Source organism: Oncorhynchus mykiss, chromosome 10 (assembly GCF_013265735.2).
Source record: "Oncorhynchus mykiss isolate Arlee chromosome 10, USDA_OmykA_1.1, whole genome shotgun sequence".
Taxonomy (NCBI): Eukaryota; Metazoa; Chordata; class Actinopteri; order Salmoniformes; family Salmonidae; genus Oncorhynchus; species Oncorhynchus mykiss.
Window position 1 is genome coordinate 39,835,550 of NC_048574.1, and position 60,948 is coordinate 39,896,497.

A 60,948-nucleotide genomic window follows, 5' to 3' on the forward strand; every position below is an offset into this window, starting at 1 on the left:
ACGCATACACATATAGAAGCCGGGGAGAGAGAGGAAGGACAGCTGTGAAAACAATAGCTGGAAAAGGAGTCGGAAGCACAGTGGCATTTGGATGCAATTTAATAATGTAGACAATGTTAGAGCACAGTGTAGAATTTGCCAAAACAAAATCTCGTATAAAGCCGGTTCTACGCACAACCTACACCGGCATATGCGAACTGTGCACCCAACGGTGAAGCTAGCTGTAGCGGAGCTTCGAGAAACTAGCGGGCTTGCTAGTGATAGTGGTGGAGCCAGCACCTCCAAACGTGGAGATGTATCCACTCCGTCAAGTAGGCATACTCCGCAACCCACAGCAACACAGTCTTCTATGGACCAGTTTTTGCGAAAGTCTATGTCTGTAGCAAAACAAGGTCAAATTGATATTGCATTTGCGAAAATGATTGCCACCGATTTCCAGCAATTTTCGATTGTGGAGAAAGAGGTTTTAGAAATTATAGCAATAGTCTAATTCCAATGTACACAATTCCAAGCAGGAAAACCCTTTCAAAATCACTTATTCCACAACTGTATGAGAGCACACAGGCTTCAGTGTGGGAAAGAATCCAAAAAGCTACTGCATTTTGCCTTACCACTGACTGCTGGACATCAAGGGTAACCACTTCTTACATGTCACTTCATTGAAGATTTTTTTTATGTCTAGCTGTCTTCTGTACTACTTTGAGTTCAGCGACAGACACACCTAAGAGAACTTGGCAGAGGAACTGTTGAGAGTGGCCAGAGAATGGCAAGTAGATGGAAAAGTGGCCTGCAGCTAAAAAAAAAAAAAGCCATTACTTTTTAAAAATGTACCCATCATCCTTGTCTTGCCCACACAATCAACCTGATTGTAAGAGATGCTCTGAAGGTGATGACCCACTGTGGACAAAGTGAAAGCAGCTATGGAATACATCCACAGGAGCACAGTAGGTGCTGAAAAACTAAACAACAGTCACCCACGAAGCATCGTTACCAATCCCTCCACAAAAGCCGCGGCCCTTGCAGAGCAAGGGGAACCACTACTTCAAGGTCTCAGAGCAAGTATCCATTTTCTCCATTGGGACGAATTAGGTACTGCCCATTTTTACCCATCTGAAGGTTGTATCCATCTTTCCTTAATAACGAATTAGGTACTGTCCATTATCCAAGCTTTTGATGTCACCATTTGGCCGACTCAGAAATTCTGTCAGAGACGTGGAACTCTTGAAGGAGCACTTGATCTCAAGGAACTGTGTTGCATCAAGGATCCCATCTGGGCTGGCTCCCAACCAAGGATGGTCAGGGTGCACCACCAGGCCTCTGTTCTCCACAACATGCCTCCAGGAGTGTGATGACATTGACCTAATTTTCTTTGCCATGCTTTGTTGCTGTATTGCCAGTGAAGGTTTGGTACAAATGCTCATTTACACATTTTTTGGGATCTGTGGTGTTTCGTTTGGGGACTCGTTTCGCTGTGCCGGCTGTTAGACGCAGCTTCCTAGCATCATGTCATAGCTGTGAATCAATTTGGATCTTGGTTTCTTCCATCAATGTAGCTGCCCCCACTGGGGATCATTTGATGTAGGCCTAATAAAACATTGTGCACTTCCTACAGGTTAGTGTTGTGCTGTGTTCAGTGTGTTTGTGTAGGCTGAATCATGTTGGCTTGGGCCTGACTTGCTGCTGCTGTCTACATCTGCTCTGTAACTTAGCTAAAGAAGACTATTTGTCTGGAGCCAAAATAGTGGGGCCATTACTGAGGAGTTGATGTGGCTTGTGAACTCTGCATGGTTCCTGAAAAGTCAGGGGGAGGTTGTGGAACCGTCGTGTGGCGATGTTGATGGGCCTGGATATGTGTGGTGTGGTCTGTGGTGTTTAAAATGAACGTGTTTCACCTTCCTCAGCCCTACATTCTTCCTCACACCTGAGTTCCACTTCCTTTGAACATTAGTGCATACCATTCCTGTTTCGCCTTGCCCGATTTGCACTCTCAACCAACATTGAAGAAAATATTTTTAGTTATTATCTAACCCAGTGTTTCTCAAACCTCTCCTGGAGTATCTGTTGTCCTGCACTTTCATGTCATTTTTGGTCATTACTTTACTGACCTTCCACAGAATTGCTGCAGCATGACTACAAGAGCGTCCTGGCCCTGCAATACATGAGCAACCCGCTGCCTGTATGACACCTGTCGTTGATGCTAGTACCCACACCTTGTGATGAGATGCATGCAGGCTCTGACTCGGCTCTATGTCTGCTTTTTAGGTAGACAAGGTTGTCTCCAACATCCTTCAATAACTGTAGGTGACTGTAGGTATTGGTACGCCTCTGTAACAGTATAACTTTAGACCGTCCCCTCGCCCATACCCAGGCGCGAACCAGGGAACCCTCTGCACACATCAACAACAGTCACCCACGAAGCATCGTTACCCATCGCTCCACAAAAGCCGCGGCCCTTGCAGAGCAAGGGGAACCACTACTTCAAGGTCTCAGAGCAAGTGACGTCACCGATTGAAACGCTATTTAGCGCGCACCACCGCTAACTAGCTAGCCGTTTCACATCCGTTACACCTCAAAACTTTTTAAGTTGCTCATCGCCTTACCACCGCAAGCTGCGGATTCAACAAAGTAAGTAAGTACGCTACCGTACGTGATACGAGGCCACTTCTTCACGTCATCTTCCCAACCATCCATTACGGAGGGTAAAGGTTGGCTAATATTACCCTTTTTGTTCTCCATCAGGTTGTGTTCCCACATTATTAGTTTGGCAAGCTCTTCATGAATGAATGAAGAAACCGTTTGTTTATGTGGAAATAACATCCATAATTCGCGTAAGGCATCATGGGACACGGGAAACTAATGGATAGCCAGTGATGAGAAACAGATCCTTCCACTGTAAACTAGCTGATTAACATTATGATTCAGTTATTTTTTATTTTATTTCATCTTTATTTAACCATGTAGGCTAGTTGAGAACAAGTCCTCATTTACAACTGCGACCTGGCCAAGATAAAGCAAAGCAGTGTGACACAGACAACAACAAAGTTACACATGGAGTAAACAATAAACAAGTCAATAACACAGTAGAAAAAAGAAAAAAAGAGTCTATAAACATTGTGTGCAAAAGGCATGAGGAGGTAGGTGAATAATTACAATTTGGCAGATTAACACTGGAGTGATAAATGATCAAATGTTCATGTGCAGGTAGAGATACTGGTGTGCAAAAGAGCAGAAAAGTAAATAAATAAAAACAGTATGGGGATGAGGTAGGTAAATTGGGTGGGCTATTTACCGATGGACTATGTACAGCTGCAGTGATCGGTTAGCTGCTCAGATAGCAGATGTTTAAAGTTGGCGCGGGAGATAAAAGTCTCCAACTTCAGCAATTTTTGCAATTCGTTCCAGTCACAGGCAGCAGAGAACTGGAAGGAAAGGCGGCCAAATGAGGTGTTGGCTTTAGGGATGGTCAGTGAGATACACCTGCTAGAGTGCGTGCTACGGGTGGGTGTTGCCATTGTGACCAGTGAACTGAGATAAGGCGGAGCTTTACCTAGCATGGACTTGTAGATGACCTGGAGCCAGTGGGTCTGGCGACGAACATGTAGCGAGGACCAGCCGACTAGAGCATACAGGTCGCAGTGGTGGGTGGTATAAGGTGCTTTAGTAACAAAACGGATGGCACTGTGATAAACTGCATCCAGTTTGCTAAGTAGAGTATTGGAAGCTATTTTGTAGATGACATCGCCGAAGTCGAGGATCGGTAGGATAGTCAGTTTTACTAGGGTAAGTTTGGCGGCGTGAGTGAAGGAGGCTTTGTTGCGGAATAGAAAGCCCACTCTAGATTTGATTTTAGATTGGAGATGTTTGATATGAGTCTGGAAGGAGAGTTTACAGTCTAGCCAGACACCCAGGTACTTATAGATGTCCACATATTCTAGGTCGGAACCATCCAGGGTGGTGATGCTAGTCGGGCGTCCGGGTGCAGGCAGCGAACGGTTGAAAAGCATGCATTTGGTTTTACTAGCGTTTAAGAGCAGTTGGAGGCCACGGAAGGAGTGTTGTATGCCATTGAAGCTCGTTTGGAGGTTAGATAGCACAGTGTCCAAGGAAGGGCCAGAAGTATACAGAATGGTGTCGTCTGCGTAGAGGTGGATCAGGGATTCGCCCGCAGCAAGAGCAACATCATTGATACAGTATTCGGCCCCCTTGAACTTTGCGACCTTTTGCCACATTTCAGGCTTCAAACATAAAGATATAAAACTGTATTTTTTTGTGAAGAATCAACAACAAGTGGGACACAATCATGAAGTGGAACGACATTTATTGGATATTTCAAACTTTTTTAACAAATCAAAAACTGAAAAATTGGGCGTGCAAAATTATTCAGCCCCTTTACTTTCAGTGCAGCAAACTCTCTCCAGAAGTTCAGTGAGGATCTCTGAATGATCCAATGTTGACCTAAATGACTAATGATGATAAATACAATCCACCTGTGTGTAATCAAGTCTCCGTATAAATGCACCTGCACTGTGATAGTCTCAGAGGTCCGTTAAAAGCGCAGAGAGCATCATGAAGAACAAGGAACACACCAGGCAGGTCCGAGATACTGTTGTGAAGAAGTTTAAAGCCGGATTTGGATACAAAATTTGGATTTGGATACAAAATTTCCCAAGCTTTAAACATCCCAAGGAGCACTGTGCAAGCGATAATATTGAAATGGAAGGAGTATCAGACCACTGCAAATCTACCAAGACCTGGCCGTCCCTCTAAACTTTCAGCTCATACAAGGAGAAGACTGATCAGAGATGCAGCCAAGAGGCCCATGATCACTCTGGATGAACTGCAGAGATCTACAGCTGAGGTGGGAGACTCTGTCCATAGGACAACAATCAGTCGTATATTGCACAAATCTGGCCTTTATGGAAGAGTGGCAAGAAGAAAGCCATTTCTTAAAGATATCCATAAAAAGTGTTGTTTAAAGTTTGCCACAAGCCACCTGGGAGACACACCAAACATTTGGAAGAAGGTGCTCTGGTCAGATGTAACCAAAATTGAACTTTTTGGCAACAATGCAAAACGTTATGTTTGGCGTAAAAGCAACACAGCTCATCACCTTGAACACACCATCCCCACTGTCAAACATGGTGGTGGCAGCATCATGGTTTGGGCCTGCTTTTCTTCAGCAGAGACAGGGAAGATGGTTAAAATTGATGGGAAGATGGATGGAGCCAAATACAGGACCATTCTGGAAGAAAACCTGATGGAGTCTGCAAAAGACCTGAGACTGGGACGGAGATTTGTCTTCCAACAAGACAATGATCCAAAACATAAAGCAAAATCTACAATGGAATGGTTCAAAAATAAACATATCCAGGTGTTAGAATGGCCAAGTCAAAGTCCAGACCTGAATCCAATCGAGAATCTGTGGAAGGAACTGAAAACTGCTGTTCACAAATGCTCTCCATCCAACCTCACTGAGCTCGAGCTGTTTTGCAAGGAGGAATGGGAAAAAAATTTCAGTCTCTCGATGTGCAAAACTGATAGAGACATACCCCAAGTGACTTACAGCTGTAATCGCAGCAAAAGGTGGCGCTACAAAGTATTAACTTAAGGGGGCTGAATAATTTTGCACGCCCAATTTTTCAGTTTTTGATTTGTTAAAAAAGTTTGAAATATCCAATAAATGTCGTTCCACTTCATGATTGTGTCCCACTTGTTGTTGATTCTTCACAAAAAATACAGTTTTATATCTTTATGTTTGAAGCCTGAAATGTGGCAAAAGGTCGCAAAGTTCAAGGGGGCCGAATACTTTCGCAAGGCACTGTATATACAGAGAAAAGAGTCGGCCCGAGAATTGAACCCTGTTATAACAATTTTCAAAGACAAAACCGTTACATTGGGAAGGTCCATACTCTGCTTGCAGTGGAAAATAAAGTTCCTTTAAACTCTGAAATGTGGTTGAAAGGAGGAGCTAGGAAATTGGCTGGTAAAATCAGCATTTTAAAGAACACGGTAAATTAGCGTGTAGGCAGTGGCGGTTGTAGCTTGTTATGGCTCCGTGGGCGAACATATAGCCAATGTTAAGTAAGCTAGTTGGACAGAAAACTAAATATTGTCGCCCCATGTGGAATAACATAGCAAGCAACGTAGGCTAAAACACATAAGTGTTATACTACCCTATTTCATTACATGCATAATATTAATATTATTGCTATATCGTAACTACCTCACCACTATGGCTATTTTATTGCCTTACCTCCCTTATCTTACCTCACTTGCACACACTGTATATATACTTTTTTCTAATGTATTATTGATTGTATGTTTGTTTATTCCATGTGTAACTCTGTGTTGTTGTATGTGTTGAACTGCTCTGCTTTATCTTGGCCAGGTCACAGTTGCAAATGAGAACTTGTACTCAACTAGCCTACCTGGTGAAATAAAAAAATTGACTCACAAAGAGATGACATAGCTGCATGCCTTTTATCTTATGCACATTGCTGTTCTTTAATCTTTTTCCTAAACTGGGCACCTGATGGCTTAGACCGTTTCTTATTCATTTGTGTTGATTTGGCACTTGAGCATCAATACATTACCCATCCCCCAATACTGTCAACCAAGAGTCAAGACCAGCAGACTGGTTTTATATTATTCTTAACGATTTCACACAAACCAGAAAAAAATGCAACAATATGGCTGTGAAACTATATATTCACCGTATTATGAATGAATTGTGGTTTATTTGGTAGCATTTCATAGTGTGACTGATTTTACTAATTGCATTAGTACTGTACAAAGTTAGAGGTGCGCTATTTGATAGATTCACCCGCTCCCTCTACATCTAGTACTTCTGAGTTGGAGACCTTCTTGCCTAGCTCACAAACTAGAATTAGGGCGCCCACTCCGACAAGATTAATTGACCAACAGTCCCACGCGGTGACGTAATATCATTGACGTGACGTTCAAATGAGCGAAAGAAAACCGATCCCGCAAATGTCACTATTCCATTTTTTTTGTGCGTGCCATGTTACCTATACCTAAATCCGCCACCGTGTGCAGGTGTACATTTAGCAGCTGTAGGCGTTGATTTGACGTGTGCAGGACTGCTTACAGTCGTTTATTTAGCAAGTTAGACCGCCTGCAAGCACATTTGCACGTGCTTATTTGACGCGGGTAGGCGTTAACTTAGTACGTGAACAATTTAGCGCCTGCACCTGCTTACTTTACACGCGTAGCATTAAAAATATTGCGATTTGACCACGTTCTTTAAGAACCAAACGGCGTTCCATACATTTGACAGCTAACCTTTTTTGGACAGCCCTGGGTCTCCTCATCTAGCGATCCCACAAAGGATAGCTACAAACTAAAACAAAATGAAAAAGTAATTTGGATAAAACATACTACACCAGTCTCTAGATATGTTAATTCATTTAGATATTTGTTTTTATGGCCTTACTCCCATCATATCCTTTGAATATATGGCATGGGCACAGAGTGACCAGTGGCAGTAACTAAATATAACTGACTGTAAAAGCCCATAACATAACTGAAATACTTTATTAAATTCAGCTCAAACAAATTATGACATAAGCTTCATTTTATTTTTTCAAGGATGAAAACAGAAACTGTGTTCACAGAATGGTAACCACATGCAATACAAAAATATGAATTTTTACATGACATAAAAAACATGAATTGACCCATTCAAAAAGAAATGTACAGTATTTTTACAGTATTTGTACATGAAAAAATATAAAGATATATACATCTGTAATAGGGGAGCAGTACCTATTTCAAAATGCGATGTATTGTACATATAAAATGTTTGTACAAATATTAAAAGTTAATTAGCTGTACATTAAATAATGTATATCTTACATACCATTGATATCATCAATACATTTACTGCAGTCTTTCACTAAATCAACCCTATATGTTCCAATACAATACACTCACTTACACTCACAAACACACTAATACAAGCACACCAACTGAAGCTGACCATCACTAACGGAATACACACAAGCACATGTGATCATGTTTAAGGAGTAAATTATACGACACTTGTGCCAGGTTCCTGTTCTATTTTTTGGGTGCTGTAAATTCATCTACTATACTACTTGACTTGATATACCTCTCTACAGCGCTCCCAGGCTGAGAGAAGGCATCCCTGCTTCTCTGTGGCTCCCTCTTATGCATTTTAATAATCAGAGCACTCACTTCATTATCAAATACCTTCAGTCCTAAATAACCAACATGATTCCATTCCCAGTGTGTAGTGAGATGAGAGGAAGATCACATTGCATGCTGACACCTCTTAGCTGTGGTTTCAACAGATTTATCCTTCATTTATGCAATGAGCTGTTTTCAAATGTATGGTTTCATCAGATTCTACTCAGACAAGCAACACAGAGACATGAGTCAATTCAATCATGCTCTCGCAACTCCTGAGACCTTTCAAACTTCATGGAACAAAAACATAAACACTGAATATTATTACTCAAAATAGGAACCAACAACTAAAAGTAAAAGTTTGTATCTTATCATTTTTTCTCCTGTTGAAATAATGTGAACAGGTCATGTGCAGGAGGCAGACAGAGGGCAGCACGGTGACAGTGTCGCAGTGCATGTCATCAAAAAACTGCAGAGAGCTGAAGGGTAAGAGTCAAGAGGCAGTTGGATTACATCACTCAAGCAGCCCGAAGCTTCAAGACCACAATGAGAAAAGAGGAGGGAGTGAATGCAGTGGTCCATTTAGGATAAGAGTCACAAACATTGTTTTGGTCCAGCAAGTGTCTGGGTTGCATCGTCTGGGAGCCCCCAGTAGGAAGAACCATATCACAGCAGCACAGAGAGGAGGGAGAGCAGGGCAGGCTGCAGATGGAGCAGAGCACAGCAGAGCAGCCGTCAGCTACCGGGCTCATACCAGAGCACACCGGTCAGTCTCAGAACAGACACCACAAGCCAGTTATTCACAAGCCTCAGATAGTCCAAAAAGCAACAGTAGAAAAAAATGAAGGCAATATGTTTTGAGACGAAGGAAGGAAAGTTGAGGGGAGGTAGCGAAGCACTACCCGCAGCCTCCTCAGTCCAGCACCCTTCTCTCCCACACAACCAGACACTACAGTTTAATAGACATGGAAGATCAGGCTGTGGGTTAGTGGAAGCCGTGTCTGTATCAGGCAGAGTCAATGCTTTGATCAATCCTAAAAGTTAAGGATTTCAGGAGCATGCAAGGCAGACCCAGGCTTTGTTTGTTTTGCATTGCTTATATTTCATAGTGACGGCTACAACCTATGTTAGGAAGAGAGAAAACAGAGAGAGAGAGAACAAATGAAACATGGAGGTTAGAGGCTGTTAGTGAAAATATAATAACAGGTTAAAATTAAGAGAATGATTTGAGAAGAAGACCGGTGCAGTAGAAGAGACAGGTAAATACTTCAACATGAAACAAGGGCCCAGATTTCTGCACCACAGGAATCTCAAATGAGCCTTCTCATCACAAAAACCTCTTTCAGGATTTACAAGTCCATGCAGTGTCCCAACAGACCATTGCAAACACCATGCAAGCTGGTAAACTCTTCTCTTCCCATTCAAGCACTGGCATGCTATGCAGTCTCAATTTGTTGAGGCATCATTACTGATAGTGTTGGCAAATGACAGCTTGTTTGAAAACAAACATAAGACCAGTAGCTAGCTCCACTAGCAGAGAGTTGTTAAACTGGTAGGGGCTGTTACTGGACAAGTAGTTAATGTGTAGAGAAGACTCCACCCATGAGCCTTTGAGTGACAGACGTGCAGTATGTAGCGAATGAGGAAGTTACAGAGCGCGAGCAGGAGAGAGATGGCAGGAGATGAGTGAAGGTGCAGAGACAAATCTGGACCAGGTACTGTACACCTAACATCTGAGAAGAAAGGGGTAGGGAGGTGTATGGGTACAGAGCAGGTCAGGAAAATGTCCAGGAAAGGGAGGGACAATGCTTTTAAACAGAAAAGTGCACTCACAGTCACATCCTGGAGGAGAAAGTTTGGGAAACAGAAGATAAAACAGAAAATTCCCTTAGCGTCACATATAATGGTTCATTTCTAAATGCTTCACCATTAGAAACCACAGTCACTCATATTACAGTGGTCAACGTATCTGTAATGGACCGTCAAGAGGGTATGTGGCTCATGACAATAAACTACGACCAAGAGTCAACTCGGTCATCCCCTGCCTAGTCCCCATCAGTTTGACATCAGTGGCCCTAAAACCGCACAGCAATCTGGGGGCCATCCTTTACATGCCTTCAGCTGAACCTCTTTGTTTCATACACAAGTCCATTCCAGATGAGTCAGAACCCAGTTAGGGGTCAGAGTGCATGACAGGGCGGGCAGGCATGTCCTACACCCATACCTACACCTCTAGGATACATACTCTGCAGACTTCCAGAAGTGTCCAGGGTGGGACAGTCTCCGGTTGAGTTTGGGCAGCTTCTCCAGCATGTCTGCCAGTTGGGTGAAGGTGGGCCGCTCCCTCAGGTCGTAGGCCCAGCAGGCAGACAGGATTTCCTGCACAGACAGGAAGGATTAACGTCATCACTTCATGCCAACACAATGCAGAGATGTATCCTGTAGTCAGCTTTAATTTCTTCTCTACTCTATCAAGGTCATCCCTTAAAAAGATAGCATTAGCATGAGCAAATACCCTCACTTACCCTGCTAGGATTAAGAAAGATGCAATTCCCCCCCAGAAAGTATGGGCATAGATTTCCGCATGATTACACCACAACGTGATCTGGCACCAGAGCATGTGAGCGGAGGTAAGCGTTTGGAAATCCCGCTCATGCTTTCGGGATATGTGTCTTTTCAGATTCCACAATGATTCTTTAGTTGTGGACACTACATCACCACACTCCCTCTCTTGCTCTTGGTCCTCATCTTTATAAGTCACCTTGATTTAGCACCTGTGTGTTCAATCAGTTTCTTTATGAAAATATTTTGTTAACTCCATGACAGTAGCTAAAGCAAGGGGCTATAGCAGCACACAAGTACACTACAAATGCATGCTGGACCGGGCGTGTCCTGAGCTCGTGAAGTGAGCGCTACTGGAACGAAATTGGGGCGGGCGAGAAGGCCTACGCTCCAGCCATTAGGAATCTCGCACCGGGCTCCAGTCAAATTGGGCACGCTCCCCTCCAGCTCCGCTCACATAAGTGCTTCCCCCCTCCACTCACCGTGACCTCCTTGCCCAGGTTGATCTCTGCCAGGACCTTCTTGATGCCCTCACCGCTCCCCACCTGCCAGATGGTAGCCTCCACAGGCTGGTTGATGATAGGCCAGTCCCTGGCTTGGAGCTCGTACCAAATGGTGCTAAAAGGGGGCAACCAGCAATATGGTCATTCCCCAGAGCCAGTTAACTGTAAAGTGAAGCAGTCTCAAGGAGAAACTATTCTGCTATTAATGATAAAGAAAAGGTACTTCAGAATCTGCTTAGAGAGCGTACCCAAAGGCATAGACGTCTGCAGCGTTGGAGAAGGGCAGGCGGTCCTCGTTGTTTCCAGGGCTCATCCTGCGTACGATTTCTGGCGCCAGGTAACAGATCCAGCCATGTGGAAGCTTCAGCTCGTTGTCTCGCCTGTGAGAGAAAACACACACACGCGCGCATGCACACACACACACAATAAGAAACCACTGTTAGGAGAACACAGACCCACCGAACATCCATCAGCTGAGATGATAGCTGTAGGAACCAATATGCAGAGTCCATACCTCCCCTCCTGAACCACTCCAGAGATCCCAAACAGGCCGAAGTCTGTAATAATCACTTTATTGGTGTCATGAAAGACGTTCTTTGACTTCAAGTCCTTGTGGACAATGCCTTTGGCATGCAGGTAGCCCATTCCCTGTGTGGATTAAAGTAATAAGGACATACAGTAAATATATATTACACATACTGTTTTTGTCAACATTACCCATCTATCTGTACAAATCTGAAAGGACCGAACAAGAGTAGAAGTTCACCTTTACAATTTCTTGAGCGATTTGCCTCGTCTTGTTTATATCCAGTGTGTTTTTGGTGTCCCGAACCACAGAGTATAGTGTCCTCCCTTTACAGAAACTGGAGAAAAACATTTGAATGAACAAATGGAACTAAACAAGTAAACAACAGCTATGGTGGACTGAATATGCCAAAGAGATATTCATTTGGGATGTAAGTTAACCCCTCCCCCTACCTGGTGATGATGGCGAGGTGGGGCGGGGCCATGCAGGCCCCCATGAAGAGGACCACGTTCTCGTGACGGGTCTGTCTGTAGTTCATCACCTCCTTCTTAAACAGCTTCAGGTGGTCCTGGTTGTTCCCATCTATCTCCAGCAGCCGGATAGCCACCTCGCCATGCCAACGCCCCTTATGCACCTTTCCCCAACGGCCCTGGAGTGAAGGAGGGAGTGATTTAATGACACTTTCAGAAACAGACATTCAATGGGTTTGAATAGAAAACACTGATAGTTTCATGCATGTAGCTTGATCATTGAAAATGTTCTCTCCAGTGAAAACAGCGTGTTCTATTGCCCTCTCACCTTCCCAATGAGCTCTCCCAGGTCCAGCTGTTCGAAGGGAATGTCCCACTCCTGCAGGTAGACGCTGGTCTGGCTGGCCTTACGGGAGATGGGGCCTTTCCAGCGACCACCCCGTGAACTGGGCAGGTCATCCAACTCATCACCATCACACTCACCGTCCGAACCACCATTCATCCCACTCCCATCGTCATCGTCATCTTCCTCATCATCCTCCTCCTCCTCCTCCTCTACTGGATCTGGGTCTATCTCAGGTTCAACCTCCTCCTCCTCCTCTTCCTCCTGTAAGACATTCATGCATGGCCAATGTTTTTGGGCATGTGTCTGCACATATGTTACAGTTACTTTACACACACACACACACACACAGTTTCTACCTCTCCATCCTCATCCTCAGCCAGTTCAGCGTGCATGTCATCTGCTGGTTCAGTCTCACTGTTGGGACGGGTCAAACCACAGTCACAATGTCAGAGTGTTCTGAGTGTTGCACCATTAAAACACTATTGATAAATGAAATAGACAGGCGAGCCTTACATTGTGTCTTGGAGGGCTTCAGAGTGCAAAGTAGTGGAACTGGACACATCTGGGAGAAAATAATACAAATATTCAGTATGCAATAAAACTGCTCTCATAGCCAAACTTGCATCCCTCATGTAGTTTCTTTGCCCACTTATATTGGCCCCTTGCCTTAGCAATGTGTTGACAACCACAACCACTACAATATGATAAGACATGCAATTCAGAAACTCCCCAGCAGGTGGCACAGAGACCCATCTCCACATGAGATAATGCAGTCTGAATATCACACAGCAAAACACATTGTTCCAAGGCATTCACAAATGCACAACTTGGTCATATAATCCACTAAACCCGTGAGTACATGCAGGAGATAGACAGAGCTGACAGGGTTGGTTGTGGCTGAGGATGTGGGCAGGAGTGAGCGCCGCCCAACAGTGTCTGGGACTGTACCGTAAACTCACCAGGGAAGATAAACTGCTGTCTATGCTGAAAGTAGCAGGCAGCTTAGGGAAAAGAGAGGGAAGAACCAACAAGCATGGAGAGGAGAGAAGGACTCTGGGTTAGAGTAGCCATTAAAACAACCCTAGTCACACCCACCCACCCACAGGAGTTCCTCTGTGTTAGTGGTATTAATGAAGAGAGGGAGAGAGAGGGAGGTCGACCACTGCTGCCCGGCCATTCCATTCCAAGTCTAGCATTCACTAAACAGAAAATGTGACTCAGGGAGTCATTCTGTGTAATGAAGAACACAATGCAAGCATGCACCTTGATAGTTGGAGAATGCTGGCTTAACTGTGTGCAGTGGACATGCTTCTGTGGTTGTTTATATAGCCGTGTGTATGTATATTCATGTGTGTGTTTGTGTGTGAGAGCGGTGATTGTGTGTATTCATATAAGGGTGTGAGTGACGGTCAGGGACCTACCTGGGAAGTGGAAGCGGTTTTCCCGGTGGACCTTGGGCGAGGGGTTGGGGGGCGGGGTGGCACTGGGAGGGTTCTGGAAGGGGGCAGGGGAGGAGGGTGTGGAGGAGGTGGTGGAGGACGGGTTACTGCTGGAGTCCAACTGGTTCAGCACAGGAGGGTGATCCTGAGAGAAGGAGAACAAATACACACGGATCAGAGTCAATAACACACTTGTCTGTCCTAACAGCATCATGCACATAATTATCATCAAAGCTGTGATGTAATATCTAAGCAGGTGTGATTGGTTGTACCTTTTTGGTGATGGCCTTTGGTAGTGTGCCAAACTGCGGTGCTTCCAAAGGCCGGTCCACAGGGTTGTTGATGTCAGACGGCACAGACTCAGTCCTCCGGATTTTGGTGACTGGAAAGAAGAAATTGGGGTCATAACCCTCATACTTGTTGAATCTATGTAGGCCCTTTAATGAACTATGGATGAACATTTAGCAGGTTGACGTTTATTGGGATGAGTCTTGTCCTGGAGGTAGAACTAAGTGATTTTCTGTTAGATGTGCCAGCTGCAAAGTCAAAATTGTCTATATTGTAAAGATTTATGAAAACAAAATTGAGCTTTTTTTGTTCTTAATTTAAGGTTAGAGGTGGGCATTATTGTTATCATTGCAGTTAAGGTTAGGTTTAAAATCAGATTTATTGACCCGTCTGCAGAGCTGCCTCCAGTACAGGAGTCATCCCAAGAAATACTAACCTGCGAAAATGTGTGGTGTGGAAGGCTTACTTGGCAGAAAGGAGATTCTGCAGGAGGGAGATTCTTTAGTACACTTATTATGGCACTTTAACCTGCAGACAGGAAACAACCAATCAGAGAACAGCAACAGAAAAACGAACCACCAAAAGAGGATGAAGTTGTATTTTACTGCATTGTACAGACACTCAACCGAACTCCAGAACATCTCAGAGAGCCTCCCCGTCCCTATCACTTCACTCACCTGCAGTGTTTACACTTCACCCCAAACATCATGTTCTTCTGACACACCTGACACGTCTGGGACAGCCACGACTTGGTGGAAAACCTGCACACAGAATCATCAATTGCTTAAACCATCAATAGTGTTTTGCTATATCTACTGCAGATTGAAAGTATATTTCATATTTTCATCATGGCAGTTTGAGGCTTAAAGGTGTAGTCAGCAACCTGTGGGTGACGGCCAGGCCTATGTCTCTCCTCACTGCCTGCGGGGAACCGCGGCGTAACCCCATGTTATCTGGAGAGAGACAGAGATGTCAAACACTAGGAGTGAAACGTAAACCTGACAGAGGAGGATGTGTCTAAACATTGAGTATTAGCGCAAAAACTGCAAATGTTCTATGAAGTTTAGAGGCTAGTATCAAAATGAAATGAGTGGTGTTCAGGGAAATGCTCAATTCTGGTTCTTTTCCCGAACTTCCCGGTTGGAAGACTCCTGGAAGTTCCCAGAATTTTTCAACCCTACCACTTGAGTATGTGCCAAAACCAATGAAAAACATTTACTGTTTATTTTACAAGTTAGAACAAATGTAAGTGAGACCTATTGACATCGTTTCGGTAGGTGAATCCCCTACACATAAATCATTATGGAAAGATACTGACACAAAAGCACACACACACTCACTCATCACACACACTGTCAACACACATACTCACTTGGTCAACAGACACACTCACACGGTCAACAGACACACACTCACTCGGTCAACACCCAACACACTCGCCCAACACCCAACACACTCGCTCAACACCCAACACACTCGCTCAACACACACACACTCACACACTCACACGCTCAACACACACACACACTCACTCACTCGGTCAACACACACACTCACTCACTCGGTCAACACACACACACACTCACTCACTCACTTCCTCAACACACACACACACACACTCACTCACTTCCTCAACACACACACACACACACACACACACACACACACACACACACACACACACACACACACACTCGCTCAACACTCACTCGCTCAACACTCACTCACTTACTCGCTCAACACACACACTCACTCACTCGCTCAACACACACACACTCACTCGCAACACACACTCACTCACTCACTCGCTCAACACACACACCCACTCGCTCAACACACACACACACACACACACACACACACACCCACTCGCTCAACACACACACACCCACTCGCTCACCACTCACTCACACACCCACTCACTCAACACACACACACACTCACTCGCTCACTCACTCACTCAACACCCACTCACTCACACACCCACTCGCTCAACACACACACACACACACACACTCACTCGCTCACTCGCTCGCTCACTCGCTCACTCGCTCACTCGCTCACTCGCTCACTCACTCACTCACTCACTCACTCACTCACTCGCTCACTCGCTCAACACACACACAATCACTCACTCAGTCAGTCACTCTCAAAGACACAAATTTGTGGGAGTATTAGACTTATCTCTAAGCTGTGAAATGAAGTGGAGGAGTAATGTCATCTATACAAGCGATGGGGTCAGAGAACGCTCCCCCACATCACAGCCTTCAGATGGAACAACCCCAGCAATCTACCGACTGAAACACACACTGCCTCTGAGCCAAACTGGGATGGCTACTGTGGCCCTACAGCCAGTTACTGGAAAATAAATATATTTCTTTACAAAGAGCACACATAGACAAAGGGTCCATTCTATCAGAGTAGTTTACCATGCACTTACCAATCTACTCAAAGGAAGATTCCTTACATATGGCCTAAGTGGGGAAAGTAGACGTGTGTGAACTCACTCTTGAGGTGGGATGAATGCTCCTCCATCAGGGTAGGGGTGCCAGGTAGGGTGTAGGGGGCAGTGGCGGGGGCAGGGGTTGAAGCACCGGGAGTGCGGGCAGACAGGTGGGGGGAACGGGAGGGTGAGTCCTCACAGCCATTCCCATTGATCTGAACATTGAGGAACAACTTATTCTGCTTTGCACACCTGAGGGGAAAAAATAACACACTGGGACGTCAGTACAGTGGCCCACTGCTGCCCTCACACCCTCATCTCAACACAGTCAACACTGGATTACTCAATGACAATCCCAAATGGGCCACCATACAGATCACCAAAGACAATAATTTAATGGCTATCCTGTACCAGCTATGTTATGCAAGTGGCAGAGAGGAGAGGAGCGAGGCAGATGGGGAAGGAGGGAGACATTAGCAGCAGGTCTTGGCACATGGCAGACTCAGCCACAACCTACACCACAGCAGAGCACAGGCCAAAGGGCTGAACGTCCTCTGCCTGGCACTGGGTCAGGAATGCAGAGTGCTGATCCAGCAGCAGGCAGCCCCACTGCCTTCCTGCCTGCTCTCTCTGGGCTCTATACACAGTGGAAAAGGCCTGTGCCTCCCTATGCCCCCGGTCACACTCATCAGTGTCCTCACATGATAGGTCGGTGTTCATACGGTCTACTTCTATATAAAGTATATAGTCTATGTATGTATCATTAAGCTATATTATCAGTCCTGTTTAAATACTTCCATCTAGTCAGGTTCCATTCATTACGGCTGTGCTTTTCATCACTAATGCTACAGTGCCTTGCAAAAATATTCACCCGCTTTGGCATTTTTCCTATTTTGTTGCATTACAACCTGTAATTTATGTAACAGACATACACAAAATAGTCCAAATTGGTGAAGTTAAATTATTTGTAAAAATTTATAACGGAAAAGTGGTATGTGCATTTGTAGTGGCCAGAAAAAAAGCCATTGCTTAAAGAAAAAAAGAAGCAAACACATTTGGTACTCGCCAAAATGCATGTGGGAGACTCCAAACATATGGAAGAAGGTATTCTGGTTAGATGACACTAAAATTGAGCTTTCTGGCCATCAAGGAAACCGCTATGTCTGGCGCAAATCCAACACCTCTCATCACCCCGAGAACACCATCCCCAGTGAAGCATGGTGGTGGCAGCATCATGCTGTGGGGATGTTTTTCATCGGCAGGGACTGTGAAACTGGTCAGATTTGAAGAAATGACGGTTGGCGCTAAATACAGAGAAAGTCTTGAGGGAAACCCGTTTCAGTCTTTGAGACTGAGCATACTGCTGAAGCAAAACTTGAGTGGTTTAAGGGGAAGCATTTCAATGTTTTGCAATGGCCTAGTCAAAGCCCAGACCTCAATCCAATTGAGAATCTGTGTTATAACTTAAAGATTGCTGTAGACCAGCGGAACCCATCCAACTTGAAGGAGCTGCAGCAGTTTTGCCTTGGAGAATGGGCAAAAATCCCAGTGGCTAGATGTGCCAAGCTTATAGAGACATACCCCAAGAGACTTGCAGCTGTAATTGCTGCAAAAGGTGTCTCTACAAAGTCTAGACTTTTTATTGGGGGGGGTGAATAGTTATGCACGCTCAAGTTTTTAAAATAGGAAAAATGCCAAATGGGGGTGAATACTTTCGCACGCCATTGTACATTTACAAATGAACAGGATATTATGGATATGTGTTAGTACTGTATGCGTATCTATGTCTGTGTGGGAAAAGTGTGTGTGTGTTTCTGTGTCTTGTCCTCTGAGAATCATGCCTTAGAAATGACTCAATCTCAGGGAATCTGTGGGGGATTAGCTCTGGCCTTATACTGAACACATTAAGGCAGCAACGGGCAGGATGTGGTGTGTGTGTGTGTGAGTGAAAAGCCCTGTGCTTCAGTTGTAACATCATAATAAGGAAGGACAGAAGTGTGTCCCATATACAAACCGGTTCCAAGATTTTGAGCATTGTGGAAAACTGCCCAGACACTGGTCATGATGACCTCACATGCGTTGCCAAGCAAAATAATCTTTCAGAAATCTCTTGTCGAGTGGGCCACTATGATTACTGTCAAATGGACTGGATCAGTTGAAATTCTGTGCCTCCAACAACACTGTCAGACAGCATAACCCTTTACTCTAGGTCATAATGGACTGGAACTCTCACAAAGCATGGGGGGCAGGAAGTGACCTACTTGTTGGTGGGCGGCTCCTCGATGCGGTTCCCCAGCTGGGACTCGTGACTCTTGCTGCGGGTCAGGGTGATGTTGGGCAGGAGGTGCATCACCTTGCGGGAGGGCGGCGGCGGGGTGCATGGGGGCTTCAGCCTGTGGCGCCTCTTGGAGGGCGGGGTGATGGGCGGGGTGGAGGTGTGGCCATAGAGTCGCCCCTGATGGGCAGCGGAGAGGGGGAAGGGGTCTGTGAAGGGGCTGTCAGCGTAAATGTACGCCCCATGGGCCTCGGGACCGGGCATTGCAGACACGGAGCCGAACCGGGTTTGGGCACAGGCGGTGCAGGGGGTGGGGGGAGTGGATGGGGTGGTGGGGGGCCGGGCTAAGGGAGAGGGGCTATGGGGGCGCATCGGACCCCCCATCCCCCCCATCAGCTGGTCGGCAGGCAGCAGCAGAGAGCCACTGTCTCGCCGGGTGGGCTCAGAGAACCAGAGTCCTCCATCCTCTCTCAGCTCCCCATCTGTAGGGGAGACACAGAACAGGGTTACAGACCACTAACACACGCCAATCAGTCTTCCACCCCTCAACCTTCAACCGAGTGTCTTCTGTCCTACAATATAACCTTACCCAGGGTGGCACCCTGTTGCTTCTGACGGGGCTAATAGACCAGAAACAGCCTGGCAGAAACAGCCGAGTCCAACAGTCAGTAAAACCCCACAGAGACCCCAGACTGACATGGCAGATCAGGCAGACTCTCCAGGGTACAGACAGACACCCACCTGATTCAGTGGCACTCTTCAGGCAGGAGAGGGCAGCGGTGAGCCTGGCACACTCCTCTGAAGTGGAGCCCAGTCTCCTCACAGTCTCCTGCACCTGAGAACCTGGCATCTGCAGCAAGGCATCCAGGGACAGTTTCAAGGGCACTGCCTGGAGAGAGGAGAAGAAAGAGACAAGGTCGGGAGGGGGGGGGGGGGTTATTAGTACGTCCACACAGTATCCAGTCACAACTCTCCATACAGTACAACATGTGACAGAGAAACATACAATCTGTATACATCTTACACGAGTATGCTAGATTCCAACTCACCTATGCTAGACACAAAGGTCATCATTGTTCCTTCTCATAAACCAAAGCCAGCCAGCCCATATGTCTAACTCCGGTTATGTCCACAGAGCAGGACAGGCCAGGCCAGGCCAGAACAAGCCAGGGCAGAACAAGCCAGGCCAGGCAAGGAGCAGAGACCAGAAAGTACTGACTGACTGGCCAAATCCCCCTGGAGCCTCCCACCCAGAGAAGAGGTCAGACAACAAGCTGCACAATTGTGCTATTTCGTTATTTTTTTGCGTAGCTTTTAAAAAAAAAACATATTGTGTACATTATGTTGCTGCTACCGTCTCTTATGAGCAAAAATAACTTCTGGACATCAGAAAAGCGCGGACCGGAAGAAACTTTTTGGTTTAACGAGTCCGACAAGAAGGATATCCTGCTTTCACTGGAACAGGCCCAGATCCACGCCTTCTGCGTTAAGAAAAGACCGGAAAACGGGCTGCAGATCAGGCATCCTTCTGAAAGTCCGGAGGCGAGCGAGTAAACTCCATTCATCTCGCTAATGTGCAATCATTGGACAATAAAATAGATTACCTACGATTAAGATTATCCTACCAACGGGACATTAAAAACTGTAACATCTTACGTTTCACCGAGACGTGGCTGAACAAAGATACGGACAACATAGAGCTAGCGGGATTTTCCATGCACCAGCAGAACAGAGACGCTACCTCTGGTAAGACGAGGGGTGGGGGTGTTAGTCTATTGTCAATAACAGCTGGTGCGCGATATCTAATATTAAAGAAGTCTCAAGGTATTGCTCGCCTGAGGTAGAGTACCTTATTTTTATTTATTTTTTTACCTTTATTTAACTAGGCAAGTCAGTTGAGAACAAATTCTCATTTTCAATGATGGCCTAGGGGCAGGGGCAGTACAACAGATTTGTACCTCGCCAGTTCAGGGATTCGATCTTGCAACCTTCCGGTTACTAGTCTAACGCTCTAACCACAAGGCTACCTTCCGCCCCGCACTAGGCTATAAGCCTGCCACTTATAATAAGATGTAGACCACGTAGATCTTCCAAGAGAGTTCTCATCTGTATTATTCGTAGCCGTCTATTTACCACCACAAAACTAAGCTGGCACTAAGACCGCTCTCAACCAACTCTATAAGGCCATAAGCAAAGAAGGAAATGCTCACCCAGAAGCGGCGCACCTAGTGGCCGGGGACTTTAATGCAGGCAAACTTAAATCCGTATCACCTCATTTCTACCAGCATGGCACATGTGCAACAAGGGAAATAAAATCCTAGACCACCTTTACTCCACACACAGAGATGCATACAAAGCTCTCCCCTGACCTCCATTTGGCAAATCAGACCATAATTATATCCTCCTGATTCCTGCTTACAAGCAAAAACTAAAGCAGGAAGTACCAGTGACTCGCTCAATACGGAAGTGGTCAGATGACGTGGATGCTACACTACAGGACTGTTTTGCTAGCACAGACTGAAATATGTTCTGGGATTCAGCCAATGAAATTGAGGAATACACCACCTTAGTCATCGGCTTCATCAATAAGTGCATCGATGACGTCGGACCCACAGTGACTGTACGTACATATGCCAACCAGAAGCCATGGATTACAGGCAACATCCGCATCAACCTAAAGGCTAGAGCTGCCGCTGTCAAGGAGCGGGAGACTAATGTGGACGCTTACAAGAAATCCCGCTATACCCTCAGATGAACCATCAAACAAGCAAAGCGTCAATACAGGATTAAGATTGAATCCATCTAAACCGGCTCTGACGCTCGTCGGATGTGGCAGGGCTAGAAAACTATTACAGACTAAAAAGGGAAACCCAGATGCGAGCTGCCAACTGACGTGAGCCTACCAGATGAGCTAAATGCCCTTTATGCTCGCTTTCGAGGCAAGCAACACTGAAGCACGCACGAGAGCACCAGCTGTTCTGGATGACTGTGTGATAACGCTCTCGGTAGCCGATGTGAACAAAACCTTTAAACAGGTCAACATTCACAAAGCCACTGGGCCAGACGGATTACCAGGACGTGTTTTCAAAGCATGCGCGGACCAACTGTCAAGTGTCTTCACTTTCAACCTCTCCCTGACCAAGTCTGCAATACCTTCATGTTTTAAGCAGACCACCATAGTCCCTGTGCCCAAGGAAGTGAAGGTAACCTGCCTAAATGATTACAGCCGCTTGGCACTCACGTCTGTAGCCATGAAGTGTTTTGAAAGGCTGGTCATGGCTCACATCAATAGCATCCTCCCGGACACCCTAGACCACTCCAATTCGCATACCGCCCCAACAGATCCACAGATGACGCAATCTCAATCGCACTCCACACTGCCCTTTCTCACCTGGACAAAAGGAACATCTATGTGACAATGCTGTTCATTGACTACAGCTCAGTGTTCAACACCATAGTGCCCACAAAGCTCATCACTAGGCTAAGGACTCTGGGACTAAACACCTCCCTCTGCAACTGGATCCTGGACTTCCTGACGGGCCACCCCCAGGTAGTAAGAGTAGGTAACAACACGTCTGCCACGCTGATCCTTAACACTGGGGCCCCTCAGGGGTGTGTACTTAATCCCCTCCTATATTCCCTGTTCACCCACAACTGCGTGGCCAAACACGACCACAACACGATCATTAAGTTTGCTGACGACACAAAAGTGGCCTGATCACCGACAATGATGAGACGGACTATGGGGAGGAGGTCAGAGAATTGGCAGTGTGGTGACAGGACAACAACCTCTCCCTCAATGTGAGAAAGACTAAGGAGCTGATCGTGGACTATAGGAAAAGGCGGGCCGAACAGGCCTCCATTAACATTGACGGGACTGTAGTGGAGCGGGGTCGAGAGTTTCAAGTTCCTTGGTGTCCACATCACCAACGAACTATCATGGTCCAAACATACCAAGACAGTCGTGAAGAGGGCACGACAAAACCTTTTCCCCCTCAGGAGACTGAAAAGACTTGGCATGGGTCCCCAGATCCTCAAAAGGTTCTACAGCTGCACCATCGAGAGCATCCTGACCATTTGCATCACCACCTGTTATGGGTAGTGTGAACAGCCCAATACATCACTGGGTTCAAGCTTCCTGCCATCCAGGACCTATTTAATAGGCGGTGTCAGAGGAAACTCCATAAAATTGTCAGAGACTCCAGTCACCCAAGATATAGACTGTTTTTTCTGCTACCGCACGGCAAGCGGTACCGGAGCGCCAAGTCTAGGACAAAAGGCTCCTCAACAGCTTCTACCCCTAAGCCATAAGACTGCTGAACAAATCATAAAATCGCCCCCGGACAATTTACATTGACCCCCCTCCCCCCTTTTGTACACTTTGTTTGTTACTTGTGCATAGTCAGTTTGCCCACACCTACATGTACAGATTGCCTCGACTGACCTGTGCCCCCTGTATATAGCCTCGTTATTGTTATTCTTATTGTGTTACTTTTATCATTACTTTTCACTTTGGTCTCCTTGGTAAACATTTTCTTCTTCTTGAACTGCACTGTTGGTTAAGGGCTTGTAAGTAAACATTTCACGGTAAAGTCTACACTTGTTGTATTCGGCGCATTCAACAATTTTTTTATTGATTTTACTTGACTTTTTCCACATTTTGTTACGTTACAGCCTTATTCTAAAAATCATAGAGTATTTTTCCCCCATCAATATACACACAATACACCATAATGACACAGCAAAAACAGGGTTTTCTATTAAAAAAATTATTAAATATCACATTTACATTAGTATTTAGACCCTTTACTCAGTACTTTGTTGAAGCACCTTTGGCAGCGATTACAGCCTCGAATCTTCTTGGGTATGACGCTACAAGCTTGGCACACCTGTATTTGGGGAGTTTCGCCCATTCTTCGCCCAGCTCTGTCAGGTTGGATGGGGAGCGTCGCTGCACAGCTATTTTCAGGTGTCAATCAAGTCCGGGCTCTGGCTGGGCCACTCAAGGACATTCAGAGAATTGTCCCGAAGCCACTCCTGTGTTGGCTTGGCTGTGTGCTTAGGGTCATCGTCCTGTTGGAAGGTGAACCTTCATCCCAGTCTGAAGTCCTGAGCGATCTGGAGCAGGTTCTCATCAAGGATCGGGGGGGGGGGGGGGTGTATGCCTGCTCTCCGTAAAGTGATGATGTCAGCCTGGCTAGCCCAGGACAGGTGACTCACTGGCCAGGTCTAACCCCCACTCACAGTTCAACACAGGTGTGATCACTGAGCACCTTGTCCACCCCCTACTGGCCTGAAGAATATTGTGTGGATGGGAATGAACCCTGTAACCTTAGAGCTTAAACCATTGTCTCACCATCCTCAACATGCTGAGAAGATGTTTCTGGAAATACTGTATCCAAGTCAAGAACATACATAAGCTTCCTTTTCGAGTAACAAAAAACATTCAGTTGCTTACAGATATGTTCGACTATCGTTCCGGGTAACATTCAGCTTGTAGGAGCAGGCTCACCCAGTTGGAAGGCTTGCAGGAGGGCTGTCACAAGGAGGCTTTTTGCATCACTTGCAATTAAGCCCATAAGATACACACAGACCTGCAAGAAGCTCTCAACCTAATATCCACAGATCGGCTGGTTATGTAATATTATGTACATAATGAATACAATGAGACAAGCTTCCTTCTTGGCTGAGTACACCCCCAAACAGTGAGTGTGCAGGCATGCAGCACTGGTGGATTCTGGGTCAGCTGTGCCTTCATGGTTCACACCATAGAGATCCTAGTACTGTAAGTCCTAATTCTATGGTTCACACTGTCACTGAAGTGGGTCACAGCACCCAGGATGCAGCAGCAAAACTGCTTGAATGGCTGACTGATGGGAGTTGTACTGTAAAGGGAACTTGTTGGATGGAAGAGGGAATCATAAAGCTCCACTATAAGCACAAAAGCCCACTGGCATCCCTGGTATTTTGTAGGCTGCATTTCTGTCCTATCCTGCTTGCCGTTTGTTCACAGGGCACAGACAGACCACTGGCCAGAGTAAAAATAGAGCAAATGATGGAGGGAGAGCATGAGAGAGACAACGTAAGAGAGATGAGAGACAACGTAAGAGAGATGAGAGAGACAACGTACGAGAGCATCAGAGAGACAACATGAGAGAGACAGCGTAAGAGAGATGAGAGAGAGAGACAACGAAAGAGAGAGCATCAGAGAGACAACATGAGAGAGACATCGTAAGAGAGCATCAGAGTGACAACATGAGAGAGACGAGAGAGAGAGACAACGTAAGAGAGATGAGAGACAACGTAAGAGAGAGCATCAGAGAGACAACATGAGAGAGACATCGTAAGAGAGATGAGAGAGAGAGAGACAACGTAAGAGAGAGCATCAGAGACATCGTAAGAGAGATGAGAGAGAGACAATGCAAGAGAGAGCATCAGAGAGACAACATGAGAGAGAGACTGCACATTATGTACTGGCTAGGCCCCAGCCTAGCAAGTACATAATGCGCGCGCCCGGGGAGACATGCAGATACAGTAAAGCAGCAGCCAACAGTGGTGTGGTTGAGAGAGAGAGAGAGAGAGAGAGAGAGAGAGAGAGAGAGAGAGAGAGAGATGAGGTTGCACGTCCTGTTAAAACTAACACAGCTCAACAACTTAACTTCAACGAATCACGGCCCGCCATAGGATATTAACAGTGACACCGGTTGGCTGCTATTTAAATTATCTGTGCCATTTGAGAAAGAAAATAATACCTGCGTTCTATGTACACATACTGTCCACATCATGGAAAGTAGCATAAATATAACTTGAAAATTAAATATCTTAATTTAAGATGATATTAAATGAAGCAAACTCTGATTTGTTCAGTAATCACATACTTTCCACACACACACACTTCTAGGACTTACCTCAATGAGCTCAGGTCTCAGGTTGATGGTGCGCAGCCAGTCCCCCAGCCGTGGGTAACTGTCCAAGGCCTGAGGCCTCTCTGTCTCTGGCACTTTCTGCTTACACTGCAGCTGCTTACAGATGTACTTCATCAGCTTTACCTGCAGGGGGCAACAGAAAGGGTCACACAACAGATAAGGGAGGGAGGGACAGGTTAGTGAGAAGAGAGGAGATGAGCCTGGATAAGCTAGCTGGGAGCAGGCCAGAGCCAGGGCCTGTAGGATATATACTACTCTTCCCTGTGTTGTTGTCAACTGTGTAGTTTAGCGTGACAGGAAAATATAGGTGAATTGAAAAGACCCATAAGCCTAATGGACAGTCGAACATAGCTACAGCAATTATGGCCTGCACAATGTGTATGCTCCATCATTCTTTGCAGAAATAGCACATAGACAACATTAAATACCAGGGATACATTAATTAGACACTTTAATTACGCTCTGATTATATGTTGCTGAATTCTTCTCTGTGCGTCATACTTCCATAAAAAATGTCCTTGCACATGCAAATAATTTAACAACTGATTAACTAAACAGAAAACCTACAATAGACACTATATTCACTGGTAAATGAAAGCCAGAATAAGACAGCTCCTGACAATGCCAAGCCATGTTTACAGTATGTCTATGCTGGAGTTTTAACAGAAAGCCACTTTTCAAATATTGGACAAGGCCAAAAAAATGTAAATCCTATAAAACAAACATGGCTGCCAAAGAGACAACGAGGGAATGTGCTTAGGGCTGTTATGGTGATCGCATTACCGCCACACCCGCGGTCACGAGTCATGACGGCAGTCAAATTCCACATGACCGTTTAGTCACGGTACCATGGCTTCTCAAAGCTGTGATGCTGTTGATGGCCATTAGTAGCCTACCAAACTTGCTAACTACTCGGTACTCAGCACTCTATTCTCATTCTAAATCACTCTGACATCAATGCAAATGTGATTGAAAATTTAATCAAACACTTCATGAGAGCCCATGAGCTCATGTTTTGTAACATTTCTATAGGCTATGCAATTGTATGAGAAAACAGAGTTGATGGCCTCTATTAAAAGGAGGATGTTCCCATTAGCTTTTCACAGGAAAAACGTCCTCCATTCGGTATTTAAGTGCATAGATGACATGTATTTTTCCCCCCTACCCCTGTTTTGAGACAGGTGTATGATAATGGTCCATTCTAAATCAAAACACATTTGACACATATTATTTAGTATATAAGTATGTAAAGACCAGATTAAATCAAGAACATGTGATTGGGCTAACGAGTGGCGCAGCAGTCTAAGGCACTGCATCTCCGTGCTAGAGGCATCACTACAGACCCTGGTTCAATTCCAGGCTGTATCACAACCGGCCATGCTTGGGAGTCCCATAGGGCGGCACACAATTGGCCCAGTGTCGTCAGGATTAGGGTTTGGCCGGAGTAGGCTGTCATTGTAAATAAGAATTTGTTCTTAACTGACTTGTCTAGTTAAATAAAAAGGTTCAAAAAAATTATAATCTCATGGGTGACAATATTAGCCTATCACTTGTGAATGATATATTCTCACTTGTGAATGATATATTCTCACTTGTGAATGATATATTCTCACTTGTGAATGATATATTCTCACTTGTGAATGATATATTCTCACTTGTGAATGATATATTCTAACTTGTGAATGATATATTCTCACTTGTGAATGATATATTCTCACTTGTGAATGATATATTCTCACTTGTGAATGATATATTCTCACTTGTGAATGATATATTCTCACTTGTGAATGATATATTCTCACTTGTGAATGATATATTCTCACTTGTGAATGATATATTCTCACTTGTGAATGATATATTCTCACTTGTGAATGATATATTCTCACTTGTGAATGATATATTCTCACTTGTGAATGATGCTTGTAAGGGAAGAAACAGAGCATGGCTTTTTTAGCGGCTTTTTCTAATCATAGCAGCACACCTCGTGTAGCCTAGCCCATAGGCCTATATGTTTCGATAAGGTTTGTATTACAACTAATGTGGCCAAATAACTTCTTAAAATTAAGCACAATCCTGGTTTAGAGCATAACTGGTATACATAAGCAGTTTCAAGTTTGGGGAAGATCATTTTCACCATAAAAAATGCTTCTTTATAAGAAAAGCATTATATGCATAATCTCATTTGCAGTCACTTTTGAGAATTGATAGCATTTTGGAACATTCGCGCTTATAGTCTACTGTCGTGTGTGCATTGCTGCACTTAGGAGAAGAAATAGCTTAAAATGTTGATTAACTATTAGGCTACGAGTTCTGATGTGTTGTATCAGCCTAATTGCTTAAAGAATATTTTTTGTTAGGCTACATGGATTTATTGTGATGGCGTAGGCTACATGGATTTATTGTGATGGCGTAGGCTACATGGATTTATTGTGATGGTGTAGGCTACATGGATTTATTGGGATGGCGTAGGCTACATGGATTTATTGTGATGGTGTAGGCTACATGGATTTATTGGGATGGTGTAGGCTACATGGATTTATTGTGATGGCGTAGGCTACATGGATTTATTGTGATGGTGTAGGCTACATGGATTTATTGTGATGGTGTAGGCTACTTGGATTTATTGTGATGGTGTAGGCTACATGGATTTATTGTGATGGTGTAGGCTACATGGATTTATTGTGATGGCGTAGGCTACATGGATTTATTGGGATGGCGTAGGCTACATGGATTTATTGTGATGGTGTAGGCTACATGGATTTATTGTGATGGCGTAGGCTACATGGATTTATTGGGATGGCGTAGGCTACATGGATTTATTGTGATGGTGTAGGCTACATGGATTTATTGTGATGGTGTAGGCTACATGGATTTATTGTGATGGCGTAGGCTACATGGATTTATTGGGATGGCGTAGGCTACATGGATTTATTGTGATGGTGTAGGCTACATGGATTTATTGTGATGGTGTAGGCTACATGGATTTATTGTGATGGTGTAGGCTACATGGATTTATTGTGATGGCGTAGGCTACATGGATTTATTGTGATGGTGTAGGCTACATGGATTTATTGGGATGGTGTAGGCTACATGGATTTATTGTGATGGCGTAGGCTACATGGATTTATTGTGATGGTGTAGGCTACATGGATTTATTGTGATGGTGTAGGCTACATGGATTTATTGTGATGGCGTAGGCTACATGGATTTATTGTGATGGCGTAGGCTACATGGATTTATTGTGATGGCGTAGGCTACATGGATTTATTGTGATGGTGTAGGCTACATGGATTTATTGTGATGGTGTAGGCTACTTGGATTTATTAGACTTTTTAAACTGTAGATGTTCGAAAAGGTCTGCATCAGTGGCTTGGAGGCTGTGTGGAAGCCAGGAGATGCTAAACGTGTTTATGTTAATTAACGGTAAATTACCGTGAGACCGGCAGTTATTTGCTGACAAAATGTCATGACCGCCACAGCCCTAAGCAGGATTTACAGTCTTTGATGTTTGGACTGTGGTAGAACACTGGGGAGATTAAGCAGTTTCAGACACCTCTATGCACACCCACACGCACACACAATCCTTCTCCCATAATGTGAGGAGAGGCCAATCTGAAACATGAATTATTCCAATCACGCAGACACACATTTATTAATTCTACAACGTGGCGTTTCTCCTCCATATATGTTCTCACACAGGCAGGCAGTTATCTGACTGGATTTTATTTTACCCTCCCGCTCTCCTTTTTTTGCTTCGCCTCCAGCAAGCAGGGCTGTCAAGTAGATATAAATAGCTGTTATTATATGGAAGGGAACAGCGAGCTGGCCTTCTCATGAGGGTGTCTGCACCGCTGGCATGGCAACCAAGTGTCATTGGAACATTGCAGCCACTGAAGGCAGGGGCATAGTGACATCACAGTCCTGGAAGACGCAAAGTTCACAGCGAGGCTAGCAGACAGCCTCACAGCCATCACTGGACTGGCCCCCGACTAAACATACCTCCCCCTCAGTGAGCATGTATCAACATGTCAGCCCATGAGCTTTTGTTTTTCTAGGTGCTAACCCAGGTATCACATTGTTCTTTCATCTGTCAAGACCGTGGGATCCATTTTTTTCTATTAAAAGACGTCATAGGCTGTTCACATAATAAACAAAACAGTGAGGATGCTTACATTGCAGAATATGTGAAAGCACTCCACCATGATCGTCTACAAACAAACAGAGCACTGGCTACCACATTCATTTTCCAGCTCTGCAGAGAGGCTGGACACAGAGACAGGCTGGACAGAGAGAGACAGGCCGGACACAGACAGGCGGCTAGGGGTGAGAGGATATGCCACCCCCCCTCTCTCTCTCCTTCTCTGAGAACAGGTAGTGGCAGCACCTCCGTGTTGTGGTGGATGGTGATGACGCAGGGAGCAGGGCAGTCTAAGGGGAGAGGAGGCGAGGCCTGTACAGCTGACACCGGGGAGGAGGGCTCGCCCGCTGAGACGGCCTTTTCACCAGCACCCAGGGCAGCAGCTTGCTGACGCACAGCAAGCCATGTTACCATTGGGGACGCTGGCCATTAAGCCAGTCATCCTTTTCACACACACACACCAAACCAGCCACCCCCCCAGCCGCCTGTATCTGCTAATCAGCACTTTAATAAGTGAAGCCTCAGTAACTGGCCTAGATGCCATTCAGGGATGCCAAGTCCACCTCATCCTTCAACACACACAAACAGACCCCCCCCCCCCCCCCCCCCCCCCCCACACACACCTAGTGACTGCTAAGATTACATGCCCCCCCCATTGCTCCCTTCACCTGATATCTGATGTACTGATAAACATCACAACATCTCAAGCCCTGCTGTGTACCATCCAAACAGCACACCAGACACCACTGCCCTAATGGTGATTGTGCAAATTAACACTGGGATATCAAGAGATGTTGTATGGAACATGACAGTGGAAAAATAAAACAGATGAGACGGAAGCAAAAAAAACTATGATCAGGCTGGACGCTCATGTGGCATGTTAATGACAGTCTGAACATAGTGGTCTGTGATATAAACACCTCAGAAGTTGTCCAGAGGATGTCTGAAACTCGAGCATTACCACTACTTACTGCTGCACTTTAATATAGCAACATTGAGGACCAGGCAGGCTCCACTCCTTGTTCCGGCCTTCCCAGGTGACTACCGGATGAGTAACTCACAGCACTGTGGTATTAGTTTGCGCTAGCCTGGCCTTCTCAACTCCATGCAGTGCTGGGCTCCAGTATAGTGTGTCTCCTTATCTCCATCTGGGAGTGTCCATTACAGCAGGACGCCTTGGGCTGCAGGCCGCACCGCATGGCCATGAAATGAGCAGCGCACCGCCAGGTATCACTCTACTCCACCCACCAGCGTAGCCGCGGGAAGATGCATTTCACGGTCAAGTCTACACCTGTTGTATTCGGCACAAGTAATAAATACAATGTGATGTTTTGAGTTGTGGGTGCTAGGAGGGGTGTGCGGGGGGAGAAAAATCCCCTTTAGAGGAAAGCATTGCATGCATCGAAAATCGCATTTGAGTAGTGGCATACAATGGAGCATACATGTATTTGGGGATGTTTTATTTTTGCAGGGTCTGGGCGAAAAAAATAAAAATAATTGAATTTAGAAGACATTTTTTAATACCACACAAATGCCCAAATGTAGGCTACTGTGCAACTGACTATTCAGATAGGATGCAATTGTGAAACTTTCTTAATTTTTTTGTATTTAGGATCATTTGTTTAATCATCATCATTATTATTATTGTAGGCCTACTTATTAATCTAAACCAGTTCTTTAATTATGCAAAAGGTGTTGTTTCATTATGTTGGGACATATTCATTGGTTAAATTAAGTTCGAGCTGTCTTTTTAATTGTGCTCAGTATTTAGTTTAAGACAGGTTATAAGTAGGCCTTTTGTAAAATAAATAACATTTGCCTATTGCTGTCATTTGCTGGGTACGGTAGGCAATATCCTTCCTTCGTAAGTTTAAACCAGTTCCCAAGTGTTTTGTTTGCTTCTGTTGAGCCATTTTCTTTGGACAAATTAAGTTCCAGCTGTAATGTTGTGTTTGCTGTGATATAATATCTGCTCATATTTTCCAAATAAACGAATGGCTCGACTTACTTTTGTTATGAACTTTGTGATGGTTTGGTGTGGCTATTAGCCTATTATACTGCAGGCCTATGAAATGAAGGCAGTGCGCACCTGCACTGCATCGGACTCTGACAGATGATCTTGAGGTGAGGAAGAATGTTTTAAGCCTACCAGAGTTAATCCTATAATTTAACAATATAATACTTATCTTTATAAAAAATATTGTGATCGAAAAATTGCGAATTAGACTTTCTGTAGGCCTACAGTGCCTTGCGAAAGTATTTGGCCCCCTTGAACTTTGCGACATTTTGCCACATTTCAGGCTTCAAACATAAAGATATAAAACTGTATTTTTTTGTGAAGAATCAACAACAAGTGGGACACAATCATGAAGTGGAACGACATTTATTGGATATTTCAAACTTTTTTAACAAATCAAAAACTGAAATATTGGGCGTGCAAAATTATTCAGCCCCCTTAAGTTAATACTTTGTAGCGCCACCTTTTGCTGCGATTACAGCTGTAAGTTGTTTGCGGTATGTCTCTATCAGTTTTGCACATCGAGAGACTGAAATTTTTTCCCATTCCTCCTTGTCTCCTTCTAGTGGTGTGGGTGGGGGCTGTGCTTTGGCAAAGTGGGTGGGGTTATATCCTTCCTGTTTGGCCCTGTCCGGGGGTGTCATCGGATGGGGCCACAGTGTCTCCTGACCCCTCCTGTCTCAGCCTCCAGTATTTATGCTGCAGTAGTTTGTGTGTCGGGGGGCTAGGGTCAGTTTGTTATATCTGGAGTACTTCTCCTGTCCTATTCGGTGTCCTGTGTGAATTTAAGTGTGCTCTCTCTAATTCTCTCTTTCTTTCTCTCTCTCGGAGGACCTGAGCCCTAGGACCATGCCCCAGGACTACCTGACATGATGACTCCTTGCTGTCCCCATTCCACCTGGCCGTGCTGCTGCTCCAGTTTCAACTGTTCTGCCTTATTATTATTGGACCATGCTGGTCATTATGAACATTTGAACATCTTGGCCATGTTCTGTTATAATCTCCACCCGGCACAGCCAGAAGAGGACTGGCCACCCCACATAGCCTGGTTCCTCTCAAGGTTTCTTCCTAGGTTTTGGCCTTTCTAGGGAGTTTTTCCTAGCCACCGTGCTTCTACACCTGCATTGCTTGCTGTTTGGGGTTTTAAGCTGGGTTTCTGTACAGCACTTTGAGATGTACGAAGGGCTATATAAATAAATTTGAATTGATTTGCAAGCTGAAGAACACCATCCCAAATCGTGAAGCACGGGGATGGCAGCATCATGTTGTGGGGGTGCTTTGCTGCAGGAGGGACTGGTGCACTTCACAAAATAGATGGCTTCATGAGGCAGGGAAATTATGTGGATATATTGAAGCAACATCTCAAGACATCAGTCAGGAAGATAAAGCTTGGTCGCAAATGGGTCTTCCAAATGGACAATGACCCCAAGCATACTTCCAAAGTTGTGGGAAAATGGACAACAAAGTGAAGGTATTGGAGTGGCCATCACAAGCCCTGATCTCAATCCTATAGAAAATTTGTGGGCAGAACTGAAAAAGCGTGTGCGAGCAAGGAGGCCTACAAACCTGACTCAGTTACACCAGCTCTGTCAGGAGGAATGGGTCAAAATTCACCCAACTTGCGCTGTACTGCAGCGCCAGCTGTGCCATCAGAGCCCTGGGTTCGCGCCCAGGCTCTGTCGTAACCGGCCGCGACCGGGAGGTCCGTGGGGCGACGCACAATTGGCCTAGCGTCGCCCGGGTTAGGGAGGGCTTGGTCGGTAGGGGTGTCCTTGTCTCATCGCGCACCAGCGACTCCTGTGGCGGGCTGGGCGCAGTGTACGCTAGCCAAGGTGGCCAGGTGCACGGTGTTTCCTCCGGCGCATTGGTGCGGCTGGCTTCCGGGTTGGATGTGCGCTGTGTTAAAGAAGCAGCGGCTTGGTTGGTTGTGTATCGGAGGACGCATGACTTTCAACCTTCGTCTCTCCCGAGCCCGTACGGGAGTTGTAGCGATGAGACAAGATAGTAGCTACTGGATACTATGAAATTGGGGAGAAAAAGGGGTAAAATTCTAAAAAAAATAAAAATAATAATAAATAAATAAATAAAAAAAATTCACCCAACTTATTGTGGGAAGCTTGTGGAAGGCTACCCAAAATGTTTGACCGAAAGGCAATGCTACCAAATACTAATTGAGTGTATGTAAACTTCTGACCCACTGGGAATGTCATGAAATAAATAAAAGCTGAAATAAATCATTCTCTCTATTATTATTCTGACATTTCAAATTCTTAAAATAAAGTGGTGATCCTAACTGACCTAAAACAGGGAATATTTACTAGGATTAAATGTCAGGAATTGTGAAAAACTGAGTTAAATGTATTTGGCTAAGGTGTAGGTAAACTTCTGACTTCAACTGTACACACACACACACACACCAAAAATATAAGTGTGACATGTAAAGTGTTGGTCCCATATTTCATGATTGAAAATAAAAGATCCCAGAATTTTTCCACACACACAAAATGTTGTGCACAAATTTGTTTTACGCTTGAGGCGTCACTACAGACTCCCTGGTTCGGGGCGGTGCACAATTGGCCCAGCGTCGTCCGGGTTTGGAGGGGGTAGGCCGTCATTGTAAATAAGAATTTGTTCTTAACGGAATTGCCTAGTTAAATAAAAGGTTACATTTAAACGCTCAAATTTAAAAACTACTAAATAAGTAATGACAAACTTCATTCACAGGGTGGTGAAAGTGCACGGCGCTCTTGATGCTCCTTTCCAATAAATATTGAGGGTCCTATTCTGGTGACATGATGATCAATGCTTGACTGACGTTTGCCAAATAAAAATATTCTCACTCTTATCCATTATAATCTCATCATGTAGACTAGCCTACCCACACAGCCTACCTGCACTGTACCCACACAGCCTACCTGCACGGTACCCACACAGCCTACCTGCACTGTACCCACACAGCCTACCAGCACTGTACCCACACAACCTACCTGCACTGTACCCACACAGCCAACCTGCACGGTACCCACACAGCCTACCTGCACTGTACCCACACAGCCTACCTGCACTGTACCCACACAGCCTACCTGCACTGTACCCACACAGCCTACCTGCACTGTACCCACACAGCCTACCTGCACTGTACCCACACAGCCTACCTGCACTGTACCCACACAGCCTACCTGTACTGTATCTGTGAGCTGTTGGCTAGAGCACACGTGCCAAGACCAGAGTAGACACGTTTGCTATTTAACACAACAGTTTCTGTGACAACTATCGGTACATGAAAACTTAAGCTAAAAAGTAAACTGTGTGCATCAAGTCATCACACAATTTGTTATCCTCAACAAGTCAGTTTGGTGGAAACATATTACTGGTGAAAAAAAATCTGCATATTTTCTTAAAGCGGATTTTAGAATATTCACATGAAAACCTGTTGTCAATTGGATGGAAACCTAGTTAGTAACACTGACTCAACCAATGAAGCATAGGCTACTCATCAGTGATGGCCAATGCGCTCATGCCACTATCTCCAAATAAGCTACGTTGAAAAACAGTGCTGTTTACTCAGAATCGCTCAAAAAGGTTGAGAAAATAAGTGGTTTGCTTCTACAGACAGATCAGTCTTCTCTTTTCAGAAGAAGGTATTTGCTTTCCAAACGGTAGGCCTACGTTTCTCTCGTGATTGTATTTCGATTTTTGTGAAAGGCAAACTGACCGCTGCACCCAAACATAGAAAATGAATCCATAGATTGCAGTTCCTATTCAAGTCAGGACGGGAAGCCATTGCAAGTGTAGCCATTAGTTTAACAGTAAAAGTGCCAGGGTTAGAGGTTCCAAAATCTGTCTATGATTATATCGATGGCCACAACGCAACAAGCTGTTCTATATTTGGTGTATTATTTGGAATAATTGTATTAATGTCTGTTCAGACAGGAGTAATCAAAGAAGAACAATTAAGAACTTTTTTTTATCCTTCAATTCATCAGGGGTGCACCCCAGCACCCGTACTTTTCACAGCTATGCCCACATGTATCTCTCGAGTGCTGGAGATACAATGAGCTAAGCATGCCTTTTCTCAGCTCATTCACGTAGTACACACTGTAGAAACATAGTCACACTTTGGGCGAGAGAAAGTGCGGCCTTGGGATGAAAGAGACAGCTTGGCTCTGCGGCAGCGGTTAACAAAGGCCTCTCCACTGCAGGCGAGAGGAAAGAGTAGGAGAGAGGGAAGGGAGCATAGAGGAAGAGAGGAAAGGAGAGAGGGCGTCTGGAGGAGGACCTGAGGAGGGGTCAGGTCAACAGCCTGGGCAAAGGGGCCCTCCATAGACCACTCCAGCTCCTCGGCTGCCAGATAAGTACTAATTGTACTGAGGGCATAGATCACCCTCCTCAATAAAAGCTACATGTTTAGTCTTCCCCTGGACGTGTGACTGGGAGAAAGAAACCCAGTCTATTTGAGAAGTGAATAAACTGAAAGTGTGCTAAAAAGAGAGTTGACTTGAAGAGAACTTGATATGATCTGACATTGCTCGTCCATATATTTATTTATTGTTAATTCCATTCCTTTACTTAGATGTGTGTGTATTGTTGTGAAATTGTTGGATATTACTTGTTAGATATAACTGCACTGTTGGAGCTAGAAACACAAGCATTTCACTACACCTGCAATAACATCTGCTAAACACATGGATGTGACAATACAATTTGATTTGAGCAACAAACTCAGACAGAAGGCCAAATATGACTGGGAAGCAGCATTTTCTTTTTGATTAGACCCATTGAAGCCTCAATGGTACGATGTCCAGTGAAGGTAATAGTATATTACTGAATCACTTCAAATACAGACTGTCTGACAGGGCTGGTTAAAGGGAGCCCTATACTATTCATATAGGCTACCATGCCCACAACTCCTTATATGTGGGCAACTCCACAATGTGTCTGGACTTTAACCATTGTTCTGGGAGCAGCCATTTGATCTTTGAGGTTAGCCAATGAGAGGCCTCATGCTGTGGGTGGACAAGAGGGCCAGTAAGCTTCTTCTTGCCGACAACAAGCTCTCTTCACTGTATCTCTTCTCTTCTTTTAGTGGAGTGACAGGATGTGAGCTGAAATTGAGAAGATCCACATGACATTTCCCACAGAGCAGGAATGACACTAGATTCATTAGACTTCTGTCTGAAATTCTCTCTGTGTAGTTTAAAGGGTCAGGAGACATTTTAACTGTAAAAACTATTTAACATTTGTAGTAGGCCTACATAGTAACAGCCAACGTGACAATTTCCTCCTGATATTTTGCAACTGTGAGTTGCAGATAGTATTTTTCAGTCTCATTTGTGGAACATAATGTTATTGTGTAGTTGGACACCAGAGACATCCGTCACAAGAACCACACACACACACACACACACACACACACACACACACACAGAGGTAGATGGGGATCATTCAGCAGCACAGTGAACAATACACTGGTGCAAGAGTGTTGTCAGGTTACCTAGCAACCTCACTCCAGAGTCGTCAGCAGCATTGTTTAGAGTGGGATTTTCCCATAGACATGTAACAGAAAATCTGAGACCGTACACCTCGATGTGGAATATCTGTTAAAAGTGCACCTCAGACTAGACACAATTCTGCAGTTCTGCTAAATAAAACACATATATATTTAGGTAACATTTGAATAACAGCACATTTTCTATAGAAATATCAAAAGCTGGAGTAGCGTTGTACCATTCCACAGCTCCCAGACATGACGTGTGTTTTAAAACACTGAAATCCTCAGTGGGCTTCAAAATGTAACAGAGTCAGATTCACAGATCGATAGATTCTTCAGTCAGCCCTGTGATGATCAGCTAACAACAGGTCTGTGTTAGGTAGAGGATGGAACTCATTGACTCATATAGACGGGAACCTGGTGGGGGATGGAACTCATTGACTCATATAGATGGGAGTCTGGTGGGGGATGGAACTCATTGACTCATATAGATGGGAGCCTGGTGGGGGATGGAACTCATGGACACATATAGACGGGAACCTGGTGGGGGATGGAACTCATTGACTCATATAGATGGGAGCCTGGTGGGGGATGGAACTCATTGACTCATATAGATGGGAGTCTGGTGGGGGATGGAACTCATTGACTCATATAGACGGGAACCTGGTGGGGGATGGAACTCATTGACTCATATAGATGGGAGCCTGGTGGGGGATGGAACTCATTGACTCATATAGATGGGAGACTGGTGGGGGATGGAACTCATTGACACATATAGATGGGAGCCTGGTGGGGGATGGAACTCATTGACTCATATAGATGGGAGCCTGGTGGGGGATGGGGTAGCCTGACAAGCCTCAGATCCCACCTGTTAGTCTGAAAATGGGGGTTAAACAACACCATGGAAACGCTTTAGTGCCTTGAGGAGATGAGTGACAGCCAATACGAACCAAGTCACCAGAGAGCAGCCAGAGAGACACCAGAACGCTTGTCTGACACAGGGGACAAAGTCCTACTGTTCCATTTGTTTCCTCAAGATTCGGCAGAAATAACCGTCTTGTACTCTCAGAAACATTGGATGACAGCCTTACTTTGATGTCTTTGCCAATGACAGCATTGCCTCTCTGCAGGAGAATTGTGCAAGACTTCTTTCCCAGGGAAACAGAACGTACACTATGAGGTAATATCAGATTTCTGAAAGATAAAACAATCTCTGTGGTAATAGAAGCCCCCTTCAAATTTACATGACTCTCTGCAGTTTCTATTGTCACATGTTATGTGCCATTATCCTTTGGTCCCCTCAGAACTGTACAGCAGTTTTTAAAGGCACATGCCGTCTGTGGTCATGGTGGGCATATGACCCACATGGATTCTGAATCTGCGCCACAGAAGCCCACAAACTGCACTATTCCCATCTGGTATTATGTGCTGGCTTTTGTCTTCACAATTGTAAATCAAACCATGATCAATGCTCCATTTTCAAGAGCAAAATAAATGCGCCAGTGTGTCCATGAGTGTTTGATGGTTCTCTTCCAAAACATTGTTTTAGTCAGAAAATAAAAATGTACAAAAAAAAACAACAAAAAAAACTACATGTTTTTGTAACTGGAATAGGTACAAGACCTCATCAGTACACAATAGTATCACCATCAAGCAAACAGGACCACGTGACAAGCAGGCAGGACCCACGTGACAAGCAGGCAGGACCATAGTGACAAGCAGGCAGGACCATGTGACAAGCAGGTAGGACCCAAGTGACAAGCAGGCAGGACCCAAGTGACAAGCAGGCAGGACCCAAGTGACAAGCAGGCAGGACCCACGTGACAAGCAGGCAGGACCCACGTGACAAGCAGGCAGGACCCACGTGACAAGCAGGCAGGACCCACGTGACAAGCAGGCAGGACCCACATGACAAGCAGGCAGGAGCAGGCAGGACCAAGTGAAAAGAAGGCAGGACCAAGTGAAAAGCAGGCAGGAGCAAGTGACAAGGAGCAAGTAACAAGCAGGCAGGACCAAGTGACAAGGTGGCAGGACCAAGTGACAAGTAGGCAAAACCATGTGACAAGCAGGCAGGACCAAGTGACAAGGAGGCAGGACCAAGTGACAAGGAGGCAGGACCATGTGACAAGGTGGCAGGACCAAGTGACAAGCAGGCAGGACCATGTGACAAGCAGGCAGGACCATGTGACAAGCAGGCGGGACCATGTGACAAGCAGGCGGGACCATGTGACAAGCAGGCAGGACCATGTGACAAGGAGGCAGGAGCAGGCAGGAGCAGGCAGAAAAGCAGGCCGGAGCAAGTGACAAGGAGCAAGTGACAAGCAGGCAGGACCAAGTGACAAGGTGGCAGGACCAAGTGACAAGGAGGCAGAACCATGTGACAAGGAGGCAGGACCAAGTGACAAGGAGGCAGGACCAAGTGACAAGGAGGCAGGACCAAGTGACAAGGAGGCAGGACCAAGTGACAAGGAGGCAGGACCATGTGACAAGCAGGCAGAACCAAGTGACAAGCAGGCGGGACCATGTGACAAGCAGGCGGGACCATGTGACAAGCAGGCGGGACCATGTGACAAGCAGGCGGGACCAAGTGACAAGCAGGCGGGACCAAGTGACAAGCAGGCAGGACCAAGTGACAAGCAGGCAGGACCAAGTGACAAGCAGGCAGGACCACGTGACAAGCAGGCAGGAACAAGTGACAATCAGGCAGGACCATGTGACAAGCAGGCAGGACCAAGTGACAAGCAGGCAGGACCAAGTGACAAGCAGGCAGGACCAAGTGACAAGGTGGCAGGACCAAGTGACAAGCAGGCAGGACCAAGTGACAAGGAGGCAGGATCAAGTGACAAGCAGGCAGAACCAAGTGACAAGCAGGCAGGACCAAGTGACAAGCAGGCAGGACCAAGTGACAAGGAGGCAGGATCAAGTGACAAGCAGGCAGGACCATATGACAAGCAGGCAGGACCAAGTGACACGCAGACAGGAGCAGGCAGGACCAAGTGACAAGGAGGTAGGACCATGTGACAAGGAGGCAGGACCATGTGACAAGCAGGCAGAACCAAGTGACAAGCAGGCAGAACCAAGTGACAAGCAGGCAGAACCAAGTGACAAGCAGGCAGGACCAAGTGACAAGCAGACAGGACCATGTGACAAGTAGGCAGGACCAAGTGACAAGCAGCTAGGAGCAGGCAGGACCATGTGACAAGCAGGCAGGACAAAGTGACAAGCAGGCAGGACCCACGTGACAAGCAGGCAGGACCCACGTGACAAGCAGGCAGGACCCACGTGACAAGCAGGCAGGACCCACGTGACAAGCAGGCAGGAGCAGGCAGGACCAAGTGAAAAGAAGGCAGGACCAAGTGAAAAGCAGGCAGGAGCAAGTGACAAGGAGCAAGTAACAAGCAGGCAGGACCAAGTGACAAGGTGGCAGGACCAAGTGACAAGTAGGCAGAACCATGTGACAAGCAGGCAGGACCAAGTGACAAGGAGGCAGGACCAAGTGACAAGGAGGCAGGACCAAGTGACAAGCAGGCAGGACCATGTGACAAGCAGGCAGGACCATGTGACAAGCAGGCAGGACCATGTGACAAGCAGGCGGGACCATGTGACAAGCAGGCGGGACTATGTGACAAGCAGGCAGGAGGCAGGACAAAGTGACAAGCAGGCAGGAGCAGGCAGGACCAAGTGAAAAGCAGGCCGGAGCAAGTGACAAGGAGCAAGTGACAAGCAGGCAGGACCAAGTGACAAGGTGGCAGGACCAAGTGACAAGGAGGCAGGACCAAGTGACAAGGAGGCAGGACCAAGTGACAAGGAGGCAGGACCAAGTGACAAGGAGGCAGGACCATGTGACAAGGAGGCAGAACCAAGTGACAAGCAGGCGGGACCATGTGACAAGCAGGCGGGACCATGTGACAAGCAGGCGGGACCATGTGACAAGCAGGCGGGACCATGTGACAAGCAGGCGGGACCAAGTGACAAGCAGGCGGGACCAAGTGACAAGTGACAAGCAGGCAGGACCAAGTAACAAGCAGGCAGGACCACGTGACAACCAGGCAGGAACAAGTGGCAATCAGGCAGGACCATGTGACAAGCAGGCAGGACCAAGTGACAAGCAGGCAGGACCAAGTGACAAGGTGGCAGGACCAAGTGACAAGCAGGCAGGACCAAGTGACAAGGAGGCAGGATCAAGTGACAAGCAGGCAGGACCATGTGACAAGCAGGCAGGACCAAGTGACAAGCAGACAGGAGCAGGCAGGACCAAGTGACAAGGAGGCAGGACCATGTGACAAGGAGGCAAGACCATGTGACAAGCAGGCAGAACCAAGTGACAAGCAGGCAGGACCAAGTGACAAGCAGACAGGACCATGTGACAAGCAGGCAGGACCAAGTGACAAGCAGGTAGGAACAGACAGGACCATGTGACAAGCATGCAGGATAAAGTGACAAGCAGGCAGGACCAAGTGACAAGCAGGCAGGACCATGTGACAAGCAGGCAGGACCAAGTGACAAGGAGGCAGGACCAAGTGACAAGCAGGCAGGACCAAGTGACAAGGAGGCAGGACCATGTGACAAGGAGGCTTTGTTGTGTTTTGTCTTTTCACCTATAGCTTTATCTGCCCTTATCCGCTGGCCCCATGCGGTCCAAAGTAGCATTAATAAAATGTGGGCGGCCCCCGTCACAGTCACTGTGTGCACTGGTCTCAGGGCAGCACAGCACTGTGATCTGGCAGATAATGAACATGGCACATTAAGGCCTTTGTAATGGGCCTAAATGTTAACAAACGGCTGTGACGTGATGCTGCATATTAAGCAGCCCCAGGTAACAACATGAATATGCCACAAATCACCACAGCCCACCACCATTGTGGCACAATGGACGGAGGCACAGTGACGCATGGTGCAGGGAGGGAGGAAGGGTCACATGTGCCACGTGCTTTGTGGCGGGGCTGGGCGCCCATCGTCCGTGGGTGACTGTCAGAGACAATGACCTACTGCACTGACCCCTCCGTCATCGCTGGCTGACCCCACAGGGAGGGGCTGGGGGATTGGCTGGCTGCTGCCACTAATCCTCTGTCCTTATGTTGTGTAAGGTTAGTCCCCGTCTGGTTTGTCCTAGCGACAGCCCCAGCAACACACAGCCCGGCCTTGCCGACACACCATACAAAGCTCAGAAATAGCTTGGAATTTTAAGTGTGTGAACATCACTGCTCATCTTGATAAGCAATAATGACTATGAAATTAATCATTTCAACACTGCTTTATTGTATGCTCAAATAATATATATCATACCACCAAGACATGCTAACCTCCCCTGTTATTGGCAATGGTGAGAGGTTAGCATATCTTGGCGGTATGATCTTTGACTCTCTGTAACTTTCTCATTCATCATTAACCACAATTAATTCTGGGTTATCCGTAGTCTTGGTAGCATCCGCATTAACGTAAGTGTTTAGAAACATATTATTTTCTTATTTACAATAAAAGTGATTCCAAAATGACAATACATTATTTACCAGTCATTTCCACTGGGCACAAAATAATTCTGAAACACTGAAAATGCATCCAACAAGTTTGTAGAGTGACAAGCTTGATGTGGTAGGAATATGGGACCAAATACTACACTTTTAGCTACTTTATTTCTAAGAATCTTTAGGGCTGTCAATTTTGACCCTACCTTTGAAAATCTCTTTCTCTGAGCAATTATATTAGTATAAAATAATATTTGCCAATTTTTTTGGAGTGCAAAATATAGCTCAGTATTTTTAGTAATTATTTTCCACAGTTCTAATTGCTCATTTTTATCAAGCGTGTCAATCATTTCGGACCCCACTTTACTGCTGCCTCAAGACATACAACACAATAGGACAATTTAAGGATTGCAATTGCATCAAGGCCCTGAATCAATTGGAAGATCATTGTTGAGTGTTTTGGGTTACACGTTGACATGAGTCAGTTAGAACAGCACGGGGGCAAGCTAATGTGTGTCTTCTCCTGAGTTACATTTGAAACCAAACATGCATTATTATCTAACCAGGCAATTCCCATAGAACTTAAGAGTAGGTGTTCGAGCTGGTGTTGCATCATTCTCTAAATCTAAGGCGCTTTCTGTTAGAGAGCAACGCATCATTATTTAGGAAGTTAGATTAAACTGAATTCAATTGAGAAACACAAAATGCCTCAAATACATTATTGTGTAACCATGCTGTATATAGAACCCTTCTAACAGGAATGAGGAATAGGCACTATTCCTTATTCCACTTGAGTAATAATAACAAAAAAATGCCCAATTCTGGTACTATGCAATTACAAAGCTATTGCAGGTTTATTACCCAGGTATAGAAGCAAATGTATGTCAAATTTTACCCAAATGTAATATATCCGATCTGGAAATGGAATTATGTCATGGTCCTTGAAGAAAGGAAGAAAAAACAGAAAGGAATGGGTAGGAAGGAAGCTTGAACAGGGCAACGGAACCTCTTGTTTTTTGCCATGTCATGCAAATCCTCCTCCCCCATTACACAAATACTGCAGACCTCAAAATTACCAGATGCAGAGAAACACTACATCCTCAACATGTTTAAGAAGAGCTCAAAAGCCGCCTGCTGGGGTAAAACGACCATGATTTCCACACAATGCAATCCGACTGCTGGATTGAACCGTTTGTTTTCCCAATACAAAAAGAGGAAACTGAAATAGTGTGGATAATGCTGCAATGATTTGCTTGTTACTTCTCTGGAGATGGCCATATTCTCCCCAGTCGGTCTCCTCCTAGGCCTCAGACACAGCAGTTGCTATGTTGTAAGAAGCAAGCCCAGCTGATTGGCTTTGATCCCCCCTCCCCCCCCTTCCGCCCTGCTCTCCCCTCTCAGCATAGCCTCTTTGCGCGTCATTTGATTTCCTTATTTAACAACCAACCCTGAAAATGCGTAGGAAGAAAGACGTCTAAATATAGACACAGCCACAATAGCTCACACCACGAGCGGCGCAGCAAAACTCTTTCCAACATCATGAGAAGACAAAACAGATGATGCATTTCTATCTGCTGATCATTAGGTAGGCTCAGGGATGGATTATCTGCACAGATAACATGGTGATGCATTAATCCAAAAAGACTCACGGAAGAAAATGTATATCAAGAGACACCTACGCAAGCAAGATTCAAATGAGGAGTCAGAAGTCTGGTTGTTGTGACCGATATAATATAATCTTTATCATGTTATATGTCTATAAAGGCTAGGCTACATACGGCGCATTCAGAAATGATTCATATCCCTCGTCTTATTCCACATTTTGTTGTGTTACAGCCTCAAATTCAAAATGGAATGAATTTTTTTTTTCTCTCAACACAATAGCCAATAATGATGAAGTGAAAACATGATTTTAGACATTTCTGAATTTCTTTCATGAAATCTCATTTATGCCAATACACGATAGAATCACCTTTGGCAGCGATTACAGCTGTGAGTCTTTCTGGGTAAGTCTAAGAAATTTGCACATCTGGATTGTACAATATTTTGCACATTATTCTTTAAAAAAATTATTCAAGCTCTGTCAAGTTGGTTGTTGATCATTGCTAGACAGCCATTTTCAAGTCTTGCCATAGATTTTCAAGACGATTCAAGTCAAAACTGTAACTAGGCCACTCGGGAACATTCAATTTTGTCTTGGTAAGCAACTCAAGTGTAAATTTGGCCTTGAGTTTTAGGTTATTGTCCTGCTGAAAAGTGAATGTCTCTGAGCATCCGTTGGAAAGCAGACAACCAGGTTTTCCTCTAGGATTTTTGCCTGTGCTTAGCTTCATTCTGTTTCTTTTTTTAAACAAAAAAAACCTCCCAAGTCCTTGCCGGTGACAAGCATACCCATAACATCATGCAGCCACCACTATGCTTGAAAGTATGGAGAGTGGTACTCAGTGAGGTGTTGGATTTGCCCCAAACATAACACTTTGTATTCAGGATGTAAAGTTAATTTCTTTGCCACATTTTTTCAGTTTTACTTTAGTGCCTTATTGCATACAGGATGCATGTTTTGGAACATCTGTCATTTAGGTTAGTATTGTGGAGTAACTACTAGGGTTGCGAAGGGTTGGAAACTTAACGGTCAATTTACAGAATTTTTCCATGAGAAGTTAAGCCCAGGAATTTGGGGAATTTAGCTTAAATTCATCAAAAAGGTTAGCTTATAACAGTGAACCTTTTTTTGTGGGATACACATAAGGCAATTCTAGGTCTTGTGGCATATTTTGGTTAAACTATCCCCAATTCAATGGAATTGCAACTCTCTGCATGCACAGTGCATTCTTCCACCACATGTGAAGTTCACTCTTCCATGATATGTACAGCTGATTCTCAAGATCTTGCACACTAATGAGATGCTATTGAGCCCACACTACTACACTGTCTGAGCCAAGGACTACATGCTTTCTGGTAAGTTATGATTACAATACTGGGTGGGGTGAATATATTTTATGACATACATGATTTTTAGTTAACTAGTGAATAGTAGCCTACAGCAAAGTGTGTTTAAATTATTTCTAACTTGTGACAATTTCTGCTAGTTAATTTTTGCTACCATGTGGAATTTAGCTTGCTTGAGCTGTTAATTCACCTGTTTCCATACATGTTTAATTTTAAAACATATATCTTAAAAGGAGTTTAATCTAACTGCTTAACTATTTATCTGTAAATGGAATTGTATATGTTTATTTTTTTATCATTTTTTCCTAATGTTTACAGGAAAATGCCACGGGCACTATCTGATGTGTGGAGACATTTCACTGCAGCTAATGTAGATGGAAAAGCTGTGTACATTTGCAAATACTGTGCCAAATAACTTGAAGAATGCAACAAAGATGCAGAATCATCTGGACAAGCGGATAAAGTTCCCTCAGCACTCAAAACAAAAAACCTCTGACAAAAGTCCCTCTACTTCTATTTGAGGTGTAAATGATGAATCAGACACCTTATCGATAGCAACAGGAATCAGAAGTTTTCTTGACTCAATGGAGGAACGGAGTCAGAGAAATGATGATGAATGTCTTGCTTGAGCTGTGTATGCAACTGGTTCACCTCTGATGCTCACAGGTATTGGAAGAGATTTCTGAATGTTCCTAGCCCAGCATACACCCCTCCAACCAGACATGCTTTATCTACTCATTTGCTGGATGCAGAGTTCAACAGAGTTCAAGTGAAGGTCACGCAAATCATAGAGAAAGCAGACTGTATTGCAATCATCTCTGATGGGTGGTCGAATGTTCGTGGGCAAGGAATAATTGACGACATCATCTCCACCCCTCAAACAGTATTCTACAAGAGCACAGACACAAGGGACTACAAACACACCAGTCTCTACATTGCAGATGAGCTGAAGGTTCATCAATGACTATGGACCACAGAAAGTATTTGAACTGGTGACAGACAATGCTGCGAACATGAAGGCTGCTTGGTCTAAAGTGGAGGAGTCCTACCCTCACATCACCCCCATTGGCTGTGCTGCTCATGCATTGAATCTGCTCCTCAAGGACATCATGGCACTGAAAACAATGGATACACTCTACAAGAGAGCCAAGGAAATGGTTAGGTATGTGAAGGGTCATCAAGTTATAGCAGCAATCTACCTCACCAAGCAAAGTGAGAAGAATAAGAGCACCACATTGAAGCTGCCCAGCAACTCCTGTTGGGGTGGTGTTGTCATCATGTTTGACAGTCTCCTGGAGGGGGAGTCTCTCCAAGAAATGGCCATAACACAGTCTCCCGACATGGACAGCCCCATGAAGAGGATCCTGCTGGATGATGTAAACTCAGCAAAAAAAGAAACATCCTCTCACTGTCAACTGCATTTATTTTCAGCAAATTTAACGTGTAAATATTTGTATGAACATAACAAGATTCAACAACAGACATAAACGGAAACAAGTTCCACAGACATGTGACTAACAGAAATCAAATCAAATCAAATCAAATTTTATTGCAATGGAATAATGTGTCCCGGAACAAAGGGACAGTCAGTATCTGGTGTGGCCACCAGCTGCATTAAGTACTGCAGTGCATCTCCTCCTCATGGACTGCACCAGATTTACCAGTTCTTGCTGTGAGATGTTACCCCAATCTAAAACCACGGCACCTGCAAGTTCCCAGACATTTCTGGGGGGGAATGGCCCTAGCCCTCACCCTCCGATCCAACAGGTCCCAGACATGCTCAATGGGATTGAGATCCGGGCTCTTCACTGGCCATGGCAGAACAATGACATTCCTGTCTTGCAGGAAATCACGCACAGAACGAGCAGTATGGCTGGTGGCATTGTCATGCTGGAGGGTCATGTCAGGATGAGCCTGCAGGAAGGGTAACACATGAGGGAGGAGGATGTCTTCCCTGTAACACACAGTGTTGAGATTGCCTGCAATGACAACAAGCTCAGTCTGATGATGCTGTGACACACCGCCCCAGACCATGACAGACCCTCCACGTCCAAATCAATCTCGCTCCAGAGTACAGGCCTCGATGTAATGCTCATTCCTTCGACGATAAATGCGAATCCGACCATCACCCCTGGTGAGACAAAACCACAACTCTTCAGTGAAGAGCACTTTTTGACAGTCCTGTCTGGTCCAGCGATGGTGGGTTTTAGCCCAGAGGAGACATTGTTGCCGGTGATGTGTGGGGAGGACCTGCCTTCCAACTGCCTACAAGCCCTCAGTCCAGCCTCTCTCAGCCTATTGCGGACAGTCTGAGCACTGATGATTGAGGCATTGTGCGTTCCTGGTGTAACTCAGGCAGTTGTTGTTGCCATCCTGTACCTGTACCGCAGGTGTGATGTTCGAATGTACTGATCCTGTGCAGGTTTTGCTACACGTGGTCTGCCACTGTGAGGACGATCAGCTGTCAGTCCTGTCTCCCTGTAGCGCTGTCTTAGGCGGCTCACAGTATGGACATTGCAATTTATTGCCCTGGCCACATCTGCAGTCCTCATGCCTCCTTGCAGCATGCCTAAGGCACGTTCAGCCAGATGTGCAGGGACCCTGGGCATCTTTCTTTTAGTGTTTTTCAGAGTCAGTAGAAAGGCCTCTTTAGTGTCCTAAGTCTTCATAACTGTGACCTAAATTGCCTACCGTCTGTAAGCTGTTAGTGTCTTAATGACCGTTCCAGAGGTGCATGTTCATTAATTGTTATGGTTCCTTGAACAAGCATGGGAAACAGTGTTTAAACCCTTTACAATGAAGATCTGTGAAGTTATTTGGATTTTTATGAATTATCTTTGAAGGACAGGGTCCTGAAAAAGGGATGTTTCTTTTTTTGCGGAGTTTATTTTAAGAGAGTGTGGTAAGCAGCCTGAAACCTATAGCAGTAGCCATTACACGGATTGAGGGAGACAATGTCATCCTGTCTGATGTTCAGACTCTGCTTGCAGATGTAAGAGAAGAAATCCGTACTGCCTTTCCCCTTCACTGTTGCTCCAAGCAGAGGAAAATGCAGTTCTGAAATAGATCAAAAGTGTGAAGACGTCTGCCTTAAGCCCATACACGCCTAGAGTACATGTTGGACACTAAGTATGCTGTCTCGCCACCTTGGCCTGGATGAGAGCAAGGTTCTTGGCAGTCTGACGAAGTACACTTCCAAGCAAGAACTTTGGAATGGAGATGCAATATGGCAGTCGTGCCAACATATCTCATCAGCCACCTGGTGGAGGGGACCTTGTGTATCTGAGACTCTTTCCCCTGTTGCTTCCATCATCCTCCAAATCCCACCAACATCAGCCACCTCAGAGCGCAACTGGTCTTTGTTTGGGAACACACACCAAAGCACACAACAGGCTGACCAATACAAGGGTTGAAAAATTGGTGGCCATCCGTTTGAATTTGAGGCTTTTTGAGCCTGATAACGAGCCATCCTCAACAAGGTTGGAAAGTGACAGTGAAGATGAGGCCTCAGAGTCTGATGTTCAAGAGGTGGACATTGTGGAGGTCCAGGGAGAAGACATGGAAGCCTGAGAGGAATACAACCAAAGCTTTAGTTTCTAGACTATCATTTTACAGATGAATGTTGAAATCTTTTTGGGAGATGCGATGGATCATTGGGGATCATTCAATATTCCCTTTATTTTGTTGTTCAGTGAAATCATCCCATATGAAGAGTCAACTAATTTAATTAAAGTTCAATTCGTAAATAAAAAATCTATTGGAAGGATTTACTAATTTGTAATTGTCTACTTATCATAAGGTAAAAGGTTTATGTTTCTGTCTCCATATATGGTAAATATATCCAATAAAAAAAACATACATTTAAATTGTATTAATATTAATTTGCATACATTTCCATTGTTTCCCATATATTCCCACAGAAATGTTCCACCTCTGAATATTCCCCAAAATGCGCAACCCTAGACACTACAATGTTGATCCATCCTCAGTTCTACTGTAACGGCCATTAAACTCTGTAAATGTTTTAAAAAGTCACCATTGGCCTCATGGTGAAATACCTGAGTGGTTTCCTTCCTCTCCGGCAACTTGAGTTACGAATGACGCCTGCATCTTTGTTGTGACTGGGTGTATTGATACACCATCCAAAGTGTAATTAATAACTTCACCATGCTCAAAGGGACATTCACTGTCTGTTTTTTATTTGTTTTTATTTTTTAAACACATCTACCAATAGGTGCTGTTCTTTGCGAGGCATTGTAAAACCTCCTTGGTCTTTGTGGTTGAATGTGTTTGAAATTCACTGCGCGACTAAGGGACCTTACAGATAATTGTATGTGTGGGGTATAGAGATGAGGTTGTCATTCAGAGTGAGTCCATGCAACTCATTATGCAAATTTGTACTCCTGAACTCTATAACAAAGGGGTTGAATACTGTTGACTCATGACATTTCAGATTTTCATTTGTTATTGAAAAATGAAAAAAATTCAAAAAGCATAATTCCACTTTGATATTATGTGGTATTGTGTGTAGGCCAGTGACACAAAAGCTCAACTGAATCAATTTTAAATTCAGGCTGTAACAAAATGTAGAAAAAGTCTAGGGGTGTGAACAATTTAAAGGCACTGTATAACCTGTAAGAAAGAAAAAAAAACGATGTTCAAGCTCTTTTAGAGTAACCTTCCCTACAAAGTATTTAATCTGTCCCTAGAGGCTGTTTGAATTATTATTGGATATCATCTAGTGTCATTCATTGCTAAAGTGTAACAGACATACTGATTCACAGCCACAGAGACAACGACAGGGAGACATAACAAAGAACAGGCCAACATGGAGACAGAAAGACAGACAGACAGAGGGGGTGTGTGAGAGATGTCAAGAGTCAGACAGGGATTAGTGTGTGAAAACTGAAGCACCACCTTGCAGTACTCCACTTGGAGAGCAAAGCACCATTATCTTTTCACCGGCAAGGCACACAGTAAAAAAACAGCCATGGATGGAGTGCCATAATAAAGCTCTTTCAGTAAGAATATAATGTGAGTTCAAGCCTCTCTTGATTGCGCTCAAGTGCGGGTCTCTGGGAGAGATGCCCCTGTTTTGCAACACAACTGTGACAGACACTTTAACCCGTCGTTATTCACTTCTCTCATTCATCACACAAATTAACTGATCAGTTAGGCCATTTAGCTGGATTGACAATTGATATTTTCCACTCTGCTGTTATATACGGGACTCATGAGAACACTTGTGGAGCCCTATGGGAGTGTCAAGCTGACAGGCTTGTCAGATTTCTGCCAGTTAGGATTTTATGGCCAAGCCCAAGACAGATCTGGGCGACTTATGGTTAACATCTCTCTCTGCTCCAATTGTCACTACAATCTTCTCAAACAAACAGATGGGGGTGATTCAACCCAGATGGTTCGGGCTTTTGGACCTGTGAAATACGGTGACTAAAACTAGTGCTTCAGTTTGGTGCTGTAATACTACTTATATTCTTTCCAGCATCCCCACATTTGTCTGGTTCAGGGAGTGTGTGAAGATGGGATCAGGGTATACAGTGGGGCAAAAAACGTATTTAGTCAGCCACCAATTGTGCAAGTTCTCCCACTTAAAAAGATGAGAGGCCTGTAATTTTCATCATAGGTGCACTTCAACTATGACAGACAAAATGAAAAAAAAAAACCTACATTGTAGGATTTTTAGTGAATTTATTTGCAAATTATGGTGGAAAATAAGTATTTGGTCAATAACAAAAGTTTATCTCAATACTTTGTTATATACCCTTTGTTGGCAATGACAGAGGTCAAACGTTTTCTGTAAGTCTTCACAAGGTTTTCACACACTGTTGCTGGTATTTTGGCCCATTCCTCCATGCAGATCTCCTCTAGAGCAGTGATGTTTTGGGGCGGTTGCTGGGCAACACGGACTTTCAACTCCCTCCAAAGATTTTCTATGGGGTTGAGATCTGGAGACTGGCTAGGCCACTCCAGGACCTTGAAATGCTTCTTACGAAGCCACTCCTTCGTTGCCCGGGGCGGTGTGTTTGGGATCATTGTCATGCTGAAAGACCCAGCCACGTTTCATCTTCAATGCCCTTGCTGATGGAAGGAGGTTTTCACTCAAAATCTCACGATACATGGCCCCATTCATTCTTTCCTTTACACGGGTCAGTCGTCCTGGTCCCTTTGCAGAAAAACAGCCCCAAAGCATGATGTTTCCACCCCCATGCTTCACAGTAGGTATGGTGTTCTTTGGATGCAACTCAGCATTCTTTGTCCTCCAAACACGACGAGTTGAGTTTTTACCAAAAAGTTATATTTTGGTTTCATCTGACCATATGACATTCTCCCAATCTTCTTCTGGATCATCCAAATGCTCTCTAGAAAACTTCAGACGGGCCTGGACATGTACTGGTTTAAGCGGGGGGGACACGGCTGTCACTGTAGGATTTGAGTCCCTGGCAGCGTAGTGTGTTACCGATGGTAGGCTTTGTTACTTTGGTCCCAGCTCTCTGCAGGTCATTCACTAGGTCCCCCCCCCGTGTGGTTCTGGGATTTTTGCTCACCGTTATTGTGATCATTTTGACCCCACAGGGTGAGATCTTGCGTGGAGCCCCAGATCGAGGGAGATTATCAGTGGTCTTGCATGTCTTCCATTTCCTAATAATTGCTCCCACAGTTGATTTTTTTCAAACCAAGCTGCTTACCTATTGCAGATTCAGTCTTCCCAGCCTGGTGCAGGTCTACAATTTTGTTTCTGGTGTCCTTTGACAACCTCTTTGGTCTTGGCCATAGTGGAGTTTGGAGTGTGACTGTTTGAGGTTGTGGACAGGTGTCTTTTATACCAATAACAAGTTCAAACAGGTGCCATTAATACAGGTAACGAGTGGAGGACAGAATATCCTCTTAAAGAAGAAGTTACAGGTCTGTGAGAGCCAGAAATCTTGCTTGTTTGTAGGTGACCAAATACTTATTTTCCACCATAATTTGCAAATAAATTCATTAAAAATCCTACAATGTGATTTTCTGGATTTTTCCCCCTCATTGTGTCTGTCATAGTTGAAGTGTACCTATGATGAAAATTACAGGCCTCTCTCATATTTTTAAGTGGGAGAACTTGCACAATTGGTGGCTGACTAAATACTTTTTTGCCCCACTGTATGTACGGCCTGGAGAAACACAGCTTCTGATTGATCATTGCTAGTTGAATGTCTATAAGGCAGGGTGAGCAGACCATAACGATCCAGTTTTCCTCAGTGATGGACATCCTGAACTAACAAGAAAACCCAGTGTGAAGGAAGAAGCGAAAGTGGCAGTGTGTGTGGTGACGGTAAAAGGCGTACTGTAGAGTGAGCCTAGAGCACCCACTCATTGCTTTCTATTTCTGACACTCACTTGAAGTCTTTCTTTGTCCTGAAACAGGTTTACCATAACTAGTGTTGCAGTTCAATGACCACTCAAGAAGTCCGAACCTTTTCACAACTCAGATGTTGAAGATGCATGAAACGTAAGGAAAATGCACTCTTCAAAAATCCCTGAAGGGAAGAGTAATAGCATGTGCTTTCCTCAAATAGAAACCTGACAATCTCATTCAAATGTGATGAGCATGAAAGCATATCAGTAGTATCATTCAATTTGCATAAAGAGTAGGTTATTGATACATCTTTGTGGATGTTGGCGACTGAATGCAGGCTGGACAAATGTCATGACAGCAGAGAATATTCTGAACAAAAATATAAGTGTTGGTTCCAATGTTCATGAGCTGAAATAAAACATCTCACACACACAAAAAAAAAAACTCAAATGTTGTTCACAAATTTGTTTACATTCCTGTTAGTGAGCATTTCTCATTTACCAAAATAATCCATCCACCTGACAGGTGTGGCATATCAAGAAGCTGATTAAACAACATGATCATTACACAGGTGCACAATAAAATGCCACAGATGTCTCAAGTTGAGGGAGCGCGCAATTGGCATGCTGACTGCAGGAATGTCCACCATAGCTGTTGCCAGAGAACTGAATGTTAATTTCTCTACCATAAGCTGCCTCCAACATCATTTTAGAGAAGTTGGCAGTACATCCAACTGGCCTCATAACTGCAGATGCCAGCCCAGACCTATGCCCCCCCCCAGGCCAACCCATGGCTGTGCCCCTGCCCCATCATGTGAAATCCATAGATTAGGGCCTAAAGAAATTATTTCAATTGACTGATTTCCTTATTAGGAACTGTAACTCCATAAAATCATTGAAATTGTTGCATATATATATATATATATATATATATATATACATACATACATACACACAGTGCCTTGCGAAAGTATTCGGCACCCTTGAACTTTGCGACCTTTTGCCACATTTCAGGCTTCAAACATAAAGATATAAAACTGTATTTTTTTGTGAAGAATCAACAACAAGTGGGACACAATCATGAAGTGGAACGACATTTATTGGATATTTCAAACTTTTTTAACAAATCAAAAAACTTAAAAATTGGGCGTGCAAAATTATTCAGCCCCCTTAAGTTAATACTTTGTAGCGCCACCTTTTGCTGCGATTACAGCTGTAAGTTGCTTGCGGTATGTCTCTATCAGTTTTGCACATCGAGAGACTGAAATTTTTTCCCATTCCTCCTTGCAAAACAGCTCGAGCTCAGTGAGGTTGGATGGAGAGCATTTGTGAACAGCAGTTTTCAGTTATTTCCACAGATTCTCGATTGGATTCAGGTCTGGCCATTCTAACACCTGGATATGTTTATTTTTGAACCATTCCATTGTAGATGTTGCTTTATGTTTTGGATCATTGTCTTGTTGGAAGACAAATCTCCGTCCCAGTCTCAGGTCTTTTGCAGACTCCATCAGGTTTTCTTCCAGAATGGTCCTGTATTTGGCTCCATCCATCTTCCCATCAATTTTACCATCTTCCCTGTCCCTGCTGAAGAAAAGCAGGCCCAAACCATGATGCTGCCACCACCATGTTTGACAGTGGGGATGGTGTGTTCAGGGTGATGAGCTGTGTTGCTTTTACGCCAAACATAACGTTTTGCATTGTTGCCAAAAAGTTCAATTTTGGTTTCATCTGACCAGAGCACCTTCTTCCACATGTTTGGTGTGTCTCCCAGGTGGCTTGTGGCAAACTTTAAACGACACTTTTTATGGATATCTTTAAGAAATGACTTTCTTCTTGCCACTCTTCCATAAAGGCCAGATTTGTGCAATATACGACTGATTGTTGTCCTATGGACAGAGTCTCCCACCTCAGCTGTAGATCTCTGCAGTTCATCCAGAGTGATCATGGGCCTCTTGGCTGCATCTCTGATCAGTCTTCTCCTTGTATGAGCTGAAAGTTTAGAGGGACGGACAGGTCTTGGTAGATTTGCAGTGGTCTGATACTCCTTCCATTTCAATATTATCACTTGCACAGTGCTCCTTGGGATGTTTAAAGCTTGGGAAATCTTTTTGTATCCAAATCCGGCTTTAAACTTCTTCACAACAGTATCTCGGACCTGCCTGGTGTGTTCCTTGTTCTTCATGATGCTCTCTGTGCTTTTAACGGACCTCTGAGACTATCACAGTGCAGGTGCATTTATACGGAGACTTGATTACACACAGGTGGATTGTATTTATCATCATTAGTCATTTAGGTCAACATTGGATCATTCAGAGATCCTCACTGAACTTCTGGAGAGTTTGCTGCACTGAAAGTAAAGGGGCTGAATAATTTTGCACGCCCAATTTTTCAGTTTTTGATTTGTTAAAAAAGTTTGAAATATCCAATAAATGTCGTTCCACTTCATGATTGTGTCCCACTTGTTGTTGATTCTTCACAAAAAAATACAGTTTTATATCTTTATGTTTGAAGCCTGAAATGTGGCAAAAGGTCGCAAAGTTCAATATATATATATATATATATATATATATATATATATATATATATATATATATATATATATATATATATATATATATATATATACATACATACATACATACCACACACACCCCCGGAGCACCAAGTTTAGGGCCAAAAGGCTCCTCAACAGCTTCTAACCCCAAGCCATAAGACTGCTGAACAATTAATAAAAATCTCCACTGGACAATTTACATTGACCCCCCTCCCTTTTGTACACTGCTGCTACTCACTGTTTATTATCTATGCATAGTCACTTCACCCCCAACTACATGTACAAATTACCTCAACTAACCTGTACCCCTGCATACTGACTCGGTACAGGTGTCCCATGTATTTATATTCGTTATTCTAATTGTGTTACTTTTTTTTGTTGACTTCAGTCTGTTTGGTAAATATTTTCTTAACTCTTCTTGAACTGCACTGTTGGTTAAGGGCTTGTTATGTAAGCATTTCACAGTAAAGGTATACACTTGCTATATTTGGCACATGTGACAAAAAGTTTGATTTGGGATCTTGAGTGTACAAAACATTAGGAACACCTGCTCTTTCCATGACAGACTGACTAGGTGAAAGCTATGATTCCTTATTGAGGTCACTTGTTAAATCCACTACAATCCGTGAATATGAAGGGGAGACCAGTTATAAAATTATTTTTTAGCCTTGAGACATGGATTGTACATGGATTGTATGTGTGCGCCATTCAGCGGGTGAACTGGCAAGACAAAAGTGCCTTTGAACGGGGTATGGTAGTACGTGCCATTTGCACCGGTTTGAGTGTGTCAAGAATGGCAACACTGCCGTTTTTTTTGACGCTAAGCAGTTCTCGGTGTATCAAGAATGGTCCACCAGCCAAAGGACATCCACACACCTTGACAACCGTGGGAAGCATGAGTCAACATTGTCTAGCATTCTTGTGAAACGCTTTTAACCCATGTCCAGACGAATTGAGGCTGTTCTGAGGGCAAAATGGGGCGCAACTCAATATTAGGAAGGTGTTCTTAATGTTCTGTACACGCAGTGTATATGCCCATGAGTATGTGATTGCTCTATAATAGGCTACATTTTCCGTATTATTTTATTACTTTGATATAATATTTTCCTACTAAACACTACCATATTTTGGGCCTAAAGACTGGAGCCGATATGTAGGCCATCACCCGTTGCGCAATTTAAACTCTGGTTCCTCAGAACTGTTTGCACACGCTACTCAACTCATCCCAGACACGACTGAAATTATTTTGTTCACACAGCCAGGTGCAGGGAACGCAGTAAAAAAACATATTGTCCTTAATTGGCTCAGAAATATACTCAGGGAAATTATCTAGATTATTGGCATGAGGAGCATTTACCATTGCCGAGAAATGCTCTGCTATTTCATGTTGCATTTCGTTTTGTCCCCAAACTTGGCTTGTCTGATGCAGAAATGCGGAATCGTGAACAAGAACATAATTAAAATGTGAGGAATTTGCCCGTTCCATCAACACGCAATACATTGCTGCAAAAATTCCGGGGTTTCCAGCCAAATATTTCACCTCGAGAAAGAGGTCACAGTAACCAGATCAACGTCAGTGACAATGTCCATTTATAGCTATATCAATAGTAGACAATGTGGGAAGTCACCGTGCATGTTTAAATGTAGGCCTATTCTTTAAATAATCATGTATAGCATCGCGCAATACAGCAAACAACTGCAGTGTATTGTGCAAAACATGAGGAAATTGATGGAGCGCCTAGCTTAGCCACCAAAGAAATGCAGCCCAGGCAGACATACGTATAACTCCGCAGTTTGGACCGCCGTATTTATGCGTTTTCAAGAGTTAATTACCTCTAAAGTACGTATCTCTTGCTGTGTGAGGTCATTGGACGCGGCGCATTTGGTCCGGAGCCCCTGTAAACTGGAGATGGAGATTTCAATCATGTTCTGGATGAGTTCGCATTGGTGTAGCGCGGCCATCGCTGCGCCACCGCCACTATCCCTCTCCGACTGCTCATCACTCTCGACCATCTTTCCAAATTTATCAGACACACTATCCATTCCTCGGCATTGGGCACGGCTTTAGGGGGTAGATGCGCTTTAAAATGCACATGCACCAGCTACGCAATGTTATGGAACTCAACAAAATGTCCCAAAATTGAGCAGAAAAAGCGCCAAATTCGGATATAGAAATAAAAATGTTCGATATCAATATCCTGGTCTAAAGCAATCCAAAGTCCAACAGTGTTCGGGTCCTTGCCGAGAGACTCTCTCCCCCTGCTGAAAGCTCTCGCCTAGGCTTTTATCGTCTGTCAGCTGTTGGAGACATCACGGACCCGTTGCAGGTCGGGAAATGAAGTCTTTTAATATGGCTGGGCATCCGCTGATTTGGGGTTTAATAAATACGTGTCTCAGTTTGGGCATATTGTCCTGACTAAACGTCGCTGGTTCTCTAGCCGGTTTGAGAGGACCAATAAAAATATTTTCTTATAAAGTCTTGCCAACAAATTATCCTCACCACACACACCTTGAGCTGAAGTATATCGCTCCATAGAACAAGAAGCGATGATGCCGAGATCTACTGCAGTATTCTACCCAGTCATATTAGCACAATAATACTCCACAACCTGTGAACTTGACACTTGCTACTTGACATGCTATAATGTGCAGAATTAGACCCAATCACATTGTGGAGTGAATCAGTGTGAGGGCCAGCAATGTTCACTCTGGATCTGTAAGCACATGTGATGTGTCCCTGGAATTCTCCATCTACATCACTTACCCTCTCCTCTCTTATTTCTGACACAGGACTATAAACAATGCCTTGCTTTCCTTAAACACACTGCCCGCATCCCACCTTAAATGAAATGACCAGGGTGCAGGGTTTCCCCATAATGTTAACTCTGAGAGGAACAAAACTGCACATGTATGAGAGTGGGAAGGTGATAGGATCACAAAGGCAAGATTTGAGCTGCGAGTCTGGTGAATGTAAGCCCTTATGAGTGAACCCTGTCCTGGATAAGCACATGTGGGTGCTGGCTTATGACTCCACACACTTAGACACTACATCGAGAGAGATCAGAGCACAAAATAAGCTATTTTAGTAGGCACTCATCCTAAATGCAGATTACAAGGTAATCCCCTATAAGGTCCCACTGTCACCTTCAGGGTATGTGACTGCTCTCCTCTTGCTTTCTCAGCCCCACATACCAATGCTGACTAGAGACACACACTGACATCAACGTGTGTCCTGGCTTAGACTCCGGAGACTCTGCCACCTTTTACATCACCTACACACTCAAAGAGTAGGTCTCGTTTCCAGAAACGTGCTCTCCTTTTTTTGTGTATTGGACTGAGCTTGTTACATTCTTGCCAAGGGTAAGGCACAGAGAGCATCAAGGTAAGCAAAGCAATTTCTCAAAGGTAGAATTCCCCCAAATTCAGCAAGGCCTCATTTACAGAAAAGCTGACAACTTGGTCTGAAAGCAATAGGACGAGTGAGGAAAGGAGGCACTTGTCAGCTTGTTGACATGACTTGCTGAGCTGAGGGTAGACACACACATCCTTTGCCAGCCCACTCGGCCTGGCGGCCTTTTAGGCGGTTTGTACTGCAGCCCCATTGGCCAGCCAGGCTGCTGCATCTTAGCGTAGGGGCAAGCCTCCCAGGCAGCGTTGCATCAGATTCAATCTGATTGCGTGTCCTTTTGTGACGGGGATCTCCTGAGCCAACCCTGCAGGTCTGAGGAGAGAGGATGAGCCCAGGAAGGGCCACAGACACTGGGACTGCTGCTCCATAACAACACGGCCTGCTGCTCCATAACAACACAGCCTGCCTGTTGTACAATCTAAATTGTAAAGTCTTGAGTGTGAGGTTCACATGTCTAGTTTAGACACACCGCATATGTAAAAAGGGACATTAAACATCCCAATCCCAACCTCGGACAGGGAGGGGGACACCAGAACCAGGCATGATCTGAGAAGCAGGGTGGACAGTCAGGCTTAGATTAAAGATCCATCTGCAGTTGCCATGCAATTAGCAGCATAAAGGTCTGACAGGCTTAATCACACCAACATGCATGTCACTCAGCCATAGCCAGCCCTGCTTGCCCAGTTGCCACTACAACACATACAGGCTGGAGCCCCCTTCAGGACAGGGGTGGCAATGACTACCGCGGGAGGCCATGCAGAGACAAAGAAAGACTGACGGCAAGGGAGGAATAAAGAATAGAACTACAAAACAGAAGAGCAAGGACAATCAAGATACTGGGGGTAATATGGTAGAGATTAGCATGATAACAAAAGAGAAAAAACACTGATGTGTCATACAGTACTCTCGGAAGAAATGCAATGAGGAAAAACTGCACATGGGATGCAGATGCGATGAAGCTAAATACATTTGTGTAGAGCACCATCTACTGGGCAAAGTAGGTTTGCCGTTAGAGCTCAGTGGGCAAACTCCAAAACCATTAAAGATCCAACGCAGCCGTGTTGATCTCAATATTAAATTATTTATGTAACATTTAAGTACTTTACTGTGATTGTTTTAAATGGAAATTGTAAAAAAATAAACCAAAATAGCTTCGTAGCAAAGAGCATTTTCTCAAGGAATAATTTTGCTAGGACAGTCTGGGGGTGGTCTGAGTGGGGAGGGGAAATCAGAAATCTAGCTGTTATTGGAAGAGAGGTTTGGAACTATTTCTTATTGGTTTATTATCTAATTTACCCCCTGGTGATGTCACCAGGCAGGCCAACACTCCATCCCACCAAAACAGGCAGAAATTTCAGGTGGTCATTTCAAATAACTAGTACACTAAAAGGGCATTATGATAATTTTCACAATATTGTTCCAACCTCTGTGTGGTAATATATATAAAACACAGAAAAATCACATCTTCTGCACTGGGCCTTTAACTTAGTTGAAAAAGTAGAGGCAGTGAGATTGAATAATTTTACTGAGCAGCATTGATTACTATCACAAATAGTCCTTGTCAAGTCAGGAGATGCATTGGACATGAGAAACTGAATAAAATGGCAACAGTTTACATTAGGCTTATT

General features: G+C 44.7%; 1 protein-coding gene across 1 annotated transcript; it reads right to left on the minus strand.

Moving 5' to 3' along the window:
• Positions 1-7,576: 7,576 nt before the first annotated feature.
• ksr1a (kinase suppressor of ras 1a) lies at positions 7,577-58,179 on the minus strand. Its single transcript, XM_021618434.2, is given in 23 exon segments — positions 7,577-9,291; positions 10,003-10,011; positions 10,415-10,548; positions 11,214-11,349; positions 11,483-11,614; positions 11,749-11,882; positions 12,001-12,097; positions 12,213-12,409; positions 12,559-12,837; positions 12,933-12,990; positions 13,090-13,138; positions 13,536-13,577; positions 13,998-14,160; positions 14,288-14,397; positions 14,740-14,831; positions 14,981-15,064; positions 15,187-15,256; positions 16,811-16,998; positions 19,008-19,503; positions 19,763-19,910; positions 25,930-26,070; positions 57,745-57,966; positions 57,968-58,179. Coding segments are annotated over 22 exon segments (3,018 nt in total). The 5' UTR covers positions 58,007-58,179; the 3' UTR covers positions 7,577-9,291; positions 10,003-10,004.
• Positions 58,180-60,948: the final 2,769 nt, after the last annotated feature.